The sequence below is a fragment of the Pinus tabuliformis genome, chromosome 4_1, assembly GCF_031772625.1.
Source record: "Pinus tabuliformis cultivar Carrire ecotype Pingquan chromosome 4_1, CPIR1, whole genome shotgun sequence".
NCBI lineage: Eukaryota > Viridiplantae > Streptophyta > Pinopsida > Pinales > Pinaceae > Pinus > Pinus tabuliformis.
The window spans coordinates 562,751,004-562,823,092 of NC_142303.1; the positions used below are offsets into that span (position 1 = coordinate 562,751,004).

The 72,089-nt window shown below is 37.7% G+C and overlaps 2 protein-coding genes and 1 pseudogene across 6 annotated transcripts; 1 reads left to right on the forward strand and 2 right to left on the reverse strand.

The window, feature by feature from the left end:
- Positions 1–8,457: 8,457 nt before the first annotated feature.
- Positions 8,458–8,955, forward strand: LOC149177104 (putative calcium-binding protein CML16 pseudogene; annotated as a pseudogene).
- A 32,544-nt stretch (positions 8,956–41,499) lies between these two features.
- LOC149177105 (histone chaperone ASF1B-like) lies at positions 41,500–43,734 on the reverse strand. 5 transcript variants are annotated; one of them, XM_089420047.1, is made up of 5 exons: positions 43,221–43,734; positions 43,014–43,129; positions 42,738–42,914; positions 41,732–41,847; positions 41,500–41,632 (listed from the first exon to the last, which is right to left on the reverse strand). In XM_089420047.1, exons 1-4 carry the CDS (start codon positions 43,330–43,332, stop codon positions 41,761–41,763), a joined length of 492 nt encoding a protein of 163 aa, XP_089276173.1. In that variant the 5' UTR covers positions 43,333–43,734; the 3' UTR covers positions 41,500–41,632; positions 41,732–41,760. The 5 variants fall into 5 exon arrangements, with proteins under 5 accessions (XP_089276173.1, XP_089276172.1, XP_089276171.1 ...); XM_089420046.1 differs by having other exon boundaries at positions 42,697–42,914; XM_089420045.1 differs by lacking the exon at positions 41,500–41,632 and having other exon boundaries at positions 41,742–41,847; positions 41,939–42,914; positions 43,014–43,093.
- Positions 43,735–43,741: 7 nt separating this feature from the next.
- Positions 43,742–47,712, reverse strand: LOC149177106 (uncharacterized). The gene is made up of 2 exons (XM_089420042.1): positions 44,982–47,712; positions 43,742–44,894 (listed from the first exon to the last, which is right to left on the reverse strand). The coding sequence occupies exons 1-2, from the start codon at positions 47,668–47,670 to the stop codon at positions 44,431–44,433; spliced, it is 3,153 nt and encodes a 1,050-aa protein (XP_089276168.1). The 5' UTR covers positions 47,671–47,712; the 3' UTR covers positions 43,742–44,430.
- Between the last annotated feature and the right edge of the window lie 24,377 nt (positions 47,713–72,089).

Here is a 72,089-nt window from a genome sequence, read left to right on the forward strand (position 1 = left end):
TTACATTTTGGCAATTGTTCTGTTTCAGAAATTCCAAACCTTGTTCCAAAGCCATTAATTCTGCCATATTGTTGGTGGCTTTTCCAAGATGACCATAGAAGAGGGAGATTATGTTTCCATTTTCATTCCTAAGAACCCCTCCAAAGCCCGCCATGCCCGGGTTGCCCTTTGAAGCCCCATCGATATTGTACTTTAAAAATCCTACCAGGGGAGGATTCCAGAAATCTTTCATCGGTTCCCTCAAGTTTACTTTCCTGTCTATACCTTGTGGAATAATTCCCTGCATTCCTAACTGCCTGAGAATTGATAGCTCAGCTTCTGAAGGAGGATTCTTGGGGAGATCCCTGACTGTGGTGCTGACTGTCTCCTTAAGTTGTTTAGAGATTTGTTCCAACAAAAGAAGAGAGGAAATCTTCTCTTCTTTGAAGATTCTTCTGTTTCTCTCTTTCCACACATTCCAAATGATGAAACTTGGCAACAGAGCCCATGCCGAGTTAAGAACCTCATAATCTGAAAAATTATTCCTCCAATTGTTCAGGGTTTTAGTGATGCTTCCTTTGTCTCTATCAGATTGTTTGAAGATGGAGGCAAAAAAATCCCATATCCTGGAGGTGAAAATGCAGCTATTGAGTAGATGTTCGATGGTCTCCTCTTGGACTTCACAGAGCTGGCATCTGGAGGTCCCTAGCATACCTCTTTTCCTGATATTATCTTAGGTTAATATTTTCCTATGGTGAACCAGCCACATAAAGAGTTTGATCTTCATCCAGCCCTTGTGCCTCCATAGCTTCTGCCAAGATCTATCCGTAGCTTGGGAATCCAGCCCAAGGAGAATACATTTTGCTTCCTTGATGTTAAAGTTGCCCTCTTTGTTGCTGCCCCATCTTAGTTGATCCTGCCCTTCAGTAACTAAAATCATTCTCTGCTCCAACAACCTATTAAGGGTATCTGCTCCATTGCTCGGGGTCCTGTTCTCTCTGCCATCTATTTTTTTCCATGTTCTCCATTTTTCTGTATTGTGAGATTGCTCCCAAAAGTCCTTTACCTTCACGAATCGTTGGTTGTATGTCTGTTATTTGAGGCCCAAAAATTCCTCTCTCAAAAGAGTTGGTTCTTGTTGCCATTTGTCCTCCCAAAAAAGAGCCAGATCTCCATTTCTGATTTCCTAGAAACTGTTTTTTTGAACCACCTCTCTGTTTTCCCAGGCCTTGTTCCAAATGGGAGATCCCTTTATGTTTCCAAACATTCTTATGATATCATGAGAAATCCAGGCACTTGCATATTTTTCCTTCCAGATGCTTGCCCATTGTGCCTTAGGATCCTTAACCCACCTCCACCACAGTTTGGCCCCTAGAACCTTACTTAGAATCTCTGTATCATCCAATCCTAGGCCTCCTTGTTTCTTGGGTTTACAATTTTTTCCCATGAGACTAAAGCCCATTTTTTCCTAGTTTCCTCTTTGCCCCAGAGAAAATCTATTTGAATATTTCTAAATTGTTGTAAAAGTCCTTTTGTAGCTGGGAGAGCTAATAACATGAAGACAGGGATAGCTTGGGGAACTGCCTTTGTGAGAACCAGTCTACTCGCCAGATTTAGAGACCTGATTGTCCATTTCCTAACTTTATCTTGCATCTTAATGATTAGCGGTTCCCATATGCTTTTGAGCATAGGTTTAGCAGTTAGAGGAACTCCCAAATACTTGGAGGGGAGAGAGTCTCTTTGAAATCCAAGGATTCTGGAGACGTTTCTCTGGATAGCAATATGGGTATTAAAGAAAAATATTTTTGATTTGGAAAGATTAACTTCCATACCTGATTCCAAAGCAAAGTCCTTCAAAAAAATTTTGTATGCTAGCGCTTCCTTGACCGTGGGAATGCCCTGTAGCATGGTATCATCTACAAATTGTTGATGTGTCAGAACTCGACCATTCTCCAAAAGTTGGAGTCCTTGAATTTTTCTGGTTGCTCTAGCATGCTTAATAGACCGCCCCAGCCCTTCCATCATGAGGATGAAGAGAAAAGGAGAGAGTGGATCGCCTTGTCTGAGACCTCTAGAAGGAAGAAAAATTTCAGAGGGAGAGCCATTAATCAATATAGAAAAGCTGGAGGAAGTCACCAGGTCCATGACCCATCTGATCCAATTATGATCAAAACCAAATGCTACCAGTACTTTCTTGATATATGTCAAATTCACTTTGTCATATGCTTTGGCAATATCCAATTGCATGATCATACCCGACTTATTTTAACTAGTTAATGAGTGGACCACCTCATGAGCTAGAATTATGTTATCTAGAATTTGTCTGCCTTCCACATAACCAGATTGTTCCCCCGAAACCAGTGAAGGCAGCAAAGGTTTGAGTCTATTGGCCACAACCTTGGAATTTATCTTATAAACTACATTGCATAAAGCAATGGGCCTATACCTCTCTGGAGTTTGGGCATTATCCTGCTTTGGAATTAGGGAGATAAAGGAGGTATTGAGAGCTCTTAAAATAGTTATGTTCAACCTGGAGTCTTCCACCACCTTTATAATATCCTCCTTGACAATATTCCAACAGGCTCTGAAGAAATCAACATTGAATCCATCCGGACCTGGAGCCTTACCATTGTGCATTTCCTTGAGAACTTCACTGACCTCCTTTTCGGTTACAGGTCTATTGAGATTACAGTTATCCTCCTTGGATACCAACTTGGGGATATGCTTAAGGAGTTCCTTGATGAAGGGAACCCTGTCTAGGGTATTTTCCTGAGCAATACCTTGGAAGTGCTTAACTAACACTGCTTTTATTTCTTCGTGAGATTGATGTATTTGCCCCTCTGCATCCTTGATCGAAGAGATTCTGTTGTGAGTCCTATTTGCTATAGTGGATTTATGGAAAAATGTAGTATTACAGTCTCCTTCTTTTAGCCATTGAACTCTTGATTTTTGTTTCCAAAAATTTTCCTCTTGATTGCACAACTTTTCCCATTCTTGGTGATGTTTTTCTACTTGGTCATTTTTGTCCTTATCAAATCCCTCCTTGATCAAAGCTTGGTTGAGCTCCATAATTTTATTTTCCACTGCTTTCTTTCCTGCAAAAATATTGCCAAATTCATTCTTGTTCCAGGCCTTAAGCTTCAGCTTGATGTGCTTTAATCTCTTGTGAAGTAGGAACATAGTTGATCCTGGAGTTTGCAAATCCTCTGCCCACCATTCTTCAATGTTGCTGAAGAATTTTGGGTGTGAAAGCCACATATTTTCAAATCTGAAAGGTCTATTTCTAGGGGTACCTATGCCCTTGATTTCCATTTGAACCGGCCAGTGGTATGAACCTCCAAAGGGAAGAATTCCTGCTATTATTTCCTTGTCTAGAAGCATGAGATCTTCAGAGATCATGAATCTATCTAACTTGGAGGCTACCTGTGAGTCACCTCCTCTTTTATTGTTCCATGTACATAGGCCATTGTTTGTCTCAGTATCAACGAGCTTCATGCTTTCTGAGAAGATTTGGAAGGCTAGGGAATCTTTATTTAGAGCTCTTGTACCCCCTTTTTTCTCCGAGAGAGATCTGATCATGTTGAAGTCACCTCCTAGGACCCAAGATATCCCTGCATGTCTGACTCGTAGATCCACTAAGGAATCTATGAACCTGATTTTGTCATCTAATCTTTGAGGGCCATAAACATTCGTAACTAGGTAAGTTTCCCTGTCTCCTACTAGCTGTATAACCACTGATAAATAATTTCTTGATGCCTCAGCATCAATTATTCCAATTTTTTGGGGATTCCAGAGAGTGAGGATACCCCCTGCTGTATTTTCTGCTTTAACTTCTAGAAACTCAAATCTACTGAGCCATTTACTGTGGATTTGCCTTAATTTCTGAATGGAGCATTTTGTCTCTTGGATAAAAATTATATCCAGAGCTGCTTGTTTCATTCTATTATTCATCATTCTCTATTTTCTCTTGCTACCAAGACCTCTAATATTCCAAGTTGTGAACTTCATAATTAAAGATTGGTAAAGGAGTAGCTGGTTAGGTCTTTCATCTTACCTGAGTTGACCATAAGCTTGCCACATTCCATCAGTAGCTCATTTTGTTTTTTCCTGCCTCTTTTCCCCCCCTGGATTTCTTGGTGCTAACCCCGGAGTCATTTTTACTGCTTTCACCCCTTCATTGCTCTGCATTTCAATGTTGTTTACTCCCTCCACACCTTTTGCCTGGGTTTTCCATAAGAATAACTGTTGTATTCGATTCAGCTCTTCTGGTGGTAGTGAATCTACCCCGCCTGATGTTCCCTGAGCCAAGAATCCTTCTAGATCCATGTTTTCTCTGTCAAGAATCTCCTGTAGCTCGTTGTCCTCCATATCCATTTCACTCTAGGTCATTTCCTGATCCATTTCCAGCTTTGATTCATTCAGCATGATCCCCTTATGTTTTCCATTTTCCTGTGTTTGATCTCTTTCTTTTTCCTTTTCCTTCTTCTCATAATCTTCATCCATTGCTTGATCTTCTACTGATATTTCTTCATCCTCTTCAAGAACTTGGAACTAGTTCTGACTAACCTTTTGTCCTTCAGCTTGGTGTTTCTTTGGCCCTTTTTTGCCTGTTTTCCCTTTATGAGCTACTTTGTGAAAGCTATCCGAGTCTTTCACTATGTTTATTTTGCTTTTGTGCTCTGCTTTACTGAGGGGGCAATCTCTTAGAAGGTGCCCATGTTCATGACATCTTCGACATCTAAATGGAATATGTTCATAATCGACTGTTTGCACCCATTCCTCATCAAAAACCTCCAAGATGACTTCGTCTGGAAGAGCTCCAGATAGGTCCATCTCTACACAGATCCTAGCAAAGGAAGTGTATTTTCCCCTCCTTGTGGCTTCCGAGGCTTTGATAAACCATCCTAATTTATTGCCTATGGCTGCAAGGGATTCAGATTGCCAATAGTCAAGAGGTAAGGAATAAAGTCTTACCCAGACTGGAACCGAAGAAAAAGTTTCCCGCTCCGGCATGAAGTTCATCATCCATGGCCTCATATAGAGTCCTGCTGCTGCATAGAAGTAGGGCCCTCCTTCAAACACTCTGTCTTTATCTTCAATGTTAGTGAACACCACTGTAAAGAATCCTTTGGACCCCAGATGTAGATCAATGCTCCCTTTGGGTTTCCAGTGGTATCTTATCCATGTTAGTAAAGCTTTTTCAGTGGGCCATAGTCCCATAAATTTGCATATGATTGCGTACGTTCGCATGTGATCTCTGTGTTCCTGCAGCGCTGGATCATTTAAAACTACTCTAGGAGTAATTTCAGCTCTGGGTTTGCACTGACCCTTCTGATTCTTGTCTTTTGTTCCCTGGGTTTCGTCGTTTTCTTCCTTGTCTTTTGTGCCATCCTTTTCCTTCGATTCGGTACTGACTGATACCTCCTTCCTGTTTTTTCTTCCTTCCTCCTCATCACTTCTTCCTTTTTCTGGAGGCTTCTTACCCTTGTTGGCCACCGCTTCCTTGTAGGAGGGAGTGGAGCTCCCTCCTCTGCACCGATCCATGGAGAGAAACCTTCTGTTGAGACTGTAACCCTAGTCGCCCTCGCTACCCGCTGTTCGCTCCTTCTTCCTTGAGACAAGTCGATCTCTTACATAAATCTATTGTTATTATGATACACAATGAAAATTTGATGGGCCCGTAATCATTTCAAGGTGTAGAAATGTTGGTGAATCCTAGTAACTCTTAATATGCCAACTATAAAACTTTTTGTGATATTTTTATAAAAATATTGAAATTTCTAAGTATTTCAAATAATTTCTAGAAAATTTAGTGGTTTTGAAGTAAAATAATTTTATTTCTTATTTGAGAAAAATAAGTTTTTAAAATAATAGAACTAGTGAATCTTTTAGAAGGAAAATAAGAAATTAACCCAATGACACAATTTTGCCCCAAAATTTTTCCTTACACAAACACATAGCCTCCTTTAACCTTTTCCATTGAATTCTATTACATATAATGTTAATATGTGAATGAAACACATGTAGAATGTCTTCACCAAAATGTGAGACTTCCATGCTTACATTCATTAATTCCCTTTTCTAAATGGTGATATAAATATTTGATGTTTAGTAAAATAAAATGTTACCCAAAAAACTGTTAATACTTCCATTTATATTCAAATTAGACATAATTCTTTTTAATTTTTATTTTACAATTTCTCTTTCTTATATATAAAATCTTTCATATATTTTATAATTACTTAATTCCTCCCGATTAAAAAAAAGTATTAGATAAAACACATAACACACTTTATCCAATATTTTTCCACACACCATTCTCATTGCAATTTAGAATAATCGTTGTAACTACTTAATACATTATCAAAACATATTTGAATGAAAACACAATATAATTATAAAATATCTTTATATACAATGAAAATCACATGAGGACGAAAAACTTAGCACTAAAATTATTATATCATCATCCACTTTTCTTTTTGGTGTGTTTATATATATATATCAAAATAAATAATTTATTTCTTTAAATCCGATAAACCAAAATTTAATCTCAATAGACATTAACAATCATCATTATATATATCCTCAATTATTACAGCAACTTACAACTTTACATATAAAATTTATATAATTCATGTCGATGATGGTAGGAATCTACACCTTTATATAAAGTTTCTCATGCATTTCCATTACTTTTCCTCACAACGCCTTTATATAAAGTGTTTGTAAAAATATATATATATATATATATATATATATATATTAAATGCCATGTACTTTCATTTTAAATATTCTGAAACATTACACTTTATATAAAGTGTGATACGCAATTTAATTTTCCATTACTTTTCCTCACAAACGCCTTTATATAAAGTGTTTGTAAAAATATATATATATATATTAAATGCCATGTACTTTCATTTTAAATATTCTGAAACATTACACTTTATATAAAGTGTGATACGCAATTTAATTTATTTATTTTTTAAAAATTTGGAATGAACGTGTGACAAATCATGTTGATGTTTGGTATTTATTGGGATTATAAAAATTTAAAAATAGTTTTATGATCAATGACATCTAGTTTGGATTTTTATGTATTATTGAGGGCCGTATGAAAAATTAAAAGAAATTTTGTCTTTTTGCCTAAGTTAACCTAACGTTTTGGGATTTTCAAAGTAATGACATCACGGCGCAGTCGCATGAGGTCTGACGTCAATATTTCTTTTACACCAGTATTTTGGTTCGCCATAAATATAAATATAATGGTTGGTTCACGGGTTCAACCTCCTTGGACTATTTTCGATTTTTCTATGGTTATCTTCCGGGCAGTTTATACGTTTTAACATTGAAAATCTATTATTGAGATAGTTACGTTTTTAAAGTCGAAAATCCATAACTAAGATACCTGTGTTATTTCCAATACCTGTCTTGTTTGCAAGATATAAACAACGTTTAAAATTAAACTTTTTATAAATAATTGAAGTGTGTTTTTTTAGAAATTAAAAAAATTAATTGGGTTTAGAAATAGATTTTATAAAATTTAAAATAGTTAAGAGTATGTGTTTTTTTAAAAGGTAATATGTTCAAAACTAGAAGGGTAGAGTATGTATGTTTTCTTAGATTTAGTAGTCAAATAGTTGCACGGAGGTGGATCCCTTGTCTTATAAACAAGGAAGTCTCAGACACCAATTTGGAGGTGGATCCCTTGTCTCACAAACAAGAAAGTCTTGTACACCAATTTTGATATACTTATATATTGATAATTGATATTCATAAAAATAAATATATATTTAAATTTTATTGAAAAACATAATTATATGTGAAATATATATTAAAAAACTTAAATAGTGGTTATAAATTAAGATCCATTTGAACATAAACTAGGTGTTTAATTTCAAGATTTATTAGTTTTGCAATTAAACACTATTTTTTGGCTTGGCTTTAGTTATTTCTCTATATATAGCTTTACCCAATTCTGCTCGGAGTAGTCTACCTAGGCGGTAGAATGGCCCGTTTTCCGTCACCGGCCGGAAAATCGTCCGGCTCCGGCCACCGGGAATGTCTCCGCCCTCCGCCACCCTCCCCTAGCTCCGCCACCCTCCTTCTCCGCTTCTCCGCCACCCTCCCCTGGCAATCCTGACATTCCCTGCCAGGGCCTGACAAAAAATTGGATTCGGATCGCAGGGAATGGGGCCTGACATCCCCTGACAGACTACTCCGATCGGGGACGAGCTATTGCAGCCGCGGTGTATTGTTCCGGGGAGCTCCTTATTCCGGTTCCAATTCGAATTGTCACCCGCGCGCTGCAATGCATAATTTTCAATCGACACAGATAATTCGCATTGCGTTATGGACTGTTGCGGGAAGGAACGGACGCGCTGATACAACACAGTTGCTAAGATTGTCGTTGGTGCTGGAGTTCTCTGTTTTATCATTAGAAAGGTTGGGGAACCGCAGATTTTCAAAGGCCAAATCCCCATGGGCTGCGAGAAGAGCCTCTCAGAGGAGCAAATAGAGGAGCTAAAGGAGATCTTTGCGAGGTTCGATCTTGACTCAGACGGAAGCCTGACGTAATTAGAGCTGGGGGGCTTTCTGAGATCTCTGGGACTGAAGCCCAGCGGCGAACAGATAGATGCCCTAATCAAGCGCGTGGATACAAACAACAATGGGCTGATAGAGTTCCCGGAACTAGTGAGCCTGATCGCCCCCAGTGTAACGACAGAGGTCTCGAATAACCAGGAGCAGCTGATGGAGTTGTTCCGCTCCTTTGACAGGGACGATAATGGCTACATTACGGCGGCGGAGCTCGCGTGGTCCATGGCCAAGATGGGCCATGCCCTGTCTTTCCGAGAGCTCACTGAGATGATTGTCGAGGCTGATACGGATGGGGATGGAAGAATAAGCTTTGCAGAATTCACCGCTGTCGTCACTTCTGCTTCGGTCGATTATCTCAAAGCATCTTTGATGTAAATAAAAATAGGGTTCGTGTTTCTGTTTGTCTACGGATGTGTTTTATAAATTGTAATTATTGTGTTATCTGGCAAGAAATATGTTTTGGCTTACCATTCTTTTGTGGATTTCTATGGGCTGGGGTCTAACTTAATTTTGGGCCAGGACCGAATTCTGGCCCATTGTTAAATTACTTTCAGAGATTGCTCTGCTACAATAGGTAGGCCTAGGGACAAAGAACCGATGACTTATTCTCTATCGATGTTAAGTTGCCCGCTGGCTTTAGACCAGGGTGATGGATGGTGGATGATATCCATAAAGTTCCATAAACAAGGTCATTTTTGTTGCAGTATGTAAGGGCGTGTTATACCACCATTCAGCTAGAGGTAACCACTTGACCCATTGTGTTTGTTTAGTAGATATAAAGAAATGAAGATATCCTTCCAAACATTTGTTCACTATCTTAGTTTGCCCATCAGATTGAGTATGATAAGATGAGTTATGAGTTAACTGAGTACCAAGACAAGAAAATAATTTTGTCCAAAATTTTCCAGTGAAAATCGGATCTCTTTCACTTACAATAATCTTTGTGTTTTCATATATATTTTGAATTGTTTCCATAAATGCAGTAGCAAATATATTGGCTTTAAAAGGGTGAGATAATGCACAAAATTGTGCATACTTGGTAATTCTATCAACTACCAGCATGATGACACTCTTTTCTTCAAACTTAGATAAACTTATGATAAAATCCATTGAGACATCCTCCAACATTGACTTGGAATGGCTAAAGGTTGTAATAGACCCAAGGTATTAATTGTCTCAACTTTATTTTGTTGGCAAACCAAACATTCTGCGACAAACTTCTGAATATCATATTTAAATCCATCCCAAAAAAAATTCTTCTTGACCTTATGGTAAGACTTAAAAATCCCGAGTGCCCTCCTAAGGGGGAGGTGTGCAATTCCAAAATAATATTTTGCTTAATATGGGAATTCTTACAAAGATATGAGCGCTATTTGTACCATAATGAATCATTTTTCTAGCTAAATGTAGCAGATGTACTGGGATCTTACTGCAACTTTTGAACGAGTTTCCACACCTCCTCGTCATTCTTCCATTCATCCCTTGCATCGATTATCCAATCAGGTTGGATAATAGAAATGGCACAAAGCAATGCTTCCACATCCTCATCCTTTCCTAAGAGTGCATCTGCAACAACATTTTTCTTCCATTTTTTGTAGATGATTTCAAAGTCATAACCCAACATATTTGTGAGCCATTTTTGCTGCTCTTCTAAATATAATCTTTGTTCCAAAAAGTATTTAAGGCTATCATGATTTATTTTTACCTTGAAGTGTATTCCCATTAGCTAATGTCGACATTGCTTTAGTCCATGTATTAATGCCAACAGTTCCTTCTCATAAATAGGTTTTTGTAAATACTTTCCTTTGATTGGATGACTTTCAAAAGCAATGGGTCTTCCTTCTTGCATTAAAATAACACTAATTCCATTTCCTAAGGCATCACATTCCATAGTAAAGGTTTTTGTGAAGTATCAAATTGCTAAGACCGGCGCTTGGTACATTGCCTTTTTAAGATGTTCAAAGGCCTTAGTTTCTTCTGGAGTCCAAGAAAATACATCTTTATTCAGTAATGTTGTTAGAGGTGCTGCTATTCTCCCATAATTCTTAACAAACTTGCGATAATACGTTATCAACCTGAGAAATCCTTGAATATTCTTGATGGTTGTGGTGATTTTCCATTCCTTAATGGGTTTAACTTTGTTAGGGTCTACCTTAACACCATCATGAGATACAATATGACCGAAATATTCCACCACCTATGCTCCAAAGAAACATTTAGAGGATTTTACATATAATTGTTTCTCCTCCAATAGTTTGAGCACCCTCACAACACATTGAACATGATCCTTCCAAGATTTGTTGTAGAGTAGTATATCATCAAAAAATACTAACACAAATTTTCTGTGGGTGGGTTTGAAAATGGAATTCATCAAACCTTTAAATGTGGAAGGTGCATTAGTAGGGCCAAAAGGCATGACAAAAATTCATAATAACCCTCATGAGTTCTGAATGTTGTTTTTGGAATGTCTTCAGACTTCATTCTAATTTGATGATATCCTGAACAAAGATCCAGATTGTTGAAGTAAATTTATCCTTTCAATTCATCCAACAATTCATCAATAACAAGAATGTTAAATTTATCTTTAATATTGAACTTGTTGAGCTCCATATAATCTGGACACATATGCCATGATCCCTCCTTCTTGTGCACCAATACTACTGGAGTAGAGAAATAACTTTGACTAGGTTGAATTATACCAACCTCTAGCATTTATGCAACCATACATTTGATTTCACTCTTTTGGGCATAGGGATATATTTAAGGTTTGATGCTTGGAAGAACACGTCTTGGAATCAAATGAATAACATGATCATGATTACAAATTGGTGGTAGGCCTTTGGGAGTCTCAAATACTTTGGAATGATGATCCAAGACATTTTGGAGATATGGAGAAATAGATGATTTCGATGTTTGAACCTCTAGTGAGCGTAATTGTGCAATTACACCCCGTTGTTCTTTCTTCAGAAGCTATGTCATGCCATTAGAGATGATTATATTTCCTAGTTTCCCTGTGATACCCGTTAATTCAACTTCGTTTCCTTCCCAAAAAAAAATCAAGAAAAGTTCTTGAAAATTAAAAGTTGTTATCCCCAAATATTGTAACCACTGGACTCCTATTACAACATCAACACCACACATTGGAATGGAAAGAATTTGGACTATTCAATACATATTCCCCCATGGTTAGCTTGATATTATGGAACTTTCGAGATAGATTTATAGTTCCTCCATTTGCAACCATTACTTGACATTCTGGTGTTGGATATAGGAAGAAATTCAATTCCTTGGCTATCTTACAATGAATAAAATTATGGGCACTACCTGAATCAATCAACAATATTACATTTCTCTTCTTAATATATCCTTCTATATTGAGAGTTTGAGGAGTGGTACTTCCTTCAAATGCATTAAAAGATATGATTGGATTCATTTCTTCTTTCTCTCGGGTTGGTCCCTAGTGTATATCCTCCTCTTTTGATGTTTCTTGTTCATTTACTTTCTCCTCTTCACAATCTATGTACAATAATTTCTTCTCAGTGCACTTATTACCTTTAGTGTATTTTCTATCACAACTGTAACAAAGCCCTTTTTCTCTTTTTTCCTCCAATTGTTGTGGCATCAACCTTGTAGGTTGTGGAAGGCTAGGAGCAGCAACACTTCCATATTTATAGTTGTGAGTGGTACACTTCCTTGTTTCCATAATTTTGCTTTCAACTTTTCTTGCCACCCTGAATGCCTTCTCCAATGAATTAGGTTCCAAAAGGAGAACCTCGTGTTGGATTTTATCCTTCAAATTCCCTATGAATGCATCAATCATATTCTCCTCTAAAAGATCAGTTACCCTAATATTCAGTTTTTGGAAGTCCTCTATGTGCTCCGTCATTGAACCCTTTTGTTTGAGATTTATCAATTGGCTAAAGAAGGTGTTGCTCTTTGTATCCTCATAGTCTGCTATCATTTCCTCCGTAAAAAGTATCCAAGTGACAAGTGCTTTACGATAACAAAGCCATCGATACCATACAAACTAATTGGATTCTAAATGTAAAGATGCAATACATACATTTTGCGTGTTTTTCACATCATGAAGCTCAAAAATATTGCTATGTATTATCCATGTTACCGGATCATTTCCATCAAACTTCCTCATATTAATCTTGGAATGTGTTGAGTATTAAACCCAACATTGGAGTCTATAAAATCATAACTCATTTTCCTTTTTTTCTCCTCATGAGTTTCATGGAATACCTTTTCACCATTAGGAAACATTTCTTGTAGTAACTTTGTCAAACCTTCCATGTCTGCTTTTATTTCTACTTTTAAATCATTCATGTCACCTTTTATTTCTGCTTTCAAACCACCCACGTCACATGTTAAGGCATACATGTCCCATTTTAGTTCATCCTTAGTTGTTCATTGTGAGAGCGAAATTTGTTGCACTTGGTCCCGTAATTTTTATATATCATGTTGCAATTCTTCCTCTTCATGAGTCATAGTATAGCTTTCTTAGGGCTTAATGGGTGCAAAATTCTTTTATTTGGGAGACATTTTAGAACCAAATACTGATATCTATGATTTAATAAGCCATTAGAATCACTTCAAACTGATTTTTCAAACAAAAGTTATGAAATTTTTTAAAAAATACACACCTTTCCATAGTTTTAGGAGTTCAATATTGAAGCTATTTTATGTTTGTAATTTCATATATCCAATGTCTAAAATTTCTTCTTTATAATCCCACAAGTCATACTGAGATTGGATTCTTCAAGAAAGAGTTATGCATAATCTCCCACGATGACTTGATTATAGAGTGGTTGAGAAGAGCTAACTTGTATGGAGTGCCACGTGTCACTGTTTTAACCTTCGACCCTAAAAATGATACATGAAAAACTAAATTATGTTCAATTTCAATCACTTTTTACGAAATTCAAATCTAATGCTTGGAGAGAAAGATATGACGATTTTCCCTAGATCACCTTTTCGAGATTGAATTCTAGAGCCTACAAAAGCCCTAACTTCCTCAAATCATATCTTTGAAAATATAGCGAAACAAAATCTTAAATTTGTATACAAAGTTTCCCAATATTTTTGATCCATGTGGTTTCACTTTCAGCTTCTGATGCCTCGTATAAAAAAAGTTATAGTGAAAATTCCGAGATGGCTTGTTTGAAGAAGAAAAACCCTACAATCCAAAATGTTGATACCAAATGTTATGCAACCAGCTCATAAAATAGAACAAAAAATAGATCAATGACTTAAAAATTAGCCTTTTTGAGGGAGGAATTTATTTAAATTACATAAATGAACAATTCTTGGATAATATAAATGATAAAACCTCCTTGGTATATATAGGAGTCTAAGGGGTCACAATATAATCAGAGCCTACATAACAATGATAATGTAAGGGCAGAACAATAACAACATGGGGGATATATGGACACAACAATAACAATAGGGGCTACAGTAACAATAACAATAAGGGGAATACACTAGTATTATAGGGACCTAACAAAGTAGTGTATAAGACCCATGTCCTTCATTTCAAATTCCCTTGAAAGATCCTCCATGCAAGATCTAATTAGCTACTCATAACCAATCAAAATTAAAGCATCAACATATAAGACAATAATAAGTAATTTACATCCTATCAATATGTGATTTATGTTTGCATCTAGTTCACTTTTGGTGAACCCAAAACCAGTGAGAGAATTTTCGATCCTTGTGTACCAAGCACAAGGTGCATGTTTGAGACCGTACAATGATCGATTAAGTCTGCCCACATGAAACTCCTGATCAAATGTATCAAAACCTTTTGGATGCTCGATGTACACCTCCTCCTCAATAAATCCATTGAAAAATGTTTTCTTTACATCCATATGGTGGGTCTTCAACCCCATTTGCGCATTCAGTGCAAAAATTGATCTAATGGATGAGTACATTGCTACAAGAGAAAAGGTCTCCTCATTGGCAATTTCCTCAAATTCAGAGTACCCCTTGGCCACAAATCTGGCCTTATATTTCTTTATGCTTCCATCTATTGCTTGCTTCACCTTGAAGATCCATCTTGAACCTAGTATTAATTTATCTGTTGGTCTTGGGACTACTTCCCATACATTATTCTTTACAATGGATTCATATTCCTCCATCGTTCCATCAACTCATATAGGTTGCTCTATTTCTCATTTTTCGTGTAGTAGGGTCCATCAAAAGTATGAAACATGGGTACTCCTTGGATGAGGAATCAAATTTTGCATCCAACGAGTACGTCCACTCGAAATTTGAGTAAAACCTTTACGAGATAAGTTGAAAATACGAGTTGAAAAAGTAGTTTTATTATTTTATTAGTTTTTAATCTTTTTACTCTTTTACCCCAAAAATGGTGAAACATCCCCCATTGTTGACATCATAATCTTGAATCCTATTGGTTCTTATAAAGTTTATTTTGGTTGTACATTTTTCATAGGAGACCTATTTTAGACCTCAAAATTCCCCTAATGAAGAGTTTCGTTCCATGGATATTGGTGACAATGTGATTCCGTACTCCCTCCAATATTATTATCCTTGCCTTGGCTACATCTTTCTTCCATTAGGTTAGGTTATGGGAATCAAATTCCACTACTTTTGCAACATCTCTCTTGATGTATTCTAGTAATCCATTGTCATCCAATACTGCCTCCATGTAATCCTTCCATTCAATGAAATTGGAGATGTATTCCAAGACACATTCTAGCCTCAACCAGTGGAAGGTCATCTTTCCAACTCTAAAGAGATCCTACGACATTGAACTACAAATTCAAATCTCCTGAGAAACAATTTCAAACTTCTTGCTCTAATGTGAATCCTGCTCTGATACCATGTAGAAATTATGGTGTAGATTTGCAATTGTTAATGAATTTTAATCAAAATAACAATACACAAACCTATTCTACTACGTTGCGAAATTAAATTCACAATTTAGAACACTAATCACAAGCATGCAATGATAAATAACACACATGCACACATTATTTTTCTAAGGTAAAATAATCTGCTAAAAACCCCAGTGTTTATTTGCATTAATATGATGAATAGAGATGTATTACAATTGCTTTGCTCAAATGAGCACAACCTGTAAGTGAATAACTTCTCTCTCTTGATTGAGAATTTATAACCTTGACTTAGTCAATTTATGCCTCTGCTTGAGCCCCTATTTCCTTGCGTAATTCCTTGAGAAATTAGGCACCTATTATTTTAGGGTTTCTCCAAAATATATTGCACAATTTCCAAGATTGATCATCTAACTACATGCAACACCTATACATTCAAAAATAGTCTACAATTGATGTTACATTGCCTTGGAATCTCCACCACAACTAGGGAACTTGAATTCTATACATGCACTATCTATTTTGGGTTGACTAATCAATTAACTAGATGATCACTAAGTTTGACTGAATTCCCACTGCATAACTAACCTTCCACTAGTTCCTACAACAGTTGGAACTAGTTTAACTGAAAACAACTTGAAATAACTGACCATGATTGCTACAAATTATCAATCACACATGCTTAACTAAACTCTAACTCCTCTAACTAGAATTTACTGAGTAAACTGAGTGACACAAACCACATCACTCAAGTTAACTGCATCCAAGTTGTCTGTTAATGTGGAAATTCGAATTTTCTCAATTTAATCAAGGCAAAATCAAATTGAGAATTTATTGCTGCATCTTTCAACAGTCACATATTATGATACTTATTGGTGTTTTACATAGTAAATATTATAAATAGAACATGTATTCATGCGACATTAAATATGTTAAAGAATAGATCTTAAAATGCTTTTGTTGAACCTCCTTTCAGATATACTTCAAATAAAATGATGCTCAATTTTAGTTAAATATATTATGTGCCCATATCTTTCATGACATTTTTAATGCCCCTTTTTATTTGTAATCCTAGTACAATGACATGATGTTGGGTGTGGAGCCTGATTATATTCTGTATTCAAAGGTATCGCCACATTGGACCCCAGTTTTTCCGCCCATAAAATATTCGCTACAGGGGGGTCCAGGAGAGGCGGCTACAACCTTTTGGGAGCCCCCCCCCCCCCCCCCCCCCTCCCCAGGTGGGGGATCGGGGGCAGCACCCCCGAAGCTAAGAATAGATGTAAAATTACCTTGTAAAATGTTGTAATTTCGTAGTCAATCTGGGCCGTTCATTAGGTGGAGATCTGACGGTAGAAGTTATGTTTAATTTAGGGTTTTTTGTCCTAGAAGGCAACCCCTTGCTATATATGAGGGAATTGTATTGCGTCTATGGAGATCTGTATTATAAGTGAGGAAGAGAGGGGGGATTGAGAGCGAAGAGGGAATTACAGTGGATCTACTGTAGGTTGTATCTCTTTAGTTTGCTGGATAATATAAAAGGAAGGACTGGTTGTTTCTCCATGGACATAGCCCAAACTGGGTGAACCACGTGTTGGCATTATGGCTAAAGTGTTGTCCTTGATGGCAACCCATTCAGGTGATAGATCACAATACTTAAAGTCAGCAGCAGAGATTGATGATCAGCTATCAAATATTGAAGAAAATAAGGGGTACGCAGGTACACCTTGCATAAGGTGCGTACACGCAGGCCAGTGTTACATAAAGTGCGTACATACCCGCAGGTCAGCCATTCAGGAGGTGCGTACCCCCAGTGCACACATTTCAAGGCAAAGAAATTCACATGTGGGGTTTTCTTATGTTTTACTCTTGGTATTTAGCCGACGGTATTGGGTTATTATGGTGTCGGCTCATGGTATTGATCCATGTTTTAAGGAAGAGCTTTCCTATATAAAGCAAAGGAGATCATTTGGCTTGAGCATGTTTTTGGTTGAATATCTCATGAGGGCTAGATCTGGTCTAGATCTAAAGAAGGCGAATCTACTGATGGACCAAGATCTCTTCGGCGCATGTTCAGATCTGTAGATCTGACTGTCTGGGTTATTTATGAAGCCTTGAAATCATCTATGCCCGAAGGTACGCAGGTACAGTGAAAGAAAAGTGCGTACGTACGCAGGAACGAAGCGTTTCAGGTGCGCGGGTACGCAGGCACAGAAGGATTGCAGGTGCGGAGGTACGCAGGCACAGAAGGGTTGAAGGTGCGGAGGTACGCAGGCACAGAAAGGCAGCAGGTACGTACATACGCAGGCACAGAAGGGTTGCAGGTGCGGAGGTCCGCAGGCATTTCAATGGACTCAGAGCGAGGTACGCAGGCTAGCAGTTGAGCAGGGTGCGTACATAAGCAGGCTAGCAGTTGAGCAGGGTGCGTACATAAGCAGGCTAGCAGTTGAGCAGGGTGCGTACTGTAAGCAGGCAAGCAGTTGAGCAGGGTGAGTACTGTAAGCAGGCCAGTAGTTGAGCAGGGTGCTTATGTAAGCAGGCTAGCAGTTGAGCAGGGTGCTTACTTCTCTTAAAATCTTTGTTTATCATTGTTGTGTTCTGGGTTTGGTCCTATTATTGTTGATCTGGTTACTACAGTTGACTGGGTGATTCTCTTATACTTGATGATTATTTGATGCTTATGGATCCAGTTTGAAAATTTATGAAAAGTGGTCCTTGTAAGAAAAGAAGTAGGGGGTTGTAGCTCCCTTCCAGGAGAGACTGGAAAATGAGAGAGAGAGTTGTAGCTCTCTGCAGGTTGCAGCCTACGTACTGGTAAAGGACTGCAGCAGTACAAAACCATTGTAAAAGGAGTTTCTAATTTGAAAGAAAATAGAGACATATTGCAGCAGGTGGTTTTCACCCACATTGGGTTTCCACCTTACATCTTGTGTTCTTTGGTGTGACTATCTGTTTTCTTTTGTTCATGCTCATTATTTTATGGTACTGACATGCAAAAACAATTCAAAGAACAAATAAAGAAGATTTATTAAAAGAATTAGATAATACTGATTCACCCCCCCTCTCAGTATTATTTCCAACAATTTGTATCAGAGCAGGTCTTTCAGAGAAGCTTGATCGCTTGAAGGTAGATCGTTCATCATGAGCAACTACGAGAGAGAAGCATCAATCAGGTCACCGGTTTTTGATGGGACAAACTTCAATTATTGGAAGGTAAGAGTTACTGCCTATCTTCAATCTCTTGGTACAAAAGTTTGGGACATCGTAGAGACAGGCTACGCTTTCCTTCAGCTACTCCTACAGATGCAGCCGAGAAAAAGAAGTATGAAACAAATGCAAAAGTAGTCAGTACTCTATTAGGATGTATATCTCAATCAGAATTCATGAAGGTAATGCACTATAAATCTACAAAAGAGATATGGGATAAAATTGTCACGAGCTATGAAGGAGATGAACAGGTAAAGTGTGCTAAACTTCAAACTCTCAGAATTCAGTATGAGACTCTCAAAATGTATAATGATGAAAGTGTGGCTAACTATTTTCTTCGGGTAGATGAGGTTGTTAACTGTATGAAAAATTTGGGTGAAGAAATAAAAGAGGCTATTTTGGTTGAAAAAGTTCTAAGGTCATTGTCCCCCAAGTTTGAATCTAAAGTATCTGCAATAGCGAAAAGGAAAATCTACGAATTCTTACTATGTCTCAGCTACATGGAATTCTAACTGCTTATGAAATGAGAAAGGGAGGTCCATCAGACAGAAGAGAAGCTGCTTTCAAGGCATCAGGCAAAGGAGATTATTATGAAGCGAGCCACGTCCCAGAAGAAGAGGAAGAAGAATCAAATTTTGTCAGAAATCTTCAAAGGGGTTCTGGAAGGTTCAGAGGTAAGTTACCTTTTAAATGCTTTTCTTGTGGAAGAGTAGGTCATTATGCTGCAAAATGTCCTTATAAGGATAAAGGAAAGGAACCTGCTAGATGGAACAAGAAACAGAGTGCAAATAAGAAAAGCTACTACACTCATGAAGATAGTGATGGTCTATCAAACAGTGATGAAGATGAACAAGGTAATGAATATAAGTTGTTAATGGCTTTTGAAGATGATGATTATATGGATGCTATAGATGTGGATAACCTTTATGATGAAATTACTAGACTCAAGAGATGTATAGAAGAAAAGAACATGATCATTGATACTCTACAATTTCAAATTGATGAAAAGGAAAAACATCTTGAAAAATTAGAAGGTGAAATTGTTGGTCTTAGAAAAGAGATTGAGAAAACAAAAGCTATTAATCTCAAGTTTGTCAAAGGATCTGAAACTTTGGATGAGATTATCAATGTGCAGCGGTCTCCTCTAAACAAGACAGGTCTGGGCTATAATGGAGAAACTTCTCAAGCATCCACCTCAAAAAGTTATCTTGATGCAGCAAGAAGAAATGAGAAAAAGTACAATGAAGATCATCAGGTAAAGCAGGGACGAATTACAAACAGAAACTATCAGGGGCAATCCATCTTAAGGGTGAAAAAAAGCTACAACCAGCCACAGGTAAAATCTTCTCAATTTGGTTCAAGAATAGATGACAATAGAAATTACAATCAATTGGCTGGTAGATTCGATAACCGCAGAAGTTTCTTCAATGGACAATGCTTTTCTTGCCATAACTTTGGTCACAAAGCAGCTCAATGTGTTGCATATAAAACGATCATGACTAGGGAAGCTCAAAAACAAAGAAGTATGACGGGGATTACAAAAAGGCCCTATAACAACTTTTCGGTTCTTGAAAATGAAGTTGAATGTTCTATTTGCAATAACTTTGGTCATGAAGACTCTGAATGCAGGAGCAGGTTTCAACAGAAAAAGGAACAAGCCTCAAGCACCAAAACATGGAGAATAAAGGAACCTCAAACAGAAAGATGTGGGATAGCATTTTATGCAGAGGGACAGGAAAATCTATGGTACATTGACAGTGGATGTTCGAAGCATATGACAGGTGATAAAGAAAAACAATAACAACATGGGGGATATATGGACACAACAATAACAATAGGGGCTACAGTAACAATAACAATAAGGGGAATACACTAGTATTATAGGGACCTAACAAAGTAGTGTATAAGACCCATGTCCTTCATTTCAAATTCCCTTGAAAGATCCTCCATGCAAGATCTAATTAGCTACTCATAACCAATCAAAATTAAAGCATCAACATATAAGACAATAATAAGTAATTTACATCCTATCAATATGTGATTTATGTTTGCATCTAGTTCACTTTTGGTGAACCCAAAACCAGTGAGAGAATTTTCGATCCTTGTGTACCAAGCACAAGGTGCATGTTTGAGACCGTACAATGATCGATTAAGTCTGCCCACATGAAACTCCTGATCAAATGTATCAAAACCTTTTGGATGCTCGATGTACACCTCCTCCTCAATAAATCCATTGAAAAATGTTTTCTTTACATCCATATGGTGGGTCTTCAACCCCATTTGCGCATTCAGTGCAAAAATTGATCTAATGGATGAGTACATTGCTACAAGAGAAAAGGTCTCCTCATTGGCAATTTCCTCAAATTCAGAGTACCCCTTGGCCACAAATCTGGCCTTATATTTCTTTATGCTTCCATCTATTGCTTGCTTCACCTTGAAGATCCATCTTGAACCTAGTATTAATTTATCTGTTGGTCTTGGGACTACTTCCCATACATTATTCTTTACAATGGATTCATATTCCTCCATCGTTCCATCAACTCATATAGGTTGCTCTATTTCTCATTTTTCGTGTAGTAGGGTCCATCAAAAGTATGAAACATGGGTACTCCTTGGATGAGGAATCAAATTTTGCATCCAACGAGTACGTCCACTCGAAATTTGAGTAAAACCTTTACGAGATAAGTTGAAAATACGAGTTGAAAAAGTAGTTTTATTATTTTATTAGTTTTTAATCTTTTTACTCTTTTACCCCAAAAATGGTGAAACATCCCCCATTGTTGACATCATAATCTTGAATCCTATTGGTTCTTATAAAGTTTATTTTGGTTGTACATTTTTCATAGGAGACCTATTTTAGACCTCAAAATTCCCCTAATGAAGAGTTTCGTTCCATGGATATTGGTGACAATGTGATTCCGTACTCCCTCCAATATTATTATCCTTGCCTTGGCTACATCTTTCTTCCATTAGGTTAGGTTATGGGAATCAAATTCCACTACTTTTGCAACATCTCTCTTGATGTATTCTAGTAATCCATTGTCATCCAATACTGCCTCCATGTAATCCTTCCATTCAATGAAATTGGAGATGTATTCCAAGACACATTCTAGCCTCAACCAGTGGAAGGTCATCTTTCCAACTCTAAAGAGATCCTACGACATTGAACTACAAATTCAAATCTCCTGAGAAACAATTTCAAACTTCTTGCTCTAATGTGAATCCTGCTCTGATACCATGTAGAAATTATGGTGTAGATTTGCAATTGTTAATGAATTTTAATCAAAATAACAATACACAAACCTATTCTACTACGTTGCGAAATTAAATTCACAATTTAGAACACTAATCACAAGCATGCAATGATAAATAACACACATGCACACATTATTTTTCTAAGGTAAAATAATCTGCTAAAAACCCCAGTGTTTATTTGCATTAATATGATGAATAGAGATGTATTACAATTGCTTTGCTCAAATGAGCACAACCTGTAAGTGAATAACTTCTCTCTCTTGATTGAGAATTTATAACCTTGACTTAGTCAATTTATGCCTCTGCTTGAGCCCCTATTTCCTTGCGTAATTCCTTGAGAAATTAGGCACCTATTATTTTAGGGTTTCTCCAAAATATATTGCACAATTTCCAAGATTGATCATCTAACTACATGCAACACCTATACATTCAAAAATAGTCTACAATTGATGTTACATTGCCTTGGAATCTCCACCACAACTAGGGAACTTGAATTCTATACATGCACTAGCTATTTTGGGTTGACTAATCAATTAACTAGATGATCACTAAGTTTGACTGAATTCCCACTGCATAACTAACCTTCCACTAGTTCCTACAACAGTTGGAACTAGTTTAACTGAAAACAACTTGAAATAACTGACCATGATTGCTACAAATTATCAATCACACATGCTTAACTAAACTCTAACTCCTCTAACTAGAATTTACTGAGTAAACTGAGTGACACAAACCACATCACTCAAGTTAACTGCATCCAAGTTGTCTGTTAATGTGGAAATTCGAATTTTCTCAATTTAATCAAGGCAAAATCAAATTGAGAATTTATTGCTGCATCTTTCAACAGTCACATATTATGATACTTATTGGTGTTTTACATAGTAAATATTATAAATAGAACATGTATTCATGCGACATTAAATATGTTAAAGAATAGATCTTAAAATGCTTTTGTTGAACCTCCTTTCAGATATACTTCAAATAAAATGATGCTCAATTTTAGTTAAATATATTATGTGCCCATATCTTTCATGACATTTTTAATGCCCCTTTTTATTTGTAATCCTAGTACAATGACATGATGTTGGGTGTGGAGCCTGATTATATTCTGTATTCAAAGGTATCGCCACATTGGACCCCAGTTTTTCCGCCCATAAAATATTCGCTACAGGGGGGGTCCAGGAGAGGCGGCTACAACCTTTTGGGAGCCCCCCCCCCGGTGGAGGATCGGGGGCAGCGCCCCCGAAGCTAAGAATAGATGTAAAATTACCTTGTAAAATGTTGTAATTTCGTAGTCAATATGGGCCGTTCATTAGGTGGAGATCTGACGATAGAAGTTATGTTTAATTTAGGGTTTTTTGTCCTAGAAGGCAACCCCTTGCTATATATGAGGGAATTGTATTGAGTCTATGGAGATCTGTATTATAAGTGAGGAAGAGAGGGAGGATTGAGAGCGAAGAGGAAATTACAGTGGATCTACTGTAGGTTGTATCTCTTTAGTTTGCTGGATAATATAAAAGGAATGACTGGTTGTTTCTCCATGGACATAGCCCAAACTGGGTGAACCACGTGTTGGCATTATGGCTAAAGTGTTGTCCTTGATGGCAACCCATTCAGGTGATAGATCACAATACTTAAAGTCAGCAGCAGAGATTGATGATCAGCTATCAAATATTGAAGAAAATAAGGGGTACGCAGGTACACCTTGCATAAGGTGCGTACACGCAGGCCAGTGTTACATAAAGTGCGTACATACCCGCAGGTCAGCCATTCAGGAGGTGCGTACCCCCAGTGCACACATTTCAAGGCAAAGAAATTCACATGTGGGGTTTTCTTATGTTTTACTCTTGGTATTTAGCCGACGGTATTGGGTTATTATGGTGTCGGCTCATGGTATTGATCCATGTTTTAAGGAAGAGCTTTCCTATATAAAGCAAAGGAGATCATTTGGCTTGAGCATGTTTTTGGTTGAATATCTCATGAGGGCTAGATCTGGTCTAGATCTAAAGAAGGCGAATCTACTGATGGACCAAGATCTCTTCGGCGCATGTTCAGATCTGTAGATCTGACTGTCTGGGTTATTTATGAAGCCTTGAAATCATCTATGCCCGAAGGTACGCAGGTACAGTGAAAGAAAAGTGCGTACGTACGCAGGAACGAAGCGTTTCAGGTGCGCGGGTACGCAGGCACAGAAGGATTGCAGGTGCGGAGGTACGCAGGCACAGAAGGGTTGAAGGTGCGGAGGTACGCAGGCACAGAAAGGCAGCAGGTACGTACATACGCAGGCACAGAAGGGTTGCAGGTGCGGAGGTCCGCAGGCATTTCAATGGACTCAGAGCGAGGTACGCAGGCTAGCAGTTGAGCAGGGTGCGTACATAAGCAGGCTAGCAGTTGAGCAGGGTGCGTACATAAGCAGGCTAGCAGTTGAGCAGGGTGCGTACTGTAAGCAGGCAAGCAGTTGAGCAGGGTGAGTACTGTAAGCAGGCCAGCAGTTGAGCAGGGTGCTTATGTAAGCAGGCTAGCAGTTGAGCAGGGTGCTTACTTCTCTTAAAATCTTTGTTTATCATTGTTGTGTTCTGGGTTTGGTCCTATTATTGTTGATCTGGTTACTACAGTTGACTGGGTGATTCTCTTATACTTGATGATTATTTGATGCTTATGGATCCAGTTTGAAAATTTATGAAAAGTGGTCCTTGTAAGAAAAGAAGTAGGGGGTTGTAGCTCCCTTCCAGGAGAGACTGGAAAACGAGAGAGAGAGTTGTAGCTCTCTGCAGGTTGCAGCCTGCGTACTGGTAAAGGACTGCACCAGTACAAAACCATTGTAAAAGGAGTTTCTAATTTGAAAGAAGATAGAGACATATTGCAGCAGGTGGTTTTCACCCACATTGGGTTTCCACCTTACATCTTGTGTTCTTTGGTGTGACTATCTGTTTTCTTTTGTTCATGCTCATTATTTTATGGTACTGACATGCAAAAATAATTCAAAGAACAAATAAAGAAGATTTATTAAAAGAATTAGATAATACTGATTCACCCCCCCTCTCAGTATTATTTCCAACAATTGGTATCAGAGCAGGTCCTTCAGAGAAGCTTGATCGCTTGAAGGTAGATCGTTCATCATGAGCAACTACGAGAGAGAAGCATCAATCAGGCCACCGGTTTTTGATGGGACAAACTTCAATTATTGGAAGGTAAGAGTTACTGCCTATCTTCAATCTCTTGGTACAGAAGTTTGGGACATCGTAGAGACAGGCTACGCTTTTCCTTCAGCTACTCCTACAGATGCAGCCGAGAAAAAGAAGTATGAAACAAATGCAAAAGCAGTCAGTACTCTATTAGGATGTATATCTCAATCAGAATTCATGAAGGTAATGCACTATAAATCCGCAAAAGAGATATGGGACAAAATTGTCACGAGCTATGAAGGAGATGAACAGGTAAAGCGTGCTAAACTTCAAACTCTCAGAATTCAGTATGAGACTCTCAAAATGTATAATGATGAAAGTGTGGCTAACTATTTTCTTCGGGTAGATGAGGTTGTTAATTGTATGAAAAATTTGGGTGAAGAAATAAAAGAGGCTATTGTGGTTGAAAAAGTTCTAAGATCATTGTCCCCCAAGTTTGAATCTAAAGTATCTGCAATAGAAGAAAAGGAAAATCTACGAATTCTTACTATGTCTCAGCTACATGGAATTCTAACTGCTTATGAAATGAGAAAGGGAGGTCCATCAGACAGAAGAGAAGCTGCTTTCAAGGCATCAGGCAAAGGAGATTATTATGAAGCAAGCCACGTCCCAGAAGAAGAGGAAGAAGAATCAAATTTTGTCAGAAATCTTCAAAGGGGTTCTGGAAGGTTCAGAGGTAAGTTACCTTTTAAATGCTTTGCTTGTGGAAGAGTAGGTCATTATGCTGCAAAATGTCCTTATAAGGATAAAGGAAAGGAACCTGCTAGATGGAACGCAAATAAGAAAAGCTACTACACTCATGAAGATAGTGATGGTCTATCAAACAGTGATGAAGATGAACAAGGTAATGAATATAAGTTGTTAATGGCATTTGAAGATGATGATTATATGGATGCTATAGATGTGGATAACCTTTATGATGAAATTACTAGACTCAAGAGATGTATAGAAGAAAAGAACATGATCATTGATACTCTACAATTTCAAATTGATGAAAAGGAAAAACATCTTGAAAAATTAGAAGGTGAAATTGTTGGTCTTAGAAAAGAGATTGAGAAAACAAAAGCTATTAATCTCAAGTTTGTCAAAGGATCTGAAACTTTGGATGAGATTATCAATGTGCAGCGGTCTCCTCTAAACAAGACAGGTCTGGGCTATAATGGAGAAACTTCTCAAGCATCCACCTCAAAAAGTTATCTTGATGCAGCAAGAAGAAATGAGCAAAAGCACAATGAAGATCATCAGGTAAAGCAGGGACGAATTACAAACAGAAACTATCAGGGGCAATCCATCTTAAGGGTGAACAAAAGCTACAACCAGCCACAGGTAAAATCTTCTCAATTTGGTTCAAGAATAGATGACAATAGAAATTACAATCAATTGGCTGGTAGATTCGATAACCGCAGAAGTTTCTTCAATGGACAATGCTTTTCTTGCCATAACTTTGGTCACAAAGCAGCTCAATGTGTTGCATATAAAACGATCATGACTAGGGAAGCTCAAAAACAAAGAAGTATGACGGGGATTACAAAAAGGACCTATAACAACTTTTCGGTTCTTGAAAATGAAGTTGAATGTTCTATTTGCAATAACTTTGGTCATGAAGACTCTGAATGCAGGAGCAGGTTTCAGCAGAAAAAGGAACAAGCCTCAAGCACCAAAACATGGAGAATAAAGGAACCTCAAACAGAAAGATGTGGGATAGCATTTTATGCAGAGGGACAGGAAAATCTATGGTACATTGACAGTGGATGTTCGAAGCATATGACAGGTGATAAAGAAAAACTTGAGTCTTATTCTACTCTAGAAAAGGGAAAGAAAGTCTCTTTTGGAAATGATACTCCTGCAACTATAAAAGGAAAAGGCATTGCTCAGTTAAAAGAAAAGGTCAAGGCTGGAAATGTTTTGTATGTTGATGGATTGAAGCATAATCTTCTAAGTGTCAGCCAGATGTGTGATCAAAGAACCGAGGTTATATTCAGATCAAATGGATGTCTTGTTCGTGATCTTGATACAGGTAAAACAGTGATCAAAGGCAAAAGAACTCCAAATAATCTGTACATATTTGAAGAAGGACAACAACAATGCTATCTGAGCAAGGATGATGAGCACTGGTTATGGCATCGGAGGTTGGGACATCTAAGCTTTTCACAAATAAGGAAAGCATGCAAATATCAGGCAGTTCGCGATCTTCCAGATATCAAAATTCCTGACAACACCATATGCAAATCATGTCAGTTTGGAAAACAAACCAGAACTAACTTTCCAGAGAAAGAAGGATCAGCTAGCATGCCTCTTGAGCTAGTACATACAGATACATGCGGTCCTTTCAGGAAAAGAACACCTCGAGGAGAAGAATACTTGATATTATTCATTGACGATTTCTCCAGGTTTGTCTGGTTAGGACTTATGAAGCACAAAGATGAAGCATTCGAAAAATTCAAATCCTTCAAAGCCTTGGTTGAAAATGAATCAGGTCACAAAATTAAGTGCCTCAGATCCGACAGAGGTGGGGAATTTACTTCAAATGAATTTTTCGATTTCTGTGAAGAACATGGGATAAGAAGAGAATTCTCTACAGCAAGAACTCCTCAGCAAAATGGAGTTGTGGAAAGAATGAACAGAACAGTCCAACAAATGGCTCGTGCTATGCTTGATGAGTCAGGAACTCCCGCAACTTTCTGGGGTGAAGCTGCACATGCTGCGGTTGTTATTCTCAACAAAACAAATGTCCGGGTGAACAGCACTCAAACTCCTCATGAGCTCTGGAGTGGTAGGACTCCTTCGGTAAAGCACTTCAAAATCTTTGGGAGCAAATGCTATATCAAGAATACTGATGAGCAGCTTGGCAAACTTGAACCTAGAGCAGATGAAGGCATTCTTCTTGGTTACTCTCCACATAGCAAAGCATACAAATGCTACAATAAAAGACTTGGCAGAATTGTTGACAGCATTGATGTAGTGGTTGATGAGAAGGGATACATTCCTAGGCAAGTACATCATGAAGACATCGAAGAAGATGAAGGCTACCCCCAACGACAGAATGATGAAGAAGAAGAACCTCAAGAAGAACCAGAGGAGCAAACAAGAATAGAAGAAAAGACTCCATCCAGATATGTTCAGAAGAATCATCCAGAATCTCAGATTATGGGGCAGAAAGAAGCAGGTGTACAAACAAGAAGAACAGTTGCAGAAGCTTCAAGCTATTTGGCATTACTCTCCTCTACTGAACCACAAAATGTGAAAGAGGCATGCAAAGATGAATGTTGGGTGAAAGCAATGGATGAAGAACTTGAGCAGATCGAAAAGAACAACACTTGGGAGCTGGTTCCTAGACCAAAAGATAAGAATGTTATCGGGACAAAATGGGTCTTCAAAAATAAATTGAATGAAAATGGAGAAGTAATTAGAAACAAAGCCAGACTTGTTTGTAAAGGGTATGCGCAGCAAGAAGGAATAGACTTTGAAGAAACCTTTGCTCCTGTTGCAAGACTTGAGGCCATCCGAATGTTCCTTGCTCTCTCAAGTTTTCAAAACTTCAAAGTATTTCAAATGGACGTGAAATCAGCCTTTCTGAATGGAGACTTGGAAGAAGAAGTGTACATTGAACAGCCAGATGGGTTCATTCTTGGAAATGATCCAAATCTTGTATGCAGATTGAAAAAGGCTCTCTATGGTCTCAAACAAGCTCCAAGGGCTTGGTACTACCGTTTGGACAAATATCTTCATCAACAAGGCTTTTCAAAAGGATCAGCAGATAGCAATCTTTATATAAAAGTTGAAAATGACAAATTGCTAATACTTGTTGTGTATGTAGATGACATTATTTTTGGGAGCAATGAAGAAGCTATGAGTCAAAACTTTGCCTTGGTCATGCAGAAAGAATTTGAAATGTCCTTGCTAGGAGAACTGACATATTTCCTTGGTTTGCAAATCCAACAAAAAAAGGAGGAATCTTTTTATCTCAAACCAAGTATCTCAAACAGATTTTGAAGAAATATGGTATGGAAGATGCAAAACCAGTATGTACACCCATGGTCACAGGATGTAGCCTCAGTGCAAATGATGAATCTGCAGCAGTACATCAACCAACCTACAGATCTATGATTGGAAGTTTACTTTATTTGACAGGTACCCGACCGGACATCATGCATGCAGTTGGAATAGTTGGAAGATTTCAGGCAAATCCGAAGGAGACTCATCTTCAGGCAGTGAAGAGAATTTTCAAATATCTTCAAGGGACTCAAAATTATGGCTTATGGTATCCTAGAGATACAGATCTTACACTTCATGCTTATACAGATGCAGATTGGGCCGGAAGCGTGGATGACAGGAAAAGCACAAGTGGTGGTGCGTTCTTTATGGGTTCCAGACTGGTATCTTGGTTCAGCAAGAAACAGAGTTCGATTGCCTTGTCTACAGCTGAAGCGGAATATGTTGCTGCTGCATCTTGTTGCACCCAACTCCTTTGGATGATGCAGACTTTGCAGGATTTTCAAATCACTTGTACACCACCAATCCCCATCTTATGTGATAACACAAGTGCAATCAGCATCTCAAAGAATCCTGTTATGCATTCAAAAACCAAGCACATACCAATCAAGTATCATTTTCTCCGGGAACAAGTGCTTGAACAGAAGGTCAAGTTGGAGTATGTTCCTTCTAAGGAACAAGTTGCTGATATTCTCACCAAACCATTGCCCAGGGACACTTTTGAATACCTCAGGCAAAAGCTGGGGGTTGTTGATGCATCATCTTATTGCTGAACCTCTTCTGATTGATGGTACAGGTTCAGGGGGAGCATATAATGCATTGTTGGCATTATGGAGGATGTGCAGAAGGAGATCTTGGAAGTAGCTGCAATATGTCTCTATCTCTTTCATGGTGGATTATGGTTCTTCGTTGCAGATCTGGTTCATATTCAGGGGGAGCATGTTCTTAGGGGGAGCATAACCCTTTGCCCTTGATGTCAAAGGGGGAGAATGAAGCTGAAGCTTTGAGGTTGCCATCAAGTCCAAAGGGGGAGATTGTTGGCATTATGGCTAAAGTGTTGTCCTTGATGGCAACCCATTCAGGTGATAGATCACAGTACTTCAAGTCAGCAGCAGAGATTGATGATCAGCTATCAAATATTGAAGAAAATAAGGGGTACGCAGGTACACCTTGCATAAGGTGCGTACACGCAGGTCAGTGTTACATAAAGTGCGTACATACCCGCAGGTCAGCCGTTCAGGAGGTGCGTACCCCCAGTGCACACATTTCAAGGCAAAGAAATTCACATGTGGGGTTTTCTTATGTTTTACTCTTGGTATTTAGCCGACGGTATTGGGTTATTATGGTGTCGGCTCGTGGTATTGATCCATGTTTTAAGGAAGAGCTTTCCTATATAAAGCAAAGGAGATCATTTGGCTTGAGCATGTTTTTGGTTAAATATCTCATGAGGGCTAGATCTGGTCTAGATCTAAAGAAGGCGAATCTACTGATGGACCGAGATCTCTTCGGCGCATGTTCAGATCTGTAGATCTGACTGTCTGGGTTATTTCTGAAGTCTTGAAATCATCTATTCCTGAAGGTACGCAGGTACAGTGAAAGAAAAGTGCGTACGTACGCAGGAACGAAGCGTTTCAGGTGCGCCGGTACGCAGGCACAGAAGGGTTGCAGGTGCGGAGGTACGCAGGCACAGAAGGGTTGAAGGTGCGGAGGTACGCAGGCACAGAAAGGAAGCAGGTGCGTACATACACAGGCACAGAAGGGTTGAAGGTGCGTACATACGCAGGCACAGAAGGGTTGCAGGTGCAGAGGTCCGCAGGCAGTTCAATGGACTCAGAGCGAGGTACGCAGGCTAGCAGTTGAGCAGGGTGCGTACATAAGCAGGCTAGCAGTTGAGCAGGGTGCGTACTGTAAGCAGGCAAGCAGTTGAGCAGGGTGAGTACTGTAAGCAGGCCAGCAGTTGAGCAGGGTGCTTATGTAAGCAGGCTAGCAGTTGAGCAGGGTGCTTACTTCTTTTAAAATCTTTGTTTATCATTGTTGTGTTATGGGTTTGGTCCTATTATTGTTGATCTGGTTACTACAGTTGACTGGGTGATTCTCTTATACTTGATGATTATTTGATGCTTATGGATCCAGTTTGAAAATTTATGAAAAGTGGTCCTTGTAAGAAAAGAAGTAGGGGCTTGTAGCTCCCTTCCAGGAGAGACTGGAAAACGAGAGAGAGAGTTGTAGCTCTCTGCAGGTTGCAGCCTGCGTACTGGTAAAGGACTGCACCAGTACAAAACCATTGTAAAAGGAGTTTCTAATTTGAAAGAAGATAGAGACATATTGCAGCAGGTGGTTTTCACCCACATTGGGTTTCCACCTTACATCTTGTGTTCTTTGGTGTGACTATCTGTTTTCTTTTGTTCATGCTCATTATTTTATGGTACTGACATGCAAAAACAATTCAAAGAACAAATAAAGAAGATTTATTAAAAGAATTAGATAATACTGATTCACCCGCCCTCTCAGTATTATTTCCAACACCACGTATATTTGTGTCTCTCTTTTTTTATGCGTTTTCTGTGTTTATATTTCTCCAATATTTTGTGTTCCATTGCTCTGTAATATATAATTTTTTAACACATGACACAAGTATTATGAGTCATGGATGATGATTATGAAAATTGATGCACTATGTTATTTTTCTATTCTTTTTTCTTTTTAAATTTATTTAACTAATGATCTAATTAAATATTAATGAAGATTCTAGTAGCATTAATTAATTTCTATCAGCAAATGAGGTCAAAAAGGTCCAAGTTATGCAAATAATGCATCTTCTTATCTTATCTAAAGGAGCAAAGGAGCACACAAGGAAACAGTCAAGTCACTAAAAGGCGAATTTTTGAGTCATCCATATATTAGTGTTTACATCACATTCCTTAACGGTTAGAGAAAAATCATTTCCATCAGTCACAAGTGCATATACCTATGACCCTTTTTTTGTTTCTATACAATGTGGATTCATTAAAACAATCCTTCCACCAAATACATCTTTTATGTCTAGGTGGTTTCCACATGATTTGCAATGGAACTTTTGATATCATTGGGTCCTAGATTAATGGGAGAATACATGATTGTGGATCTTAAGGGGTGTGCACTAATATACAACTTATTTAACCAGCCCATACAAAAGCCACCACCATGCACATCCTCCACAATCCTCCCCATTCCCTCCCTAGTCGATACCTTATTCTAAAAATTGTTACTCGCTTGTAAATTTAACAAAAAAACAATGAAAATAACTAAAGATTCAACATTATACTCATTATATCAAATGTTCATATAGAATATACTAGCACAACCCTGTTAAAGGTGGTTGATATACATTGATCAACACCCTACAATACACTACCCATAATCTTTCATAGAATATATAGTCTCTAATTTAAATATTTCATTTGATCTTATATAATATTATTGTAAAAATAATATTAACAATGGTCACCTATTAGAAGAGATAGAGAAATCTATATACAATAGCATGCATGGACACACATTATCAATCATAGGTGCTTCCAAAAGAAAATGGAAATTAGAAGAGGAAGTTTCTCTATGAGGTGGTGTGGGGAAGTATGTTGCGGGGAAATGGAAAACCATTTTAAAGAACACAACTTTATTTCTTTGCCTCATAGCTAGACATGAAGGACAAATTACACAGGTGTCAATGCAAGTGACTAGGGTTCTAAGACTACCAGATGGAAACCATTGTTATTGTGCTTGTTTCATAAGATTCTCCTCTTTCTCCTACAATTCTTACTATTGCAATGTACATAAACTCTGAAGCAATAATATCCTTAGCACATATCATTACTTATTCTCCTAAGAGCACTTCAAAAAATGCTAGAAATCATTCACCAAGGTACAATTGTTATGACATAATTTTAGAATGCCTCACAAAATTAGGGGAATTTTGCGATCTAGGGTCTCCTAAGGAAATTATAAAATAATAGTGGAAATAATAAAATAAAATGACATTACATCATCATATTTTAGAGGGAGAAAAGAAAAACTATTTTTTCAACTCGTATTTTCAACTTATCTGCAAATAGGTTTACTCAATTTTCAAGCGGAAACACTTGTTGGATGCGTAATTTCATTCTTCATCCATAGCATACCCATGTTGCATACTTTTGATGGACCCTAATACACGAAAATATGAAATATATGAAAAATGTGATTGCAATCGCATTTTTCATGTATTTCTCATTTTTCATTTGACAAAGTCCATCAAAAGTAAACAACATAGGTACTACTTGGATGAGGAATTAAAATTTTCATCCAACAGGTACTCCCGCTCGAAATTTGAGTAAAACCATAAATAGATAAATTGAAAATACGAGTTAAAAAAGTTATTTTATTATTTTATTATTTTTAATTTTTTTACTTTTTTATTCCAAAAATGGTGAATCATCCCATTGTTGACATTATCATCTTAAATATAATTGATTCTTATAAAGTTTATTATGGTTGTACATTTTCTTAGAAGACCCATTTTAGACTTCAAAATTCCCCTAATAATTGAAAGAGAAAGTAAATATACTTATTAAACACTTCTTTAATGTGTTTGAACAAGTTCTAATCCTAGATAACCTCAATTGTTTTATTTTTCCCAACCTCTCTATAATCTTTATACAAGTATGAAATATTTAAAATTACCAAAAAAAAAAAAAAAAAAACCAAGAAGAATCAAATAATCAAAAATTAAATTTTAAATCCAATTTCATCCTTCTTATTTTTAAGAATAATGAAAACTATTCGGTATATTAAATATTTACTATCTACTTAATATAAAACCTATATTCTAAAATCCTATTCCTAAAATAAACCCTAATTCTAAAATAAGGATACCTCATATACCTATTAATATAATTAAGCCTCGTAAAATAACTTATTAGCCCTTACCATATCTAAGATACTGATTAATATAATTAAGACTCGTAAAACATCTTATTAGCGCCTGCCCCTGCCCCTTCAAGCAATGGGCAGTGCACTATAGTAATCATTTTTTATTATAGCACCCTCTTATAAATTTACCAAAAACATATAAGAAGAATCAATAGAAATTTTTGCACCATTTCCACCAAAAGCATCATGAATCATAATTTCATGAAGTACTTGGTTTACATAATTTCAGTATGAGCATGATTTAATTACCTAAAAAAGTTGCTTAGAAAATACACGCGTATTGTGATAATACCTTTTGATGTCAAGGTTAGAATTAATTGTGCAAATTATACTTAACACTACTAGCTCAATATCCTACAACGGTATAACTTAGTAAGTATACTAATTCACAGATTAATAAGAGTTTGCTTTAGAATTTTTTGATAGTGTTATAAGAAATCGTGTTGTATGTGAAGAGGTAGGGATTCTATTTTTTTTTAAATAATTATTTCATTAAATTTAAAGTAGGATTCTGGGCGAGAGTCATATAATCATTGATAGTACTAAAATTAGTGTTGTGGTTACCCAATGAAAAAAATTAGTGTCGTTATCAAATGAAAAAATCAAAGATTTGAGAGCGTTCTTCTGCATCTATTCCCTGAGTCATATTCAAGAGTTTCATCTACTAGCATTTGCACCTTATGTTGCAAAGGAAACGCCGTAAGGCATAGAGTGGTAAGACATAGAGTGGGGAAGAATAGCGACATGTGAATGGGCATTGTTGAAAGCAAGGGTGGACGATAATGTGTATTCTGAAAATGGATATTTTGTTATAGTCAACCTAATGCATTCATTAATTAGATGACAACAAAAAAGTTTCGAGCCCAGGTTGAACCAACACAAATCTTTTCTACAAGACTGAAATTGCCTAAATGATTCCTCAATTAATGGAAATAACCATTTCCCTCCTCTAATACCTAAAATACATTGTAGGAGACCGATTACAAACAATTGCCCCAAAAAGTGCAAAGAGAGGTCGATTACAAACAAGTTTTTTTATGTATAAAGTGTTGAGAATGGAGGATCTCGGATTAGACTTTAGTTGGACTCCGTTGGTTTGGGAGATGTATCATGTGTTACCATTTGTGCATATTATGGGCATAAAGTTGGTTATGATGATGGAGATTATTTTCAACCAGTTGTGGGTTGGCAACAACTTTTGTGAATTCCTTGGGTAAGATTCGATCTTCTGGATAACGAAAATTCCAGTGTCCATTTAGTCTATACTAGAGTACAATGATTGTTGGCAAAGCTAAAGAAACTGCCATCAATGTATAGAGCCAATGTAACTCGTAGTCATCATTTTTATCCATACAGGGCTATGATTATAGGTACCAACCATTTGAGCAGGCAGGGGGTGTATTTGCTAAATAGGGATCATGTTGTCCTCGTGGAGTTATTGTTGCACTTAGAAAATATAAAGTAGGATTGAGCATCGACTATCTGGCTGGATGGAATTTTTTATAAGCGCTGGCCAATTTTATCTATTGTGTAATCATTTCCCTGATTTAAAGGCTTCTCTGAGTTACTAATAGAGACGGTTCTAAAAGATAAGGCTTCGAGAACCTTACTTTAGTTGGTGGAGGCTTAGTACATTTTCTTCTGAAGCTTTGGCCTCAAACTCGAAAGCTACTTGTAAAGCATTCTCCAAAGCATTTATACTAAGCAGGTCCATTTTTCTTTGGATATTTTGGTTGAGAGTCCTCTGAGAAGTGAGTCGAGGAACTTCCAATTCATCACCATGGACTTGAAGCCATCAAAAATATTGTTTGATGCCTTTGACTAGGTACTTGCCTTACATGAATCCATTGCTTCATGATTTCCTCTTCTTTCCCCTTCAGGTATAACCTATCTTGCATTTCTTGCTTGAATCATATTAAAGTTTGTGTAGGAGGTGAATTTGAGTTGACTAAGTCTCGTACAAGAGCCCACCGCCATGTTAAGGGTTGGTCGCTCCATACTGACTTCTTTTAGCATCACCTTCTGTGCATCATTCAGTTGTTATATTTGAAAGAAGGCTTCTCGTACAAGAGCCCACCACCATGTTATGGGTTGGTCACTCCATACGGACTTCTATTAGCATCAACTTCTGTGCATCATCCAATTGTTACATTTGAAAGAAGACTTCTAGGCTTTGTAATGAAGCATCCATCACTTATATTTTAGGATTAAAAGCTTGATATATAGTTCATATATCAGTGATGTTATTGTCCCACAATACCATAAGACTGAAAGATTCATATCTGGTTGGAATTTCGATGATAATGACGGCCTCACATTCTGCTAGACTCCACATTTTCTGAAAGGCCGGGAACATATTTTTCATTTTAGATGCAGTTGTTGGTTGTCAAATATGTCTTATACATTATTTTTATTGGACTTCATGCCTGTAGAGATATTTACTCTTGGCTACTTCCCCAGCCATGATAGAGAAAAGGAGCCCAAACACTTGTGAAGCTTCTTCCTCTGCATAGGTGGTGTGTCAAAATGGGTTCTCTTTTTGGCAGACATTTGAGTAACGGTCTTCCGCCAATATAAGATTCTGGTATGCAAGTATAATTTCAACATAGAATTGCCTACATGAACTTAGACCTGAACATTGCCTGAGAATAGAGACTTCAAAGCTAGTTCTTCAAGCGCATGTAATATAGATTCATTTAGAAAAAGGATGCGTGAAGACAATTGTAATGTTGAAGACAGACTTTGATCACCATATTGAGGAACTAACATTGTGTCGGAGCCCTACTGGCTTGAGAGTTTTGACAAGGTTTGTGTTCGACTAATATAGTCAACAAAGGTGAGTATTGAATAGGTTCTGATTGGACCACAAAACCATGATGAGTCTCAATGATTCCTCAGCAAGGCATCAACCAAAACAAAGCAGGAATTACACAACCCTTTCGGGATGCTCTCTAAAGAGGCATGAAACTTCTCATTGTGTTCAGCAACATTTCTATTGAAGGTCAAGTTGGCTCATGTAAAGCAAGGGAAGTTTTGCATCTTCCACAACTTCACATTGTCAAAGACAGCCATATTCTCTTGTCCAATGTAAGAAGAGAGAACACTTACAATGCAATATATTCATAAAAACATACTAAGAAATGATAGTTATCAAGATAGAATCTAAATTCAAATGTGGATACCGTACAATACAGAAAACAATTGGCCCACAAAACTACAATTCAGAAAATTTAGGAGTATACATATTATTAAAGCAAAAACATGCACTTCTTCAAATTTATTGAAAAAAATAGGCATGTGGATAGTCCAGACTAATTTTATCAAAAATTTTAATGATTGGATAACATAAACCCCTACAAAAATGCTCAAAGGTCCGCCATCGTAGGAAAGACCTCCAGTGTCTGTGCGAGGCTCGACAGCAAGAAATGCTTAATCTGCCACCGCCCAAACAATAACTCAGAAGACACAGAGGCCATTGGGTTGGGAGACAAAAGGACAGTGTGAGGATCAACGACCAAACTTCCTTCAATCGTCTAACACCACAAATCTACGGTCAACAATAAGACACGACATCGGCTGGGGCAATTCATTTCAAAGGGAAACGCCTTACGGCGTAATGAATTGAATTTTGTATCCCAAACTCGGTCAACAATAATAGACGGCATCAACTGGGGCAATTCATTTCAAAGGGAAACGCCTTACGGCGTAATGAATTGAATTTTGTATCCCAAACTGTTTTCGAAATTATATCCATATGGATTAACTGTTAATAGTTTTTGTGAAGATCTATGATAAACACTTCACTGTTTTTGTGGAGATCTATGATAAAGATCTATGATAAACACTTCACTGTTTTTGTGGAGATCTATGATAAACACTTGCACTAGTGGATCACTTTGAAGAATACCTGCAACTAGGGCAAAGCCATGTCCAAATGACTTGGTCAGCTAGCCAAATAATGCTAGATCATAAATTATAAACTAATGAATATATTCTCTATTCTCAGGAATCCTCTGCTTTTTATATTCGGATCATATAGATAATGAGATCAACATATATGAATCAGAATAAGTGATTAATAAACCAACACAAATCCACAATACAACGAAAGTCACCTTCCTGATCTTAAAATGACCTTGCATTTTGCCACCAACCAGCATTTTCTATTAATTAATTTAACGAGAGTTCTCTCTTGTTTATTTAAACTACATGACTCCATTAGGCCTGCACAAAATTTAATTTGAATATCTGATACCAACTTGACAACTTATGATAAAAAAAGCATACATGATACAGTACAGAAAATCATACAAAATATTAAGAGTTCAAAAAGAGAATTTGTTGGTGGAAGTACTCTGGTAGAGGATCTCGATGCTGAAGGTGCACTCAAATATCATAGAAGGAAAAGCAACCGAAAAAATCCCAAGTACTTTCAGAAAAGAAAACTTGTTGCTAGAAAGAGCAAATCTATATCTTCAAGATCATTCAAAATATACCAGGGATTTACCGAAGAAAACCAGCCTGCAGCTCTGAATTCCTTCCATGAGTTTACACTGCCTGTAGATGAAGATGATTTTTCATTCATTAGTTCTCCCGCTAATACTTGAAAAGAAGAAAGCTTCGAACTTGTTTTAGATGACAATGGGGCTTATACTATAGACCCTTACATTGGGCCTTATGATCATAAAACTTTAAGGGAGGAAAATCTGCAAAACAACATCGATATACAAAGAAATGTTGAAGAGTTTGGGGGTTGTCAAACAATTTCAAGAAATGGGTGCAGACTTCCTTGGTCCTGGTCTGGAAGGCGAAATGGTAGAGGTAAAAAATTGAAGGGCATCAGAGGGAAGAGGTTTTCATGTGGTGTGCTGGTTGCCAATAGGAGAAAATCACTCTCTGATTCTACTAGTACTCTGCACTATCAAGAACCTATTCAATTTGAATATGTTACAGATTTTTCTTCCTCGGATTGCTCCTATTCAAAGGATGAAACCCCATTGGTCAGATCCCCCCCCACACGAATGTTTTAACCTTGGACTCGCCTCTGGACGATTATGGTGATTCTCCCCATGTAAACAACAGACGTTTCAGTGAGCTAGATCTCCATCCTCTCATCAAAACTCATCACAGGACCAGAAAGTCAGGGATTAGTGAATATGAGACAGAGGAGGAATCCTTACAGATGAGGACTAACAAAAACATGTTAGTGAATAGAAGCTTGAGTCAAAAGTACAGTCCCAAGTCTTTCGAGGAACTGGTTGGGCAGAGCATTATTGCTCAAGCTCTTTCCAGTGCAATTAACAAAGATAAGATTGCACCCTTTTATCTTTTTCATGGGCCCAGAGGTACAGGGAAGACATCTGCTGCAAGAATATTTGGTTTTTCTTTGAATTGCATGGCTGATTGCAATGCAAAGCCCTGTGGAAATTGCAACGGGGGAAAGAATAAGAATAAAGAATAAGAAAGCTTTCGCCAACAGAGAACGAGAATGCCGAGGAGCCATGAACTGAGTGACCACAAAGTAGAGCGATCAAGTGAAGAACTAGTGTGAACTGGTGTGAATATTCGGCTGACTGTGTACCATGGCTTTTCTGTCACCTTCTTCACCGCCGAATGGATGGACGGCTCTCCTCACCACACCCTGCCATCTTCGTCAAGGGACATGATCCGCTTCATAGAGCTCCCCGATGTTCAGATCGAAGGGGATCGAGGCGCCTCAGATTGTTGTCCTCTCATCCATCCACAGACGCTTGGCCTCTCTTCGCTGACGCTTGGTTTCTAAAAAGGCCGATGATCTAATGGTTGGAGTTTATTCCATCGTCAAACAATCGATCTAAGGGCCCATAACGAGACACCGCGGCACGAAGGGGAGTTCCTCTCAGAGGGAACGCCTTACGGCGTAAAAATATGTTTTATAATTAATTAAATATTAAATTATTATTATTATTTCTATTTTCTCAATATTTTACTGTATATTTTTTAATTCAATTTTATTGTTTTTAATTCATTTTTTTTCCTTCTTATTTCCATGTTTCACATTTACAACTTATTCCTCAACCATCATTGCAGAATAAGATTTCAATTCTTTTCACAAATAAAATAATACAAAATATCAAATTTTAATATTATAAAATTAAAAATTTTACTGTATATTTTTTAATTCAATTTTATTATTTTTAATTCATTTTTTTTTCATCTTACTTCTGTGTTTCACATTTACTTCTTACTCAACCATCATTGCAGAATAAGATTCCAATTCTTTTCACAAATAAAATAATACAAAATATCAAATTTTAATATTATAAAATAAAAATTTTACAATTAACTCAAGATTGCTTTAGCTAACTAAGTTCAAAATTTATAAATACATCTACAATATGACCCCTCTGTAAACCATTACAAATGTTATGTTTCAGTGATGAAAAGCCAAAACTTCTAAACCCAATTTATAAGTGTCTATAAGATCTATATGACCTCTGTGAACAGTTATAAATCTTATGCTACAATTATGAAAATTCATATACATCCGCCCAATACAGCTAAAGCTTTTTTAATTATCTCTGAACCTTAAATATAGGAATAGATATGATGATTTTCATGTAAATTAGGTTTTTATGCATGATTTGACTTCATATATAATCTTGCATTTAGAAGTTTGCTTTGAACCGTTCTGATGTTCATCATACTCATTACTCAGAAAGAAATTAAAGACAATTAGAGTTCAAAGCAGGAACACAGCAATATTTTACATGAGTAGAGTGATTTCATTTCAGATAAATTGGTTATGACCAGCAAGGAACATATAGGACATTCAAAAACAGAGTATATATGGGAGATTCAAAACCGTGTCTTCTCATGACAAGCATTCCATAACTGACACCACCAATGATCAGAACAAGCAACAGACACTTGAATGTAACTTTGCCCTGCCTGCATTCCCCTCCGCCTGCCCCTCCCCCTGTTCTAAAAATCCACACCAACCCTCTGTGCAGAAATGGAGTAGTCCAGACTCCAAACCCATGCCTTTCTTAAAGCAACCCTTCCATTTCTTGCCCTGGGCAGATCACATGGGCATTATCAAGTCGGGTGCATATGCAGAAACTGCATACGCAGGTATATAATCAAACTTAAGCCAGATATGATGTATCTCCATACCCAACCCACCAAAAGCCCATGCATATTATACAGTCTTCCCCAACTGGGACATTTTTAAAATTACAAAAACACCCTTTTGGGATTAAAAACTGAAAACTACCCCAATAACTCCAGCAAATCAACTACATCACCACAATCATCATCATCCTCATCCTCATCCCCATAATCATCACTAGAATTGGAATCACATTGAATAGTAGAACAGGTTTGAAAAGAAATGGGAAACCTGCTAACCCTAGGCATGGATGCCAAAACAAATCTCTGAACCTTGTCAATGGCCACAATTGAAGGAGGCTCCTCAATAAGCTCCTGCTGCACGTACTGGTTGCTCACATAATAACCCACACGTGTAAACTCCCGCCCTCTGTAAGAGCAGCTCAGAACAATGGCCGCCACACCCAATAATTCCTCGGATCGAATCAACTCAACCTCTGGAGGATCCGCCTGGACAAGAATTAAAATTGAAGAAAATCTCAAAACCCCAGAACTACAAATAAATAAACTCAAACCCCATCAGAAACTGCATTGATTATTGATCAATACCTGCAGGACAAATCGATAATTCCCGACTTTCACAGGTCCGATGTGCACAGTCTGAAGGACCTGATCATAGCTTTCGTCCTCTGCGCATCCCACATATATGAGGTTCCATTCCAGATCTATAACAGCAGAAGCCAGTGGGATTAAATTTTACACAAAAATCCCTAAAAAATGGCTATAGACATACCAGCAATTTGAAGCAAAACTGACCATAATTGAGGGGAAGAAGGATCTCCTAATTTAGAAGTTTGCTTTGAACCGTTCTGATGTTCATCATACTCATTACTCAGAAAGAAATTAAAGACAATTAGAGTTCAAAGCAGGAACACAGCAATATTTTACATGAGTAGAGTGATTTCATTTCAGATAAATTGGTTATCACCAGCAAGGAACATATAGGACATTCAAAAACAGAGTATATATGGGAGATTCAAAACCGTGTCTTCTCATGACAAGCATTCCATAACTGACACCACCAATGATTAGAACAAGCAACAGACACTTGAATGTAACTTTGCCATGCCTGCATTCCCCTCCGCCTGCCCCTCCCCCTGTTCTAAAAATCCACACCAACCCTCTGTGCAGAAATGGAGTAGTCCAGACTCCAAACCCATGCCTTTCTTAAAGCAACCCTTCCATTTCTTGCCCTGGGCAGATCACATGGGCATTATCAAGTCGGGTGCATATGCAGAAACTGCATACGCAGGTATATAATCAAACTTAAGCCAGATATGATGTATCTCCATACCCAACCCACCAAAAGCCCATGCATATTATGTAGTCTTCCCCAACTGGGACATTTTTAAAATTACAAAAACACCCTTTTGGGATTAAAAACTGAAAACTACCCCAATAACTCCAGCAAATCAACTACAACACCACAATCATCATCATCCTCATCCCCATAATCATCACTAGAATTGGAATCACATTGAATAGTAGAACAGGTTTGAAAAGAAATGGGAAACCTGCTAACCCTAGGCATGGATGCCAAAACAAATCTCTGAACCTTGTCAATGGCCACAATTGAAGGAGGCTCCTCAATAAGCTCCTGTTGCACGTACTGGTTGCTCACATAATAACCCACACGTGTAAACTCCCGCCCTCTGTAAGAGCAGCTCAGAACAATGGCCGCCACACCCAATAAGTCCTCGGATCGAATCAACTCAACCTCTGGAGGATCCGCCTGGAAAAGAATTAAAATTGAAGAAAATCTCAAAACCCCAGAACTACAAATAAATAAACTCAAACCCCATCAGAAACTGCATTGATTATTGATCAATACCTGCAGGACAAATCGATAATTCCCGACTTTCACAGGTCCGACGTGCACAGTCTGAAGGACCTGATCATAGCTTTCGTCCTCTGCGCATCCCACATATATGAGGTTCCATTCCAGATCTATAACAGCAGAAGCCAATGGGATTAAATTTTACACAAAAATCCCTAAAAAATGGCTATAGACATACCAGCAATTTGAAGCAAAACTGACCATAATTGAGGGGAAGAAGGCTCTCGTAGGAGATCTCGAGCTGAAATGGATTGGGAAACATGGCAGGATTGTCCAGCACGGTCACATTAGTTATGCTCACGCAGCTCGCCATCTTTCTCTCTGAGCTGCAACTGCTTGCTTCTCTGGTTTGGCACGGATCTTGCTAATAATATCTCCACTTTGGCAGAGGCCTTGCTAATTCATCCATCCACAGACGCTTGGCCTCTCTTCGCTGACGCTTGGTTTCTAAAAAGGACGATGATCTAATGGTTGGAGTTTATTCCATCGTCTAACAATCGATCTAAGGGTCCATAGCGAGACACCTCGGCACAGAGGGGAGTTCCTCTCAGAGGGAACGCCTTACGGCGTAATTATAATTGACTCAAAAACTTTAAATACAAATTATAATGCTCGTTCTCCCTTTGGCTAATACTATTTTTATCCAATAAACGATCTAGTGATACCTGAGTCTCCTTAATTTGATTAAAATGTAATTCTGGCTTTGAAATTTCTAATTTTTTCTAAATTAAGGGTCAGTTGGATGGAAAAATGATTAATTTATAGAGATGTTATCACTAAAATGGTATAAAAAATTTGATAAGATTAGATGTCGATTGAGAAAGTTTGATTTTTTGAAAAGTAGTTTTTATCCTCGATCCTCTCTATATTCTGTTGAAAAATGAATCCAAGAATACAAGGTCAAGCTCCTGTGCATTGAACTATAGTAATGCTTACATTTTCTTTTTTAGTTGACGGATGTGTGCCAAGCACGCAAGATGCCGTGAACTGTAAAATAGACCTCGCCCGTTTTCTTCCCCCATTGTGAGCTTTGAGCCCTTCATAATCTTTTTAACTTTCATGTTATGGTGAGAATTGTTGTAGCAATCTAATAAATTCCAGGTGATTATGAAAGATTTATAATCCTGGGCAGCCTCTACCTAAGCAATGAGACAAGTATGAGAATGATTTTGAACATTTGAAATCATCTTACATAAAGCAAAACTTAAAAAGAAGGAATGACCATTATTTCAAGCAAATTGGAATAAGCAGAATAATATACTTGAAATCTCGCTTCAAATTATATACATAGTTTCTGAACGTAATAGATTGGAGGGATTAACAGGCTCACTCTATTTCATGTTTTAGTTACACAGATATAATGTTAAACTTTGACTATCTTCACCATTTTTACACAGCTTTTTACCATACATTAGAATGTTGAACTTTTACTGTTGCTAGTAGTACAATTACCATCGTGGTTACCACTGGTACTTGAACAACCCACTAATCTCTCATATGATATTTGACTAAAATTTGACTTCTGCGGATCCAGAAAAGTATCTCGAATGCTTTGCAATGCGCACACAATGTCCATCATATTTGGTCGTTCTTGAGGAGATTGTTGTGTGCATAACAAACCCAGCCGTAGAAGTTGATTGAGACACATCAGTGTCTTGTCTTCTTCAGCATTAATAGTCTTATTATTATTGAGCAGACTTTTATCAACTACTACTTCTGACTGATTTGGAAAACTATTGGTCACCCATTTTTTCAGATCCATTCCTTCTACAAACAAGTTATCGGTGGGTTTCTTTTTTGTGAGCATCTCCAATAGCACAATTCCATAGCTATAAACATCACCTTTTGTTGTGACCCGCCCACCTACTCCATATTCTGCATTTTCACAACTTTAATTAAGTTTTTTTTAAATAAATAGAATACTAAAAACAGAGTTCAATATGATATTAGTTCAAATCATACCTGGAGGAATGTAGCCTACAGATCCTTTGAGTGCATATGTAGAAATATAAGCTGATTCCTCAGAATTTGCAAAACATATGGTAGCTATTCCAAAATCTATTAAATAGGCTGTGAGATCTTCCCCAAGAAGCACATTGTTGGGTTTTAGATCACAGTGAATCACTTGCATGAAACAATGATGATGGAGATATGCCATACCATGGGCAATGTCTATTGCTATATTCAACCTTTGGATCAGACTCAAAACACTTGAATCTTCTACACTGGAATATAACCACTTCTCTAAGCTTCCATTTGCCATGAATGGAAATATTAAAGCTTTGAAGTCCATGTTTGAACAAGAGGTTATGATTTTAACCAAATTCCTGTGTCGAACTCTACTCAAAACCTTGCACTCTTTACCAAAACTCTTATTTGCCTCTTCATTTTCCAAATTAAAAACCTTGACTGCAACAACTGTGCCATCTTTCATAACACCTTTGTACACTTTCCCAAAACTACCCACTCCTAACAGATTGGAGTCACTAAATTCACCAGTTGCAGTGACAAGCTCCCCATATGAAATTCTTTGATGCCCCACTGTTAAGGACGATGCACGTATTACTCTCCTTTGATTTTGTCTCCTTTGATTTTGTCTCCACAAGATGCCCAAAAACAAACCTGATAGGACAATAGTTGCAACTGCTCCAACGAACATAATAACTCTTTTGAAATGAAAATGACTTTTATGTTCATCATTGCAGGGTGGCAAGCGTACCCAACTCCCACACAAACCAACATTTCCCATAAATGAAGTGGCATCCAGCATTTTGAAAATTCCACCTTTAGGGACTTCGCCTGATAACTTATTGAAAGAAAAATTTAAATAAGAGAGAGCTTTGAGGTTCTCCAAAGACATAGGTATTTCACCTGACAAATTATTGGAAGATAAATTTACGGAATGAAGATTTTGAAGCTCACTGAGAAAAGCTGGAATAAGACCTTCAAGTGCATTGCAAGAAAGATCTACATCTTGAACCATACTCATTTTGCTTAGTCCCAAAGGTATTGTGCCTTCTAATAAATTGTTTGAAATCTTGAAACCCATAGCCAAATTTACAAGACCTCCCATCTCCAGAGGTATGTGCCCCCTGAGCCTGTTATATGATAGGTCTAACTCTAGCAACTTCACACATTTCCCTAAAGTTGCAGGTATAGTACCTGATAACTGGTTATTTTTGAGATTCAGATATTCTAGCTCCTGGAGGTAGCCAACGGATTCGGGGATTCTTCCAGTGAGAGTGTTTCCCCCAACAGATAGGATCCCAAGGGATTTGAGTTGGCCGATTTCCATCGGGATGTTTCCTTTTAGATTGTTGTAACCCAGATATAACCTCTCCAACCTTTGAAGCCTATTAAGTGAAGAAGGAATTGCTCCGGTAAAATGATTCTCCTCCAAGTCAAGGTACGTTAACCTAGTTAGGTTTCCAATATGCGGAGGTATTGCGCCTGTTACATCATTGTAACCCAAGTCTAGCATACTCATGTTTTTAGAGAGCTGGCCAATAGAAGAGGACAAACGTCCGGTGAGATTATTAGAGTATAAAACGAGTTCTCGTAGGGAGGTACAGTTTATTAGAGCAGTAAGAATGGGCAAGCTCGTGCTGCTGCCGCTAATCAGATGATTAAACTCCACGCGAAGGCGCCGGAGCTGTGTCAACTTACCCAACTCCATGGGCACTACCCCGCTGAGCTGATTTGCCCCGAAATCGATGCCTTGAAGCTTCGTACAATTGAACAAGGTAGCGGGAATGCTTCCACTCAAATGATTACCATACAGATATAATCCCACCAATTGGGTGTGCCTGGTACACAATTCCGATGGAATGTGTCCACTCAAATGGTTCTCACTTAAAGTCAAATATCGGAGATTTGTGCAGTTTGAAAAGGAAGAAGGAATTTGCCCCGTCAAACTGTTATTCCAAAAATTGATGCTGCTGAGACCACTCAGCATACTCAAAGCAGAAGGAAGGCGCCCATGAAGGTTGTTCCTTCGCAAATCTAAGTAGACCAAAGAGGACATGTTTCCAAAGCAGGTGGGAATTGTACCCGACAAATAATTCTCTCCTAAGTTGTAGTATCGTAATTCGGAGAGAACACACAGTTCTGAGGGAATGCTTCCTATGAGATTGTTAGCGGACAGATACAAGCTCCTTAAACTGCGACACCCACCCAGACTAGGAGGAATGGAACCTTGTAGTTTATTCCTATTGAGGATAAGCATATGTAAACGAGAGAGGCTTCCCAATTGGTAGGGAATGTGACCATGAAAGTTGTTATTGCTAAAGTCGAGTATGAGGAGAAATGAGAGGTTGCCGAGAAGAGGAGAGATTGTACCTTCTAATCCCATGCTCGAAACATTTAGGGAGACAACTCTGTGACCGCTGCATATGATATTTGTCCACTCGCAGACTGAAACATTTGGCTTCCAGGAGGTGGGTAATGGTTGGGAGGGATCATAAGTCCTGATTGCAGACACGAATCCAAGCATAGCCTCTTGGTCAGTAGCATTGCTTAGATGAGCACCGGAACCATGAGATAATCGAACTGTGGCAGAACCAAAGGGAATGACAAGGAGAAACAAATAAACGAGTAACAAGAACATTCTCATACTACAAATGGAAAGAGAAGGAATGTACCAGATCTCCATCACCTCCTGCAAGAGAATAAAGGGCCAGAAAACAATGCTGGTTGGGGTTTCCTGATCGATACATATAAAGTGAGTATATCTATAGAGACGAACTACAGTGTAAGGCGATATTGGGCATCCCATTCACGTGTATCGCAAGTTGCAACACACAATTCAGTACGACGTCCTTCTCGAGAAGAAATTTAAAGTTGATTAGAGTAGATATCATTGTGACTGCAGTCGCCGTCACATATGAAGTGGTCGGCCACAATTGAAGTGTTCGAACACATTTCGACAACATCAATCGAAAAGAATCCGACGCGTGAAAAGAGAGTTTTAGATAACGCAGAAGAATATACAGTTAATTCGATTCCATAATCAACCAACCATCCAATTGCGCCCACGTAGCGATTACTAAGTTTTATTCAATATTTTAAAAATTAATGATATGAATTTACGAGTTTTATTTAAATTTTATGGAAAGGGGTCCAGCTTTCTAATTTTAATTAAAAAAAATCATAAATAATATTTAAATTCAATTCACTATTTTAATAGTCGAAAAATACATTTAAATAATATTTTTAAAACTTTATCGGCAAACTTCTTATCATTCTACAAACATTTATGACTGAAATGAAGAATATCACTACACAAACATCTATGATTGAAGCGCGCTTCAAGGCCATCTTGTTTTTGGGCAGTTTTGTGTGGCAGTTTGGTATGAGCTTCATTTGTCTATCTCATGAGATAATTTGCTGAAGGTCTAAATGCTGATATATTTTGTTTTTGGCAGTTTTTGTATGGCAGTCTGCTATGGGCTTTATTTGTTCTTCCATGAGACATTTATGCACTTATCTTGTTTTAACTATCTTTTCATCCTATGGGGTTTATCTGCTTCTTCCACAGAAGCAGTCTACTCTCTCCATGTGTGCTAAACAAGCATATGTTGTATATATTGCCTCAATATAATATTAAAGCTTTTCTTTCTGAAAAACATCTATGATTGAAATGAGGAATCAAATAACATAATAATAATAATTGAATAGAGATTGAGAAAAAGTCTTTCAAAGTTGGAAAGTATATTTAGGAAATGAAGAATCAAATAACATAATAATAATTGAATAAAGATTGAAAAAAAGTCTTTCAAAGATGGAAAGTAGATTTAAGAGTTAGTCGAGTTGCTCAAAAAAACGTTTCAAGAATTATAATACATAGTTAATTCTATTAGTACTATCAGATATGTTTAACCGGGTTGAAAAAGTCTTTCAAAGTTGGAAAGTAGATTTAATAGTTAGTCTGAGGAGTTTGTAAAAAAAACGTTTCTAAGAATTATACTACATAGTTATTTCTATTAGTATTATCAGATATGTTTAACCGAGGAATGGGAATAAATAATGCAATGAATTATTAATAACTTGGCAATGTAATATTTGAATAGTATGAAAATCAAGCCAAAATAATTAAATATAATGTTAAAATACAAATTATTGATATTTAATTAATACATAAATTAATATTTTAAGTTTATCCATTATATAATTATAATTTTATCAAGGTAAATTAACCAATTTTATCTATTCAAATCAACTAATTATCTCAACATTATAAATAAATAATAAAACTAGTTTCTTAATCTACAAAGTCCCAATGCATACTAAAAACAGTTCATTTATGTTGCATCGTCATGACTTGTCATAAGTCTTGTCATTCAGATAAATAACTAAATAAATTTGTCATTCCAATTTTTTTTAAAGGGGAAAAACCTTCAAATTGCTTATCAAACTTTATATAAAGTGTAATTATTGAAGAATACTTGAAATGTGGTACATGGCATTCAAAAATATTTTATTTTTCTATACGAACACTTTATATAAAGGTTTACGACAGGGAGAATAATTGAAATGCATAATAAACTTTACATTACGTTGTAGATTCTTGCTACATCAAGTAGATTTATATAAATTTTATTGTACTATGTTAAGTTATTTGGTAAATTGAGTGCCATGTTAAAGGCTTAATATGAATAAGTAATACGAACGTAAATGTTAGTCATATAGTTACTCATGGAAATTATGGTGAGGAAAAAATATTGAAAAAGAGTTTTATATTACAAATAAGTGAAAGAGAGTTTTACAGGTTAGATAGTTGAAAGACAAAGATAGTTACAGGCAAAGGTGGTTGTCTACTCATATTCTTCTCTCTGGAGATAAACAAACATGGATCTTGGTTGGAGGGGCCTAAGAGAGGAAAGAAAAAGTTGTATAACTTGATACCCTCAAACAGAGCATTGTTGGGGGAGGTAGGACGTAGTCAAAAGGGTATTCTTGAGTGTGTTGGCCAGTGGAATTCCAGCTGAACTCTGTGTGGTCAGTGAAATCCTAGGGCTGGACCTAGTATGGTCATTGATTGTGGTCATTGATTGTCCTAGGTTAGACCTGGTGTGGTCCATGTCATGGGAAACTGTTGTGGATGTGACACTGACGCAAGGGAAGTCCGTCCTCATTGATTGGGTGGAGCATTCTTTTGCCCATTTTGATTTTTGGGGTAGGTCAGTTACCTAGAAACAAATAAGTAAAATATATTTTTGGAATGGTTTTCTTGGATGTAATATGTTTTTTAGAATGGTTTTCTTGAATGTATTCATTTTCTGAGTTGTTGTGCAAATATTTGAATTTAATTCTAATACCATGAAATAGTTATACCACCCTAGATCCAAAAGGATGAAATATTTTTGCATCTTAAAATATTTGCATCTCAAGAGATTTGATTCCTTTTGGTGCTTAGTAGATACAAAGCTAAGATGGATCTAGGCTAGTTTAATTTTAATTTTAAAATATTTTAATTATGAGGTTTATATGAGTACATTCAATGGATTTATGTTTTTATTTTTAGGTAATTTGATGGATACAAAAAATTCTATTGATAATTATAATTATAATTATTAATTATTTTATTGCTTTAAATTATATTTTATTTTTCATTTCTATATAATTTTCTCAAGTCAAAATATTAAACAAGACGTTACATTGCAACATCTCTACCATATTGAGATAATTATAATTATAATTATTAATTTTATGTTCTTTATTTTATTTTATTTGACCAAGACAAAATGTTTACAATACATTAGAATATCTCCTTCATACATTCTTCTTTTAGATTTAATTTAAAATATGTTATAAAATAAAATTAAAATAAATTGTTTTTATTTTGAAATGAGTTTCAGTTTTTTGGGATCTGGTATTGATAATAAGCCATGGTATTGTCCCATGGTATCATAACAAAGCCTATTTAGAAGTTAATAATATCCATGGTAAAATGGTGTGAATATACATGGTTATAGATCTTGTTATATCATAAGTTTATTATAAGTATTAAGATTTTATGTGCATATTAATTAAATGTAAATATGGTTACATAAACATTATTTTACACAACAACATCTCCCTCATACCTTTTATCTTTTAGATTAAATTTAAAAAATGTTATAACTTAAATTAAAATAAAATATTTTTAAAATGTTGACATAGAATCCTTCCTCGATGGGGGTGATGGACATAGTTCACGGGGCACCTCGTGGCCCATGATGACCAACAACTAACACCCGGGTCAAGGTTCAGCCCCCCTGCCCTCTCACTTCACCTGGCATACGGGGAGGAGTAATGGTATGCATGTGGAATTTAGTAGCGCCTCAACCAGCGCGGGAGACATCGTTCTAAGATCGAGGGTGGTCAATGGGGACTTCATTCATGTTTCGTTTCGGCTTCATTCTCTTGCCTGGTTCTTTGATAGCCGAAGAAGGAAGTGAGGTCACTTCCGTTAGGTAGGGTGGCGCCCCCAGAAACACGGTTCACCCCCAGGCTATTGGCTTTGTAAATTGGCAACTTTCCTGCTACAAGGGTGTTTTTTGAGGGGTTTTCGACTATAGTTCATAGTGGAATTGACCTTTGGGAGCTTCTGGCTGATTTATGTATTGGTGTTCTACGGTTACGGGTCTTTCGATGGTTGGAGTGGACCGCGTAGGTGGCATTGCTCCTAGGAGGGGTGGTGGTTCTATAGATGGGTTTCATCTTTTGGCTTCTGGGCCCGTAATTGGGTTGTTTAGATTCTCCACGTGACGTTTTTTGTTTCTTTCTGGGGAAGGGAGAAAGAATCTTGGAGGTAGAAGTGATCTTTCACTACTAGTGTGGTTGTGGGGGAGGTCCTCAGAGTGTGGTGGGAAATTTTGTGCTTCTTCCAGTCCTCCTACATTTGAATTATTTGAATTTCAGTACCTCTCTTTGTTTGAGCCTTGGGTGCCGCGAATGGTGGGCTGGAAGATCTCTAAGTTTGTGTGGTGCTATGTGATTTTGGTTAGTGTGAGTCTACAGTCCTGTCTGGGAGGTTGTTGGTTTCTACACTAGGTGCGGCGGGCCTGGTGGGTGTGGGTCGGGCGTGCCTGGAGGGTCTTTTGCATTGCAGGTGAGGCTACTAGTCCAACATCAGTGCATTCCAACCCCGAGAAGAGGGTGACCCCCCTCCCTCCAAAGCCTTGCTCGGCGGAATGGTGGACTGAGCTTCTCAATTGCAGAACATGGAGTAGGGGTGGAGGTGTTTGTGGCTTTTCAAGGTGGCAAGTCGGCAAGAAGCTCCTGAAGGATGGTGGCTGGTGTGCGGGGTGGTTGAGGGCATGGCAGCTCGATGAAGGGCCATGGGGGTCGATTGTCACGAACACCAGCAAGGGGCGAGGCTCAATGACGTAGCGACTCGGGAGAGTGAGGGGGTGCAAAGTCTTCAGTTCCTAGTTCGAGGGTCATTCAACATTGTTTCCTGGAAAATTGTAGAGACTTGATTCAATCCCTGCTGGAGCGATTGGAAACTACTGAAAGGATCTAACGGGAGGAACATGCGGAATTGGGAGCTACCTTGGATAAATTGCACTACTTTCAGTGCCATGTCTGGGAGCGTATTGTGGTGGTCTGGTTAGGATATAACTTGCTATCGGAGAAGGTGGAGAAGTTGGAGTCCTAGATGGCTCATTTCGAGGAGCACATATCACTACAACAAAATAGGCAAATTGTGCCAGATTTAGAACCATATTTTAGTGCATTTTTTCCTCAATTGGAATGAGCAGTCTGGTGTTAAATCTGTATCTATTGTGCAATTTTTAAAGTGTCCTTTTTTGCGCCAAAATTTTCATCCTTTTTTACGCCAAATTTTGCATCATATTTTGTACAAAGATTTGCATTTGGTTTTACATCATGTTTTGCTTCTAGTTTTGTGCCATTTTTTGCATCATTTTTTTCTTCCTGATTTGTGTCATTCTTTGTTTCTAGTTTTGTGTCATAATTTGCATAAAGTTTTACACCATCTTTTGCATCTAATTTAGTGCCTTTTTTTACATCTAGTTTGTGCCATTTTTTGCATCTAGTCTTATGCCATTTTTTGCTTCTAATTTTGTACATATTTTTACATCTATATTTGTCCCTATTTTTATGCCTTTTTTTACACCATTTTTTGCATCCATTTTTGCACCATTTTTCACATCCACTTTTGTGTTTTATTTGTCTCCCTTTTTTGCATCTAATTTTGCAACATTTGTTGCATCCAATTTAGCATCATTTTTCACACCATTTCTTGCATCCAATTTTGCATCCTTCTGAGCATATAAATTTGCATCCTATATTGAACCATGTGTTGCGTCTACCTTTGCATCCCATTTTGTGTCTAATGTTATGTTCAATTTTGAGCCATTTTTCCATCTACTATTGCATTTGTTTTTGCACCAAGTTTTGAATCAATTATTACACCTCATTTTACATCCAATCTTGCATCTCAATTTGCATCCAAATTTGAGCCATTTTTATAACCATTTTTGCACCATTTATTCTACTTTTGTGTCCAATTTTGCACCATTTTTTATGTTCAATTTTGCATCCTTTTTGGTGTCTAATTTTGCATCATTTTTGGCATCCAAATTTGCATCATTTTTTCTACCACATTTTGTGTCTACATTTGTATCTCATTTTGCACCAAGATTTTAGTTTGAATTTTCATCTAGTTATGTATCATTTTGGGCATCCTTGGTTTCACCCTTTTTTAGTTCCATTTTGCATCTTGTTTTGTGTCTTTTCTTACACCCTTTTTACACCCAATTTTACATCCTAATTTTACACCATTCTTTGCATCCTCATTTTATGGCCATTTTTGCATCCTTGTTTGTGCCCAATTTGGTATCATTTTGTATGCCCTATTTTGTTCCCTTCTTTGCATCTAGTGTTGTACCCTTTTTTAATTCTACTTTAAAACCTTTTTTGTGTCATTGTTTGCATCTTGTTTTGATGGCTAGTTTAACATCCAATTCTGCTCCCAATTTTGCAGCCATGGTTACATCCACTTTTGGCTTATTTCTTAGAGTTTTACTTTTATTTCCATTAATTACCCCCTTTATGGGTTCATTTTACTAATTTTAATTACATAGTGAAATATATTACAGTTTCTAAATATCATTTTGCTATAGGATTTAATACGTGGTTAGATGAACATAAAACCCTCTCAGTATATCTCGGAAACTTAAGACAAACCTATTAAGAGAAAGATTGTTTTAAGGCTCAAGATTCTTATTAGATCAAGATGTAGAGTATAGATTAAGAAAAATAGAAGGAATTTCTATGAGTCCTCACATGCAAATCTTGTTGGATTTTTTAGTGTAGTTGGGAAGCACTCCTAACTAGTTCCAAAGCTTGGTCCTATTCATAAGAGAGAGAACAAAGCAACCTTCATAGCATAATATCTTGATAATCGAAACTACAAACATATAAATATTATTGAATAAATAAATATAAACCAAAATCCCATGCATTCATTAGTTAAATATAATAAGTAAAGAATGAATAGCAGCATATGGAAGGAAGAACAATTAATCTATGTTAATAAAGGAGTTGGAGGAAAGTTACAACCATTAGATGGAAGGAAGAACAATTAATCTATATTTTTTTTTTAACCACATGGTGAATCGGTAACTATCAAGTTTGATCCACGGGAGACCCAGGATCAAACCTCATTGCTGCCACTATAACACCAAGAGCATAACCAACCACCTGCAAGTCGGGTATACTAAGATCCTATGGTTTTAGCAAGAGCACACCCACGGTAGGGGGGTCCGCCCCTCTAGCCGCCACCACAGCAGGTCACTGTACTCAATGAGATTTGAACTTCAGACCTCCCGGGCTTCGCCCATGTGTCTTACCGTTAAACCGCACATCACTGTACATTAATCTATATTAATAAAGGAGTTGGAGGAAAGTTACAACCATTAGATGCAGCTACAGCAACACCTCCCCCAACTCCTAGCTCTAAAACTCTCCCTCTCAAGATAGATCTCATAGCCCGACAGTAGAAAAATCCCCATCATTTTATCAATGGCCAAGCCTCCAATATATAGGAAAGTGAAGGCTATGAAGATTTCCCAAATTCCTTATTAGTTCAATTTGGGAAAAGGCTTTTGGGTGAATAATGTTTCCTCATATAAAAATGGGATTTTCCACTTTTTATATGCTTTTGTGCTTAGGAAAAAGCTTTCGCATGCTTTATGGCTATTTCCCGCTTTTGTATACTTTTCTTTTTTAGAAAAAAGCTAAGATGAGGATAAAGATATCACATTCTACCATATGAGTTTCCGAAAGTGAACAAGAGTGTCAAATTCTAGTTAACTCAAGCTTTTTTCCTCGAGCGAGAATTTTGGTAACAAAATTTAGATGAAGGGACAAATTGTTATAGACTAGGATAACGTGGTGGTCATGGTACATAACTTGTATTATAGTCTTATACAGTCTAGGAGAAAGGGGTATTTCAGCCAACAACATAGAATTCTCCTTTAAGATGATGAGGAGGTATTTTCATGTATAACACATTTAAGAAGGTATCACAATTCAAATTGATAACCTAATATTTATAAACAAATTAAAGGGTAATTGACAATATTCATAAAAGACATAACAATATCCCTCATATATAACATTTCTCCATCAAAAAATCATTGACAGTTTTCAATATACATATATGACTACTAAATCAACGCTTATCACAAATATCATTATTCTAAGGTAAATTCACAACATTACATCCCAAAATAGTAATATCATCATACATAATGATTCTCCATCAAAAAGTTTTCAACACATATAAACTAACAAGATAATACTAATAATATTTTCATCATCTTTAATCAAATCAACTAAGATTCAAATGTGTGATTATCATATCAAAAATTTTTCTGAACACCATTATTCTAAAATAAATTCACAACATCCATCAAAACTATGACAAACCTAAACAAAAAAAACAACAAATAAATGAGTACTAAAAACAGAGAGAGAAGGAAGGTGCCAAATCTCCATCACCTCCCGTAAGAGAATAAATTTTGCAAGGGTGGGTCATAAAACTATGGTGGTCGGGGTTTCCTAATCGACATATATATATATATATATAAAGTAAGTGTATCTCTCGCCGAGAACTCTGGTGTATGGCGATATTGGACGTCCTCTTCTACGAGAGTTGTAGTGCAATACCCAATTCATTACGACGTCCTTCTCGAGAAGAAATTGAAAGTAGATTTCATTGTGACTGAAGTGGCCATCACATTTGAAGTGGTGGACCACAATTGAAGTGTTCAAACGCATTTCGACGACATCAATCGAGAAGAATCCAAACTCATAAAGCTCATAAATAATACTTAGATTCAATTTACCATTTTAATGATTTAAAAATATATAAATATATTTAGGGTCTGAACTTAAAATTGTTTTTGTTTGGTTAAGAAACATTTTAACAGTCTAAGACTTAGAGGCATTTGGCAAGAGTGAAACCTTGTTCCCTTACTAATTACTAACAAGTCATTCAAAGTGGCATGGTCTTCCTTGAATAAGGATGATGAATCCGCGGATTAATAACTAGAGATAATAACTATCCTCACTGCGAATTTAATAATTAAATTATAATAAATTTTTCCAAATATTATAAAATTTTTCTAAAAACACATTTAAATAATATTTTTAAAATTTTATGAGCAAACCTTTTATCATTATACAAACATTTATGACTAAAATGAAGAATATCACCACCCAAACATTTATGATTGAAATGAAGAATCAAATAACATAATAAGAATTGAATAAAGATTGAAAAAAACAGTCTTTCAAAGTTGGAAAGTAGAATTAACAATTAGTCTCAATAGGGGCCAAAAAAACGTTTCAAGGATTATACTACATAGTTAATTCATATTAGTATTATCAGATATGTAACCCAGAAATGGGAATGAAGAATACAATGAATTATTAATAATTTGGCAATGTAATATTTTAAATTATGAAAAGCAGCCTAAAATAATTAAATATAAATTATTGATATTTAATTAATATATTAATTATATAATAATAATTATAATTTTAGAAATGTAAATTAATCAATTTTATCTATTCAAATTAATTAATTATCTCAACGTTACTAATTTCTTACTCTACAAAGTCCCAATGCATATTAAAAACAATTCATTTATGTTGCATCTGCATGAAGTGTCGTAAGTTTTGTCATTCCAGATAAATAACTAAATTAAATTTGTCATATTCCAAATTTAGAAAGGAAAAATCTTCAAATTCCCTATCAAAGGTAATATAAAGTGTAATGATTGAAGAATGTTTGAAATGAGGTTCGTGGCATTCAAACCTTATATAAAGTGTAATGATTGAAGAGTATTTGAAATGAGGTTCATGGCATTCAAGAATATTTTAGGTATCTAAACACTTTATATAAAGTATAATGATTGAAGAATATTTGAAACAAGGTTTATGGCATTCAAGAATATTTTAGATATATGAACACTTATAACTCTATAAAAAGTGTAATGATTGAAGAATATTTGAAATGAGGTTGATGGCATTCGAGAAAATTTTAGGTATACGAACACTTTATATAAAGGTTTACGAGATGGAGAATGATTGAAATGCATACAAGAATTTTACATTACGTTGTAGATTCTTGCTGTATCAATCTGATTTATATAATTTTTAGTTATTTTTGTTAAGTTATTTGGCAAAGTGAGGGCCATGCTAAAGGCCTCATATGAATAAATGATGAAGATAAATGATTTTTTAATTTTTATTCATAAATATTTTATATAGTCAGTTATGGAAATTATAGTGGGAAAAAACTATGAAAAACAATTTCATATTTTAGATAGTTGAAAGATGGTCACAAGTAAAGGTGGTTGTTTTCTCAAATTCCTCCCCATATAGATAAAGAAATTTAGTTAGGGAAAAGGGAGTAAGAGGGAAGAAAAGTCTGAGTCAACCTTGTGAACTTAGAGCTTGGTTGGAGGGGGCCTAAGAGAGGAAAGCAAAAGATGTATAACTTGATACCCTCAGACAGAGCGTTGTTGGGGGAGACAAGACGCTACCAAAAAGGAATTCTAGAGCTGGTTGGTTAGTGGAATTCCAAATGAACCCTGTGTGGTCAGTGAAATCCTAGGGTTGCACCTGGTATGGTCACTCATTGTCCTAGGTTGGACCTGGTGTGGTCCATGTCAAGGGAGACTGTTGTGGATGTCATACTGGCTTGGGGGAGGGGTTCTAATAGAAAGTACCAATCTTTCCTTATTGGTTGGGTGGAACATTATTTTGCCCATTGTGATTTCTATTGCGAGCCAGTTACTGGGAAACAAATAAGTAAAATATGTTTCTGGAATGGTTTTATTGGATGTAATATGTTTTATGGAATGATTTTCCTTGATGTATTTATTTTTTGAGTTGTTATGCAAATATTTGAATTTAATTATGGTACTATGAAATAGTTATACCAGCTGAGATCAAATATTTTTGCATCTTAAGATATTTGCATCTCAAGAGATTTGATCCCTCTCAGTGCTTGGTAGGGAGGGAGTTAAGATGGATATAGGCTGGTTTAATTAACATTTGTATTTTGTATATATTTAATTGAAAGATTTTTATTTTAATCTAAAAATATTTTAATTATGAGGATGATATGAGTACATTCAATGGATTTATGTTTCTATTTTTAGTTAATTTGACTCATTCAAAATATTCTATTTATAATTATAATTGTGATGCTGATCTGATTGTTCTTTCATTCGATTTTGTGCCAAAGTGAGGTTATCTTTTAAGAGTTGGAGAACTAGTTGTTGATGCTCGATGTGATAATCCACTGCTTAAAACTTATAATTTTATCTTAAAGATGATGTGATAGATGGTGGATGATATCCATAAAGGTCCATAAATGGGGTCATTTTTGCTACAATATGGAAGGGAGTGTTATACCTCCATTTAGCTAGAGGTAAACACTTGACCCATTGTGTTTGTTTAACATATACAAAGCAATTAATATATCCTTCCAAACATTTGTTCACTATCTTAATTTTCCCATCATATTGAGGATGATAAGATGAGTTATGAGCTAATTTAGTACGAAGACAAGAAAATAAATTTGTCCAAAATTTTCCAGTGAAAATGGGTTCTCGTTCAGTTACAATAATCTTTGGGTTTCCATGTAGATTTTGAATTGTTTCCATAAATGCAGTAGCAACTATACTAGCTTTAAAAGGATGAAATAATTTACAAAAGTATTCATACTTGGTAAGTCTATCAACTACCACCATGATGACACTCTTTCCTTCAAATTTGGGTAAACATGTGATAAAATCCATTGAGACCTCCTCCTAACTTTGACTTGGAATCGCTAAAGGTTGTAACAGGCCCGAGGTATTAATTGTTTCAACTTTATTTTGTTGACAAACTAAACATTCTACCACAAACTTCTAAATATCATATTTAAGGTCATCCCAAAAAAATTCCCTCTTGACCCTATGCTATGTTTTTAAAAATACTGAGTGCCCTCCTAATGGAGTGGTGTACAATTCCAAAATAATCTTTATTTGTACCATAATGAATCATTTTTCCAGCTAAATGTAGCGGATGTACTGGGATCTTGCTGCAACTTTTGAATGAGTGTCCACACCTCATCGTCATTCTTCTATTCATATAGAAATGGTGTTGGATACCTATACCAATAGGTTTCATATTTCATGATTGGCCAAGGAAAGTCCAAATATGCTCTACTTTGGTATCACAAAGATCCCATATTTCCTAGAGAACAAGAGGTGTGTAAATGGTTTCAAATGTTGATGACCTTATTTCTAATTTTGATGGATGATCAAACAGTTTAACCTGGATCATGCCATGTGTTCAATTTTGTGCTATAGACTAGAGAAAGAAGTCTGTCCAAACTGCTTAATCTTGGCAGACAAGTAGTCCAGGTAGAGAAGAAAGGGTTCCCAACAGCTCAATCTGGGACCTTGGAAGAGATAAGGGTAGAAGTAGATAGAAAAGAATAAAGAAAAAGCCAAAGAAAAGAAAAGGCAAGAAAGGGTTTGCAAGTCCAAGTGCACCCTCCAAGGAGAAACAAAAAATGCTAGGAAAATAGCTGGGTAAGTAGTGTGGTTGCGGAAAGGGTATTTTCACCATTGCATATATGTCAAAAGATGTTTTGCCAAGGCAAAATCTATCAATGTACAAAGTGGTTAATTCCATCAAATTGCAGCAAGGAGCATGACTAACTTCCCTTACTCACCCCCTCCTCCATAACTAACACTAACCCTACTATATAAATCCCTTATATCACCTTTTTCCCTAATATTACTAACACCAAGGTGTATAAATCCCAGCATTAACTACATATTCTCCTTTTGACATTATAGCCAAGTAAATAGTCTAAGGGGACTTCAGTCCACCTGGGACTGTGGTCAACCTTGTCTTGGATATGCTCTGACCTCTGGTCATGAGCAGAAATCCTGTCCCTCAACCCTCACCGTCTCTCTGCTAAAAAATGCACAAAAACCCCGTTTTCCTATATAAACCCTTGAAAAGCCCAAAAAACCCAAAAATTGCGTAAAACCCACTTTCCTATAGTCCTCCGCCCAAATTATTAAAGTGAATATTTTATTGCGCTGGCGGGACCCCCCCCAACATGCTCGACCAGTCGGAAGGCCCGCCAGCCGTCAGATCTCCGTCGCTCGGATCTAAAGGTGGGCGGTCATTTTCACCCCCCGACCTGCCGACCTTTAACGTCCGGGGAAAGCGGTTTTGGCTATCCCGTACAGGGGACGCGTGGCAGGCGGTGGGGTTGTTCGGAGCCCCCCTCCCTGTTACCGCCTTTGCCCAAAGGTGGTGCGGGGAACCCGCTTACCACCACCCCTAATACTACCTTCCTCCCACATCATCTGCACGTCACCCTGACGTCATCTCGCCGGTGCCCGCCCCAGCGTCCCGTGGCCCTCCACGCGGACCCGCAACTGTACCCGCCCGCCACCGTGTCATGCCACCCTGGCGAACTCCTTAGCCGCCACGTCACCTCCGGATCTGGGCCCCGCCATGACGTCATGCTGACGTCATCGGCGGAAAAGCGCCAAATGCACCTTTTCGCGAAATTTAACGATTTAAACGACTAAATGAGTCGTTTTCGCTCATTTTCATGCGAAAGAGACTAGCCGTTGCTAACAGCTGCTGCCAAACCTCTTACTCAGCCATCGAAATCCGACAATTCGTCCATTTAAAGCTCAGAATTCGACTGCACCAGTCTCCACAACCCGGCCCGCGAGCTTCCAAGTCGATTTTCCAGGTATTTTGCCATTTCCTTCTACTCTGCCCGTGCAATTCCAATTCTCTGTAGAATTCACCATTAAAGACTGGTAAATTCACTTAATTCAGCTCCACCTGGTCACCTAAACCAAACCCAAGCAACCTGCCCCATCCCTGAGCCACAATTTGACATTGGAGAAGTCAGTTCGCGGGTTAAAACTGCAAAACTGCCCCCGAGGTACCCGGCATTGTTCCCTTTTGCCAAGTACAGGTTACCTGCACTCTTCCTAAAGAATTATCACTGCCTCTGCAACATCCCCTTAGGCAATCCACATCCCTGAGAAATTACAGCACTTTACCAGCTTGCTTACAATTTTACACTAGAAGAGGACATCACACTGAATATAGTTTACCTGCTGCTTAAGTCTTTAAAGACTTATCAAACTATTACCTCTTCCTGCACACATTCAGACTATATCATGGCAGCATCTGCATCCTCCTCCCTCAGTGTTACTCCACTAAATCAAACCAATAAGGAACTGGAGGCCTTGCCATTAATTGACAAGGATTGTCTCATTAATGACTTTGAGGGAAGCAGGGACTTTTTGAAGACCTTCACTACACTGAGGGAAGACCATAAGGCTGGACTTGGTACAGATGGAATATGGGAGTCAAACCTGCCCTATTACTGTCTCCCAGCTGTGAATGTTTTCCCTGAAATCATTCACTTATGTGCTCAAAACTATGACCTGGAGCACAGAGCTGTCAATACTCCATCAGGGAGGATCCTTTTTTATATAAATGCTGACTCCATCAACAAGATGTTACAGTTTGATCAAACGGAGTTGCTAGTCCCATTCTCCATGAGGTATTTACTGGAAGCTGGTGATAAGATGACCAGTGAGGAGCTGCAGAAGGTCACCAGGAACTACATGTGGACTGAGTGCCAGCCTACAGGGCCACCCCCTTATCTGCATGAACATTTCAATGACTCAGGCAGGCTGCTTCTGGACATGATAGCCTATGTGTTAGGTTACCAGAACAGTAAGCATGTGGATCAAGCCATGCTCGTATTGCTGTCTGCTTACAGCCCACGTCAACCCCCTGCCCGAAAGTACAACTTTGCTAAGTTCATAGCCAATAGGATTCATGATCAATTGAGAAAAATGGACAGACAGGGGGTCTTCAGATACTCAGCTTACATCTACCACCTGTTCATGTTTTATCATTCTGAAGCTTTCCCATGCTACATCAGAAGGCTGGATAACAAAGGAGAGAGAAGATCTGTCATTTTCTGGACCTCAGTCTATCATGAAATCACAAATTCACCCTACACCTATTGTGAATTTGTTGACCAGTTTGTGTACCCAGTCTCCTGCATGCTTATGAAGTCCCCTCCACCTAGGGTATCTAATGAGATCAAGAAAGCTTTGCAGCTATCTAAGAAGTACAAAATAGGTGATTGGTACCTATATGAACACCATACTGTGTTCAGAGTATATGGGTGTGAGCTCTGTCCATACAGGCTACCCAAGTACATTCCTATGAGATTATTTGCCTTGGAGTATTACAGGCAATTGATTCAGTCAGACCTTACCTATTTCCACAGCTCCAAGAAAAAGGCACACCTTAACTTCAAAAATGAGTTGGGCCCTTTCATCATGAACAAGAAGGAAGGATGGGAATCTGCAGACCTGATCCTCAAGGACAAATATAAATTGTCATACAGTTTTCGATGGGTCCCTTATGACCCTCAAGGTTTCATCACTGCTAGGAGAACTAAGTACAGACTCCTAGGAATTAAACACTGCCACTATCCACACCTAGAAAAGTATGCCAACTTACAAGAATGGCAGCTGGACACCCTAGTTGAGAGCTTATCTGAAGAGGAAAGAATGCTTAAAAATATGAAAGAACTTGAGAAGACTATTGACCTGGACTATGTGCTCCAGGTACCTTTCAGACTGCCTCAAATAGTGGGAGAAGGGACCTCAGTCACCAGGACAGCGCCACAGACAGCAGCACCAGGCTTGGATAAAGGAAAAGGAAAAATGGACGCAGAGGATGAAGCAAAAAAGGAACAGTCACAGCAACAGTCACAGCAAAAAGATCAGCAAACAGAACAATAAACAGAGCAGCAACAAGGACAAACTGTTCTACCACAAACTGGGCTGCCAGAAACCCCCCTATTGCAAACACCACCACCTCAAATTGAGCCACTGACTACCTCAGTTTTGCAGACCCCAGCACATGAAGAAAGGGGTACTAAAAGACAAAGAGAAGAGTCCACTCCCCTCAGTGGATCCTCCCACCAACCAGAAGCCAAAAGGCAGAGGGCAGATTCCCCAGAAGTAGAAGACATTACTGAAGATGTCTTGAACAACACAGCAAAGGATAGGGAGGGCAGCCAACACACAGGGACAAGCTCCTTTCAGCAGGAGCAGAATTTACAGCTTGGCTTGGAGGTGACATCTTCTTCTCAGCAAAGCCAGAAGCCTAAAGGTGTTAAGGCTTCCTTCAAACAGATCAAAATAGCAAATGAATTATTGAGGGCTGAGGTTTACAAACAGTTTATAGATGCCACTCCAGCCCAGCAGGAAAGGTTGATGTCGGTCTACGACTTCAAAGAAGAAAAAATGATATTCAGCCATTTCAAACCCAAGGGGCCGCACCCAATGACAACTGCAGATTTCATCAAAACAAGGGTGGAGGTCCTGGCCAAAGACATACATCCTATGGACCAAATTGAACTCCATAAGCAGACTGGGGAGATGGTGTATGCCACTCTGGTAGAGAAGGCCACATTAGCTCATGAGCTGAAAGAATCTTTGAAGAACACAAACACTCAACTAGATTTTGAGAGGCTGTCTTCTAAGGCCAAGGACAATAGGATAAAATCTCTTGAGGAGATTATTGCCGATCTGGGGCATGACCCTAGTGATCCAACCGGGGTAAAAGCCCTCATGAAGAAAAAGGATGATGATCTAAATGCCATGAAGAAGAGGTTGAAGCTGTTACCTACAGAACACCCTCAGACAGCTGAATTGCAAAAAGAAAAGCAGGTTAATGAACAACTTGACCTCTTGTTACAGCAAGATCAAAGGATCCAAGAACTAGAGAAAGAGCTGGAAGGAGCATTGCAGGACAAACAGGGAGAATCCACACTCCAAGCTCCTCCAACAGATTCTACAACAGCAACAGCTTCTGGGGCAGCAGTGGCCCCTACAACAGAAGCAGCAGGTACAACAACAGCTCCAGATGCCCACCCCAGTGTAGAAGAATTGACCAAAGCTGTCAAGGCAATGGAGCTACAGGCGGATGAAATAAAGAAAGCAAAAGAAAAACTGGCAGAGATAGATGCCAAATATGATCAATCAAAGATGACAGTAGCAGAACAGGGCAGACAGATTAAGGCTCAAAAAGATAAAATAAAGGCCCTGGAGAAGGAGCTCAATCTGGAAAATACTATGGCAGAAATCAGAAGAATTTTGTGGAACAAAATTACCCAAGCCATTATCAAACAGTGGAAATCCCTTAAAACAATCCATGAGCATATGGATTTAATTGTACAAGCCCAGACAGATGTCCAGAGGGCCAAGACAGTGCTAGGAAACAGACCTGATCAAGCTAGCCAACTGATAGATTTTTTGAACAGGCAAGACAAAGAGGAGCTGGCAGCCGTCGGAATCACCAACAGAACAGAGGCCATCCTCATGGCTAAAAAGGTGCTAACTCTCAGAGGTTATGTACAGACGGCAGAAAGGAGAAGTTATGAGATACAGACTGAAGTTGAAGATTATAAACTCAGAATGGGAATGCTACAAGCAAGAGGACTGCCTAGCCTGTTGAGCAGCACAGGAAAATTAATCAGCAGAGATCAATTTACAAACAGGATGGCCACGTACATTGAGAATCAAATCACTGCATCCAGCAGTACTTCTGAGGAAGCAGTTCCTCCAACAGGACAGAGCTTGTACACTAAGCTCGAAGGCTCATTTTTTATTGAAAATGAGGTAAATCATTTATTTGAAACTCCTCCTAGTTTTTTCAGATATACAGAGCTTGATGAGACTCTAATTAAAATTCGCAGGCATCAAATGCCTAAGGAGGACTGGTGGCAGGCCATGCTCCAAATTTTGCCACAGTAGTTTCAAGACATTTGGCCACTGTCAGTTGAGGTCACCAGAAGACAAGTGTAAAAGGGTTAGTGATTGAAAAGTATCCAAAAAGTGATTCATCACTAACGATGACAGCCAGCCACATTTTGAACAGCACGTCTCCAAACCGACTCCAATTGCCACCAAGTCAACAGTCTCTGACCGGTTTTGACAGCTAAGGGACTAAAAGTTATTACAACATTTACTCCTTCAGCTGCTGCTCTCCAGCAGTTGGTAGAACATTTATGGGGCATTTACTCTTCTTTCAGATATTTTCCAAATGTAAATTTGTATATATACCCCCCTTAGTAACGCATAAGGGGTTGTTGTTAGTTTCATTTTGGGGACTTCACTTGCTGTAAAATTCTCAGAGAAATAATACAAAGGGTGAATGGAATTTCTAAAGCTTGGCGTACCTTGATGCATTGTGATGAATGGTGAATGTTGCAGGATTCCTGAATGTTTCATAAAACAATAAGTTTTCTTAAATCTTTGTATTACATGTTTTCGAGTCTTTTGTTCTCTTTTGTTGTTTAAATGTTTTACACTTAATAGCAAAGTAGAAGAATAGTTCCAGGATTTAATCACTGATTACCCTGAACTCAATCTAAGCTATTATCCATGTTTTCTTCAGATACAGTAAAGGAAGTGTAATTCTTAGTTGCTGCACTTTAAAAACTATATCTTTTACAGTGATAGATATTCCCAGGGATTCAGTTTTGCCCCTGAGACATCTATCCATTTCTCATAACTAGTTTGGTGGAAATACTTAAACACTCTGGTGAAAATTCTGAAATGCTTTCACTGCTTGTTTTACCTGTTCCTGTTATAAATCAAAAATTTGTTCTATGAAGTATCCAAATGGCCCTGTAAGTTTCACCAATTCACCTCAAGGTTTCTAGACACCTAGTGCTATAGACTCCATTGCCCAATGATATTTGACTCATTGAATACTACATCACAAGACCTGAAAGAAACTCTTCAACCAAAACACAAACAAAACCTGTGCATAATACCTAGCCTGAAACCATATCATAACAGATACAAATCATAAAGAGAGAGCCCTCTCTGATCACAGTTTGGCTAGAAACAGTGATTAAAAGATTGGTTAGTGGTTACCCCGGCCGTATTCCCTTGGGAGTCATAGGGAACAACCTGGGCGTTAACAAATGGCACAAAGCAATGCTTCCACATCCTCATCCTTTCTTGAGAGTGTGTATGCAACAACATTTTTCTTCCCTTTTTTGTAGATGATTTCAAAGTCATAACCCAACATCTTTGTGACCCATTTTTTCAACTCTTCTAAAGATAATATTTGTTCCAAAAAGTATTTAAGACAATCATGATCCTTTTTTACCTCGAAGTGTCTTCCTATTAGGTAAGGTCACCATTGCTTTAGTGCATGTAGTATTGCTAACATTTCCTTCTCATAATTAGGTTTGTGTAAAAACATTCCTTTGAATGGATGCTTCAAAAGCAATATCTCTTCTTTCTTACATTAAAACAACACCAATTCCATTTCCTAAGGCATCATATTCCACAATAAAGGTTTTTGTGAAGTCTGGCGTAGCTAAGATGGTGCTTGGAACATTGCCTTTTTAAGATGTTCAAAGGCATTAGTTGCTCCTAAAGTCCATGAAAATGCATCCTTTTTTAGTAATGTCGTTGGAGGTGCTTCTATTCTCCCATAATTCTAAACAAACTTGCGACAATACCCTATCAACCCAATAAATCCTCGAACATGCTTTATGGTTGTGGGGATTTTCCATTCCTTAATGGCTTTAATTTTGTTAGGTCCCTCTACCTTAACACCCTCATGAGATACAATATGACCCAAATATTCCACCTCCCATACTCCAAAGAAACATTTAGAGCTTTTTGCATATAATTGTTTCTCCTCCAATAGTTTGAGCACCCTATCAGCATGTTGAACATGATCCTTCCAAGACTTGTTGTAGATTAGTATATCATCAAAAAATACAAAATCAAATTTTCTAAGGAATGGTTTGAAAATGGAATTCATCAAACCTTGAAATGTGTAAGGTGCATTAGTAAGGCCAAAAGGCATGGCCAAAAATTCATAATGACCCTCATGAGTTTTTAATGTTGTTTTCAGAATGTCTTCAAACTTCATTCTAATTTGATGATTTCCTGAATGAATATCCATCTTGTTGAAGTAAATTGCTCCATGTAATTCATCCAACAATTCGTTAATGGCAGAAAAGGGAAATTTTTCTTTAATACTGAGCTTGTTGAGCTCCGTATCATCTAGACACATACGCCATGATCCATCCTTCATGTGCACCAATACTACTAGAGCAGAGAAAGAACTTTGACTAGGTATAATTATACCATCCTCTAGCATTTCTGCAACCATATGTTCAATTTCACTCTTTTTGGCATAGGGATATCTTTAAAGTCTGATGTTGGGAGGAACACTTCCTAGAATCAAATGAATAGAATGATCATGATCATGAATAGGTGGGAGGCCTTTGGGAATCTCAAATACTTTGGAATGATTGTCCAAGACATTTTGGAGATATAGAGAAATACATGATTTCGATGTTTGAACCTCTAGTGAGCATAATTGTGCAATTATACCTTGTTGTTCTTTATTCATAAGATTTGTCATGCTATTAGAGATGATTCTCTTTCTTGGTTTCCTTGCGATGCCCCTTAATTCAACTTCCTTTCTTTCCCAAAAAAAAATCAAGAAAATTTCTTGAAAATTAAAATCTATTGTTCCTAAAGATTGTAACCATTGGACTCCTAGTACAACATCAGTACCACCCATTGGAATGGAAAGAATTGGATTATTAAATAGATATTCCCCCATGGTTAACATGATATTATGGCACTTTCCAGAAAAATTTATAGTTCCTCCATTTGAAACCACCACTTGACACTCTTGTACTAGATATAGCAAGCAATTCAATTCCTTGTCTATATTACAATGTGTTGACAGTGTTGGACCCACGAACATGTCATGGGATATCCTCGGTAAGAAGTCCCAACTAGACCTCAGACCCTTTGGAGTAGGAGTCCTAGCAGTGGGTAGTATGATATCGCCTTGACTGCAGTTACACATAGAGGTAAGTAATATTTCCTTATTGGAAGCAAGGGTGCGACCTTGCAGCGAGTCAGGGAAGGTGCATGAAAGGCTCTAACACACAAAAGGGGAGAAGAGTGCGCCCCTTAGATGCCTATGATAACACACAACTTTAAAGGGAACACACGAGTTGAAAGACATCGCGAGATGGAAATCAGGATAGCCGACGATCCAAAGTGATGAGTTATACCAACAACACGCTTCGATAAGATTCACACAAACGCATATAGAATAGTCCATACATACATGTATAAATTAAAACTACATACATCGTTAGAGTCACCAGGATAGCTGAACTACAATAACAATATATGCATGAAACGTGTTTCCTCTGTTATATTAAAAGAGTGAAAGATCCAATCATACATAGAATCATGACAACCACTAGCCCCAATAGTGGAATGTTGCAGTTACTGCCGCCTGCTCCTCTAAAGAGATGTACTCACTCTGCACTATGGAGAATCCAAGGCTCGTTACAATACACTCCAAGATTTCTCTAAGTTATACCTATTGGAAGCTTGGCTCCCAAAAGCCTCGACATTGAGTTATGAGGTTCTATATATAGCAAAGGGTGGGGTGACCCTTGACATTCACCTTTGTGACTCTTCAACTACCCTCATGAATTTTCAACTTACACATGATTGTTTACATTCTACTATTGACACTTGGTCTTTCACTTTACAACATGTTTACAATACAATCTGCACATGTACCCATGTGAGATAAAAATGGGCTTGAGTAAGCCATGCAAGACATCACTGAGACTCAGATAGATCTGGGAATACTAACTAATCGACATCCTCTTGGTCATCCATGGTAGTGCACTAATGCCAAGCTTGGTGGTCTGTTATGGTGTCCACATACTCTGTCTTGACATCCTTCTGAAAGTGAACTCTTGCCTATGTTGCATCTAGGTACATTGATTTGGCACCTCTGTCCAACTCGTCATATAGCATGCACATCATGGTATTGAGTGCAACTGGACCACGGGGGCTTCACTAGGAGACCAATACCATACCACGTGGGTTCATATTGGGGGATATATATTGAGGAAAAAATGACATAATATATTAGGGGATATATAGGGGGTGAAGGGTTTTTATATTGCCAGGTATAAAAAATGGAGCTCAAAGTTAATAAAAAAATATAAAGGGGTATAAAAAATGTTAATGAAAAAATGGATACCTATAATATCTAGTGAAATTGGGGGTATTTTAAATTGGGAAGGTGTATTGGGTTTGTATTGGTAGGGGGTTAAATAATGTGATTTTGAGAGGTATTTTCCCAAATGTAGTCAAATTAAGGGTGTTGTTTAATATGCCATGAACGCACGCGATATGTTAGAGGTTCATTGAGTGAAGCCCCTGTGAGTCGAACCAACGACATACTAGTGCATAGTGTTTGCGCTCATCTGCAAATCTGCGTTGGTGACTATGCACATCAATTTCTTGAAGTACATGTCCAACTCAAGTTGGACTTGGTTCTTTGCTTTCGCCTCAGAGAGTGTGCCAATGGATGGGATCGCATGCATACACATAATGACATCCATGCTCCTTAACACTCGTGCATGTGAATCCTGTAAGCTGGTGATGAGCTGTGGGACTTCCTCATAGTTATGGATCTCACTCGAATACATGCCTTCAACTCCACTACCTTTGGTTTCATCATCTTTGGCAAGTACAATGTGGCTCCCTTGTACCTCATTGTCCATATCTATATGTGATCGAAAACAGTGTGTATGTCTATCAAGATGCATGCTCTCCTAGAAGAGCATTGCTACCAATCATTAAGATGGACAATTGACTTATGCATGGTGAAGAACTTGAAGTACAACTTCCACATGACTGTCTCGAGAGACGATACTTCATCAAGTATCACTTTCCTAAACTCTACTCTGGTAGATGCTATAGCTTTCTCTTCTCCCCACTTGGCCACTTGCAACTCCTTAGCCATGTGCTCATTCTCAGCTATAAAGAATCTCACACTTGAGCTAGTGGCTTCGATATATGCCTTTGTAGCATCATTGTCACGATCTCATTATGATTCAAGAAAAACAGTAATAAAATTTTATATATATATATATATATATGGTATGGTAATTTCACATTACCCACACCCTAAACTACTATACTCCTAAACTTACGTGTAACCCGCCACAACTCTCACAAACGTATCCCCCTTAAGCATATAATAGTTAACTTAAAATCTGGTTAATTCATATAGTGGCTCAATATATAAACTTAACCATTTCCTCAATTAAGCTTCTGCAATACCGATGTTTGATATCCTATATGTCATTATGTTGGCTTTGATTGCTTTACTATCCGATATAAATGTTTGACGCCAAATGGCAGTACGACGGAGCCAGCTCACAACCCTCCGTGGCCAGATGGCCCAACTTCACGTGCTGCCCATGTGATTTGTGGAGGGTTGACCTGCTCTGGGGTTTGCGCTAGGCCTCCCGCCTAATCCAACGATGGCGATCGCTCACCCTCATCGGACGGCCCAGCTCATTTTAGGGTTTGACATTGCATATATATGTTCATCGGATTCGTCGTTGGGTTCATTTGCTCCCTTAGCAACAGCTGAGCTCCTTCGACAGTCCACTCTGCAACCTTCCTGGTCCATCTCTCCTCTGCCTTGCACAGGTTCGATCCGCGTTCCCCTTAAAAGTTACACTTACGGTTAGCTTCCAGTTTATTGGTATTCATGTAATCTTCTTATGCCTTGACTGTGTTCATGGTTGGCTTTACAGTTGGGTACAGGTCCGGCGCTGACCACAACTTGCTTCCACAGGGTGCCGGAGGGTTTGGCTGCTATGGCACTTAAAGGTATGCCTATTTCGCTTACGTTTTCTCTGGTAGTGAATTATTGTAATGTTGTGGAATGATTACAGCTGAGACAGGGCTTGTTTTCTGCCTATTGTCTCAGGTCCGATACAGGGTTCCAAACCCTTATGCGCTTAAGCTGGCAGCCTCATCATGGCGGTCTGCCCAGCATGAAACCTAGGGTCATGGCTTTCGTGCCTTGCTTGTACTTTTGTGTATGTAAATAGCTAGGGTCTCAGACTCGTTTGTCATTGCCTGTTTATGTGGAAGCTCTTTCGAGCTATTGACAGATTTGTAAGGATACATAAGAATTTATATATATTTGCAATATTTAACACCTGCGGCTTACCGCTGTTTCTCCCGGTCCGGACTTCTTCATGGCTATTGTAATACCCTTTTTTTTACAGTTCCTTAACGAACGTTGTTTCATGATTATATAGCTATCAATATCTGTTAATAGACAATTGAATCTTCGTTATTGGTGCTTATGAAAGTTTGATATTCGGAGTGCCTCTCTGTTGCTCCTTTCTAATACTCGATAATGTTTATAGTTATGACATTTCCACTGCAATAGGGTTCCTATGATTTAGTTCAGGAAGGTTTCACTTGTATTTGTTTTCTACAGTTCGGTTCACATTAGTTATATGCATATATACAACGACAAGGGTTAATCCTGCATTCGTTTTATGAATGTAGGGTCTACCCCTTCCGCGCACAATCT

Coding starts and splice junctions, on each gene's coding strand:
- LOC149177105 (XM_089420043.1), bottom strand. CDS start 43,332: ATGGCGAGCTGCGTGAGCATAACTAATGTGACCGTGCTGGACAATCCT. Junction 43,130..43,220: donor CCTTCTTCCCCTCAATTATG/GTCAGTTTTGCT, acceptor CTGCTGTTATAG/ATCTGGAATGGAACCTCATA. Junction 42,915..43,013: donor ATTATCGATTTGTCCTGCAG/GTATTGATCAAT, acceptor ATTCTTTTCCAG/GCGGATCCTCCAGAGGTTGA.
- LOC149177106 (XM_089420042.1), bottom strand. CDS start 47,670: ATGGAGATCTGGTACATTCCTTCTCTTTCCATTTGTAGTATGAGAATG. Junction 44,895..44,981: donor TGTAGGCTACATTCCTCCAG/GTATGATTTGAA, acceptor GTGAAAATGCAG/AATATGGAGTAGGTGGGCGG.